Consider the following 72,089-nt stretch of genomic DNA (forward strand, 5'->3'; position numbering starts at 1 on the left):
AGATCTGTTAACAAAACCCGACCGAAGCAAGAGATCCTAATGAAGTTATGAAGAAGCAAGACATCGTAATGAACTTATTGCAGAAATGCATTGCTGGTGATTGATTATTGCTTTTGATATTTGTAACCAATTTGTCCCATGGGAGGATAACGTTTGAACTCTATTCCTTATATTGATTGGGGTATTTGTGGAACCTTTTGGCGTATTTGATTTAATCGTGGAACTTTAATGTTGCCCTAGATTGTTTTTCCCTAATTATTTTTTTTGCACCTTTAATTTGTGATTTTTTATTTCCAACCAACTGTCATAAATTTACACAAGAGTTCCAATCAAGACGACATTAAAACAGTAACATTTTTACTCCATCACATAGAAAATTATTCATTTCCTTATACTCTTTCATATTCCTCTTCACAAAATTATTAAAACAAAGAATGTCTCCTTGTGAAAGACTTTCCGATCTTCAGATTTCAAACTGTGGATATCATATTTGTGTTCAGACACTAAGAGATTATTATGATTATACTCTCTTCGATCGACCTAATCGGATGTTAGTTCTTGCGGATGAATTTGTAAGTTTTTCAAGGTTGAAAAGATTTGCCGTTTATATGTTTTAGGAATGTTTTCCTAAATTATTTATTTTTATAAACCGTGTAGGGTAATCACATCCTGTCTACTATTCAATATGATATTATGGACAAATTCAAGTATGAATTGGTTGAAGGAGATTGGGTTTTTCTTGGTAATTTTGAAGTTACTGACAGAGTGATTCGTCCAAGTATATCATCAAACAACTATCATATACATTTCCTCGAGGATACCATTGTTGAGAAAACCGATCCGAAGTCTTCAAGAGGAATATATTCTTTTTGTAATTTCATGAATATTTTATATAGATTTATTCATACAGATAGATATCTTGGTATGTTTCTTACAACTTTTTTTAAAAAAAATCGTTTATCTAAGGAACTCCAACATGTATTTAATGGCACACCTTTATTGTTGCGGTTGATCTTCTCGGCGTTGTCACATTTGTTCAGAAACTTCAGTTAGGAGTTCCTATGTCCGATACATCGGACATACCCACGGAACGTCCACTTATTCAAATTCAAGATTTCAGGTCTGTACAACTTATTCTGAGAACATCTGTTATTTGTATATTTTTTATTTTGAAGCCAATTTTAAATTATAATAATAATGTTCTAAATTATTTAAATATACAGTGGAGAAACTTTGAAATGTATTGCTTGGGATAACTTGGCAAGGAAATTTGAAGATCTTTGGACGAATCGTGAAAGGTCTTCTAAGCATATTATTGTATTGCGATTTTTCTCTTTCACTAGATGGAGAGGTAACTGTCTACCTCATTATTTGATATTTTAAATTAATTACAAGTTTTACATATATATTTTTCCAAATAGTGAGTATGTCTATGTATTTAGATGGATGGATAGTTGAATCGGAAAGATTCATATCTGATATTGTCGAGGATCCTCCTACCCCAGAAGTGGAAAGTGCAAGGTTGAGGTATGTTTATTACATCTTTGATATTGTATCCTATATTATAATCTTTCTAAATATATGATAGTTATATTTCTTATATTGACATAACGCTTATAATGATTAAAAATCCTAATATTATTTCACACTTGCATCTTCAAATGATTTTCCTCCGGTCAACGATGAATATGAAGACCAGTCTCAGTAAAAGAAGTTGTTTTTCCTTCTTTCTTATTTTTATAGTGTTACCATACTTTAAAATTATTCTGATTGAGATAACTTATCCAATGAAAATATTTTATATTTTCTAAATAACAATTACATTTTTTTGGGTATATTGTCGAGAATCGTACTCTATTTATTTGATTACAAAAAATAACAATGATATTCAAAATTTGAATTGTCCGTGATTTTTGTCTGTATTAAAAATATAGTACATAAATTCCGGTTTTGTACTCTCATTAATGATTTGTAATTAATGAAATGAAGTAATTGATTTAATTAAAAAGTAGTCAGTACAAGATATGACATTTTCCAACTATATTTACATATTTCACTATATATATTTAATCAATATAAAAATCAAATATACCAATGAATTGAATGTTACCATTTTGGTTTGTTCGTAAGTCACTTAATGCAATAAATGTCAAAGGTCACTATTTATTCGGATTTTACAAAATGACACAACCTTTCAAACCCTATACTTTCTATTGTTTTCCTATACATATGAAAGGACCAAGTAGAAAGACTTCTCATCTTAACAAAAAACAAACAAGTTCTAGAAAACAACCACTTTCCTCAAACATGCCTCGCTATTGTACCCTTGAGTATCTTTCTCCCACAAAATCTGACTCCAGAATCCTTATAAAAGTCATACGAGTTTGGGAACAATTCAACTACCGTAATCATCGCCAGGAATTGCATCTTATCCTCGGTGACGAAAATGCAAGTTCATATTTAAAAATTTTTTATTCTGTTGCATGCTATGAACATTTAAACAAATGAATATCTGAAATGATTATTTGGTTCACGAATTTAGGGTTACAAAATAGAGGCATCGATAGATCAGGATCTTATTTCTTCCCTGGGTCCAAAGTTTAAAGAAGGAGAATGGAATTATGTCAAATTCTTCAACGTTGTCAACGCGTTCGGATCTTTCAGAAATACTATAAACTACCACTTCATCAACATGAACGCCGATACTGTTGTAGACAAGACCTTTCAAGTCAATCCTAAGCATATGATGGATTTTATGCCATTTGATGTCATTATTCGAGGGAATTTTCCTATTGAGTACTCTATCGGTTAGGCTTCTCACCTTTATTCAATTTAAGATATAGGGTTACAAATATTGTGTAATAAATATGTTTCTTTGTAGATTTGATTGGCGTAATCATCTATGCTGATGATGATCTAAGTACTGACATTGATGATCCATACGAGATGATTTTTGGACCTTCTCACAAATTGGACATTCAGATAAGGGACATGAAGTAAGACATTTTATATTATCATCTATATGTGTAAAGGCCAATCTTTCGTCTTATAATTCAGAGTATTTATATTTTAGTTAATGTTGTTGTAATATAATTTTGGTTTAGTTATAATGATATGGATATCGAACTCATTGGGAAGACTGCTTTGGATTTCTGGAAGAAGTGGGAAGACATAGGTACTTATGAAACAGTCTTGACTTTGCGCATGTTTCGTCTGACCTATGATTCCGAAGGTTAGTAATAAAATTTTATAATCGAGTGGGAACATTCATTTCGACTTTGTTAATATGTTAATTTGGCTTCTAACATTTCTGCCCTTTATATTTCTAAATCATACAGGGAGATATCGTATAAGGAATGCTGGAGACCATTCTGAAATACTTTTCAATCCTCACATAAAAGAGGTTTCTGATTTTCTTGACTGGTAATTTTCTAATTGGTATTAATGTATATAATAAGTTTTATGGGTTATTTTATTCTTTTTTCAATTTTTAACTTGAAATTTATTTTCTGTCAGGTTTCCTTTTACCGATATCCATGGAGATCCGAGCTGGCCATAACATTTATCCTTCTACTTTTATTTTAATACCAACTGTTAAACGTTCAAACATTTTGTAATATTTACCCATAAAACTGGGATGTATTTGAACCTATTTTCGTATATTTGTAATGAAATTTTTAGTATTTATTTATGGTAATGTTTAGTTGCCATTTTACTTATGTCTTTAATATCATTGTATTTATTGTTTATATATTTTACATGTATATATGTATAGTTTTGGATATAACATATACCATCTATATATAGAATTCATTTGAATTTAGAAATGTTACTTCCTTTATAGACATTTTCTTCCATCCAATATTTCACATTTCCATAATAATAAGATATTACCAAATTATACAGCTACAATATTTTAACGGTCATTTTTCATATTATGCCAAATTTAGTACCATACTAATTTGTTACGGTAGACTTGGAAATTACATTTATTAGGAGCCTTTATGAGTTTAACCGAGAGATGTTTATGCCACGCGATGCAACTATAACGTTTCTTACGCAATTGACAACGTTGGCTCAGCATTGATTTTTTTTTTTTTGGTCAAATGCTCACAATTGATCTATTAACAACTTTATGTGTAAGAGTAATTTCAAATTAATTACGATTGACGTTTGCATTTCAGTGCTGACAACTACTGTTAAGCTTTTCTCATTACCTTTTGACTTGAGTTTAAAATATTATATTATGTTGCCTATGTTTTAATGTTTATGGATTATAATCAATGTAGCAGTTGAGCTTATAATCTTACAGATCAATACACATATATGAGAAAGTGAATTGGGAGAATAATTATTTTTATTTTATTGAAGATAAATATGGTACAAAAAAAAAACAGAGATAATATTAGCTAAACTTCGAAGTTTCTCCTTCCACGTTTATTCTTATGTGCCTACAATATTCAAAAACATATTATGTAGTTAATTCAAACATATTAGTTAAACAAATAAATGTATTAATGGAATATTAATAGCTTACCCACGGAGATGTATCTAGGTAGCGGATTTCTGTCTTAACAAAGCCGCATTCTATACATTTCAAACCTATCTTCAGATCTAGATGGAGATCGTGTTTTCTGTTCTTGCAACGTTCCTTTGGATCATCAGTCGTTTTTTCTTCATTAAGCTGCAGATATTACATATTGATATGAACATCCAATAATACAGAAATCATCAATAAAAATAAAACGGAATAATTTTAAGTTTAAATTACCTCATAAGGAACCTCGATGGCTTTCGCAGTTGATTTGCTCAGGAAGTCATTCATCTCTTCCCACATGTTATTTTGCTCCATCTCTGATTCAGAAATTGGAGGAGGTGATGGTGTTTCTTCCACACCAAATCTCATGTTCAATGGTGGTGGATTAATTTTTAATAATCTGTTTTCATCAAAACGTTCTTTTTGGTGATTCTCTATTTTTGTCTAATCTCTTATCAGCCGTTTAGGGTTGCAGAGTAAATTTTATATGTACTTTTATAATAAAAGCTACCTCATATTTTATATAGGATAGGATAGTTACAAAATATTCAATGTCACCACATTTCTATGTTTTCTTAGGAATACTGTTTCAACCGACCTGTTTGACTTTTTCACTTTCGCTTTTGATAAATGGACATAATATTTACACAAGTCTTCTTCGTATAATTTACATAACTTGTCTCATACAAAAATGTTTAAAAATTTGGATTTTCCTCTTTACAGTTTGATTTATACCGCAATATATGGTAACATAATATTGTGCTCTGATAATTTCGAACTAATATTCTTATGAAGCAATTATTTTATAAATTAAATTATCTAACCATATATTCTGGATTTTTAAAAATATAATATGAAGGATATTGATATATTATTGTTACTTTCTATAACGAGATGCATATTGCAATCTTTAACTTATTCGTATATTCGTGTATGCCCTATTTAATCCATCTATATATTCACATCATACTTTTGTGAACTGCAACTTCATTTGTTACACTGAAAAAAAATTCTCAATATTCTCCATTTCTACTGCTATGAACAAGATATGTAATCCTTCTGCGTCCAACTTTACTCTATTAAGAATCCTTGGTATAGAACTATAGAGACTTAACCTTTATAACTTCTTATCATACATTATTTGTTTCCTTTTAACTGTTTTAACAAGTTCTTATGATTGTTTTCAGAAATTATTCAATTTCATCTACCAAGAACAAATTCTCCCAAGCAAAACAAGGTCGACAAACTAATGAAAAATACAAAATTTATTGCTTGGATGGAGTGTAACAAGATATACCCAACTGCCAGATTCCTGCTCTACACTGAATTATCTCATCAATTTGTCTGGAATGCCACATTGCATGAGTGGAGGCCACGGTTGAAGGGTTTAGGAAATCCAACTATTCTGCAACAGTATTCAATTTATGATGGCAAAATTTTTTATTTAGGTTGTCTGTTAAATATCATTAGAGGTCCTCGCAGTTATGAAGATATTCGAAAAGTTAATGGTGTTGTATACGATACTTTTAGAGAAGCTTGCTATGCAATGAGCTTATTCCCGGTCAATTAGATTTATATGTCTTTCTTAATATTAGTTTTAAAATTGCAAGCTGAATCTTTATTTCAATAAGTTACTTTTATTTTGTTGTTTTTCATCGTCTTAAATTTTTATATTACCTTTTATTTTGAATATCAGAAATAGTAAGGTAAATCATCTACTAAATACTACATTTTCCATCATTACATATTACATAATTAATACAACAGTCAACCAATTAATATTTCATTAAATATACCGTAACTTATAATTTATCATTTAGTTACTAATCTATTATAATTGTAAGTTTAATGTATTGTTGATGCGGATTAATCGTAAATTAGTTGTTAATAAGATAAAATATATCTCAAATTTTAGAAATCTCTAATAAAATTCATCAACTTTTTAAATTTCAAATTTAAATGAAATACATAATATAGAAAAATCCGATTTGTTGTTATTTTAGATAATTGCTGTGATGAGATATAAAAAATCTAACATTCCTGATAATTTGGAAAATTGTAATATTTCCAAATTTAAAAATACCAATTAAAAGATTTTTATGTGTTACACAATATTGGATCTCATTCGATGTAAATAACAATTTCCTACATATTAAAGGACGGTTTTTTCTAAAAATCCCAGTGAATATAACAACTTTTTTCTGGTGTGATTCTCGACAGATGCACAAGAAATATAATGTAGGAAAAAGTGTATTTTTCCTTCATGTAAACATATTTTTTGTACGTCTGTCTGAGGATCACATCAGAAGAATAATTATAGTATGAGTTGTGTTTGAGTAAGTAATTGTTTGATTGGTTAGTTGATCAAAATTTTCTTATGGGGTGTATATATAAAATTCTTTCAGAGTGACTCCTCATTTTTCTTCGCTCTGTTTCATATTCCCCAAAAGTCGTTTATAATTATAAGATATTAAATAATATTTGACTAATACAGCACTATTTCCAAATGAATTTACATTTCAAAATAAATGAATACATCTTCGCATATAATTTATAAAATATGTTCATATATATCACATTTCGATGAATAACTTACGATTTACGAACATAAAATTAATGTATGTATTCATAATTACAAGTATTCTTCATCTACACTTTCTTCATTATACATACCTAATTATAATTACTTAATCAGTTATACATCACTTATTGTTTATATTTACATCAAAAAAAGTATAGCCAATTGTAAGACACAATCCAATTCTTAAACTAACATACAATTCGGCCCAAATCTGGTAACACCGTACCCACACACACTGTCACTTATCAATTTTATAAAATTCGACCCAATAAACTTAACAATATACGCAATACAAATAAAATTTATAAAAACATTCAAGCCCGCACATGCGCGCAGACCAGTATCCTAGTATAAGTAATATAGTGTATTAAAATTTTATAAATATGTTGATAAGAAATAGAAAGAGAGAGCATAGCTTTATAAATTTAATGTTTGATTATTAAATATATACTTAATATAAACTAATCTCTAACCAAATTAAAGTTAATGGCATATGTAATTAATCTAGTAAGTTGAGCCTAATTTCAAAAAAACCCTGAAAAGCTCTCTGAAATTGACACCTCAGCATGACAAAGTTGTTAATAACACATGACATAAAAGTTATTTTTAAGTGTCATTCTCAAATAATAATAGAAGATGGACAACCACAAAGAATTAATCAATGATCTGACTTGGTCCATATTCATGAGCCAATAAAACCCCACGGTGAACCAAGACTCGATCCAGAACGGTTCAGACCTCAGCAGAACCGAGACCATAAACAATGTGATCCAAAATTCTCCACTTTGGGATATTTCCTTATTTGGATCATTGCAGACGTATCTTTTGCGTCTGTGAGACTTTTTCTATGATCTAGAGGCTCCAAAGAGTGACAAAATGTATCAGCAAGCAGGAGATCAAGCGGATCTCTTCACACCTCAACTTTCCTTATCTAGAGCCAATTACGTGAAATCTGGTCAAACATACCATCAAAAGACCTCGTAGACGTCACTAATTTATGTCCAAGTTGTCCAGATACAAAGAACCTTCCAATTTTTCTCAATTGATCCAAAATCGAGCATTAAAAGCCATATCAATCAGACATTTGTTTGATTTTTCATTTAGCTTGATGATTTATTTGTATTTATGGTGACTTATATTCTATTTTCATGTCTTAGAACAACCATGTATATATAAAGCTTTTACCTCTCATTGTATTATTCACCCTTGAATTTGAAAATATTAAGAAAACCAAGAATTTTCTTCGCTTTGGAACTTGAACTTTGTTTGCTTGTCTTTTCTATTTTGTGAGACTCCTTTAAAAAGAAAATGGGATTTCTGTATTTTTGTGTGATTCACATAGACATTGATTCATGTTCTTATCTCAAAGACTTTACATCTTTGAGTGGCGAACTTCAATCTGCAACATGCTTGTCCATTTTGACATCTTGTGATCACAAAACAAAGTGGAATCTGAGCCTTAGATCATTTGGATCAGAGCTAAAAGTTTCTATCATTTTCTGTTTTTGTTTTTATTTCATCATTTTATCAAATTGTTTTTGTTCTTTAATTTGATATAAAAAATTGTTTTTGTTCTTTAATTTGATATAAAAAACTATACAAAATAGTTTTCTTTGTCTTTCTTAAAGTTTTACTTTTTTTTTATTATTTTTTTTTGATAACTCAGGTGTCCTGACCCCCACCGAGGTGGGTCCAGACTAGCCACGTGGGCGGCCAAATGGCATTCCACGTGTCGGCTCCTGGGACGCTGCAGCCCATATGTGAATTCCGCAGTGGCCGGAGCTCGAACTCGTGATGGCGGATACCTCAGCTGAGGGTCTTAAAGGTTTACTTTGTTTCTCCCATTAATGTTTCTATTTGTTTCCTTATTTTTCAAAAAAGAAAAGAAGAATTTTATTTTCCTTATATCTTATATATAAAACTTAGCCAACTCTCTCCAGTTGAGTAACACATCAGCGCTGGAGAGAGCGCCACATGTAATCTTCAAATATTAATAAAATAATTAATTGCAAACACAATAAAACACATTAAAAATATAATAAATATTAATATATATTTATATTAGAATGAAATTAAAATTTAATTTAAATATATAAAAACTTATAAATATTATATAATACAAGACTTTTTAAATGCACCATTTTATTTTCTTTTTTTTTAAAATGTTTTAAACTTCATTTTCAAACTAAAAATATAAATACATTTTAATGCAAGTGAAAAAAAATTATGAAACTGATTAAGTTAAGAAGTTTCAAATAATCTTATATGAAACTCTAACTAATAAAATTATAAAACACAAAGAATATTTAATAAACAATTAAAAAGATAAAAATTATTAAAAAAAATAATAGCAAAAAAAAAGTATCCACATAAAAATGCCATTTATGGTTTTTAAAAAAAAAATAAAAAAATGAAATCAATAAAATATATATAACCAAAAAAGTTAAAATGGCAAATTAAGAAAAGTAACAAGTATTATATTAGTAAGATTTACAAAAATAAAAGAATATGAAGATCGTAGAACAAATATATATTTCTCTCTGATATTCAACATATATTTTTAAGTTAACTATTACGTTTTCATACAAAAATTAAAATAATAGATTTTTAGTTCTTTATTATCTTGGGAGAAAAATTAGTCTATTTGACACATTTATGTAGAAGAGATTACAAATAATGTATCATCAAAAAAAAATCAAAGAAAATATAAATATTTTAATCAAAATAACATTAATAGTAAACATAAAATTTAATACAATTTATTTAAAATATAAATTAAAACAAGACCTGTGCATACGCGCGGGTTCTCTCCTAGTTGGTTTTATATTCTGGCCTAAAATTTTTCAAAAAGGATATGGTCCTGAAGCATATCTTTCTTGGACCGGACACATGGATAGTTGTATATATCTTTCACAACCGAATACCTGAACATGAGAGACTACTTTTAGTCATCAATCAACTTCAAGGTGAAGCAGCAATTTGGTAGGATCGAGAAGAACAACAATGCTGGCACTACAACGAGCCAGCCATTAACACTTGGGAATAACTCAATCCACTTATGAAAAAGAGATACATACCCAAAGATTTCCTACAAGAGATCAAGGAGCGGTATGGTAGAATACGAATCCGCAAGCATGCACCACAAGCAACACAAAAATCAAAAATGTCTATCACCTTGCTGTCAAAGGAGCCTGAACCACCGGATCCACAAAAATTGTCTCCATGTCATTCATCACCTCCACCTTCCATTGAAAAATATGAACGAGCAGAGGATATCCACCAAAATTGAAGCAAAAACACTAGATGGCATGAACAACTTTTGAGGAAAAAAATTTCTCAAAGAAAGAGGGTATGATGGAGTCATCGAACAGAAGAGGAAGACCAGGAGCCAGAGATGATTCAGCTCAACATTGAGCAACTATGGACCATCTTGACGAGCCGCTCAACAGCCAAGAACAGTGAAAACTCAAGGAGTACCATGCCCAATCAAGCCCACAATTCTAAAATCATTCAAATGGGCTGATAATGACATATGGGCATCTCTTGAAAAATTTTAGGCCAACTACCAAGAATTAAGCCATACCCGACTTGGTACCTATTCAGAATCCATCAAAGACCCACGGTGAACCAATACTCGATCCAGAACGGGTCAGAACTGGACAGAACCAATATCATAAACCAGGTGATCCAAAATTATCAACTAGGGGACGTTTCCTTATTTGGATCATTGCAGATTTATCTTTGGCATCCAGGAGACTTTTTATATAATCTAGAGGCTCCAACGAGTGACTATAAATAGATCAGCAAACATCAAGAGACCTCGAAGATGTCACCAATCCATGCCCAAGTTGTCCTGATACAAGAAACCTTCACATTTTCCTCATTTAGCCCAAAATCGAGCACTAAAGGCCATATTAATCTAACTTTTGATTGATTTAGCATTTAGCTTGAATTATTTGTATTTATGTTAATTTGTATTCTATTTTCATGTCTTAGACCATCCATGTACGAGCTTTATATAAAGCCTTTACCCCTCATTAATATATTATTCACCACTGAATTTGAAAATATTAAGAAAACCGAGAATTCTCACCTTTAATGCTTAGACTTTGTTTGCTTGTCTTTACTATTGTGTGAATTTCCCTTAGAAAGCAACTGGGATCCCTGTCTTTGTGTGTGATTCACATAGACACTGATTTGTGTTCTTATCTCAAAGAATTTTGCACCTTTGTGTAGCGAACTTTAATCAGTAACATGCTTGTCCACTTTGACATCTTGTGATCACTAAGACAAAGTGGAATCTGAGTCTTATATTAAAAAATATTTTTTATTTAACTTATTTGACTTTTCAAGGTTCTTTTCCTACTTGTATGTTTGCGTGTTAAAAGACGTGTATGATGATAAAAGAACCTAGTATGATTAATTACAAGAATTAAAGGAACTTAAAACCGGTATTGCGTGTTGTTTGAGGATAAATGTAAAAAAGTAAAGGAACAAGGGATGTTCCGGTTTAAAAGTACCTGGGTAAGGTAGCAAGGTGGGGAATCGCTTGTTACCAGTTGCGTGTTTGCGTAAGATGACTGGTAATGGCCCATATCCATTGTCGGGGGTTAAACGATCACATGCGTCCTAGAGACAAAAAATAGGAGGCTGCTATATGCCTTGAGGATCTAGTGTCCCCTTCGTTTAGGATAGGTTTCAAGTATACCACGGTTTTGGATTCTTAATGTTTGGTTTGTGCTTAGTCATATATTGATTGCATGTGGATTGCTTAGTTTTAGATATTCTGTGTGCTACAATGAAGAAGATTGCTACTTCAGAAAAGGAAATTTACCATTGTGTGGTATCTGCAAGAAGAATAATCACAATGAAGATGTTTGTTATTTCAGAAACAAGGAAGAAAAACCATATGAAAGCAAACAAGTTCAAGGAGAATGTCTTGTGTGTGGGAAGTCTGGGCATTATGCAAAGAACTGCAGAAACAAGATTAAGGCAGAAACTCTCTCTCAAGTCAAAATCAAGAAATCGAGGTTTGGCGAATTGTCTTTCACTGCAACAGCTTATGATGCAAGTCAAATTTATGAAGAAGGAGCATGGCGGATTGATAGTGGAGCAACATGTCACATGACTAGAGATGAAAAGTTCTTCGCAAGATTAGACAGAACATACAAAGTTCAGATCAAATTCGGATGTGGAGAAATTCTTACAAGTGCAGGAAAAGGAGATATTAGCATGGAGATAACTCAAGGAAAAGTTACAATCAAAGATGTTCTACTAATTCCAAAGCTTGACAGAAATTTGCTGAGTGTGCCACAATTATTGGCTAAAGATCATAAAGTTCTATTTCATGATAAGACATGCACAATCATGGATAAAGTTTGGAAGAAACTAATAGAGGGTTAAGAAGAAAATCAGATGTTCATTATCAGATGGGAATTACTTGAAGAAAAAGCAAGAGAGACAAAAAAAGGAAGATTCAACCAGAAAAGATTGAAGATGCAGGATCAGCATTACACTACAAGTAAACAGAGAATTAGCGACTATTTTTAGCGATTGCATTGTCCCGAATATTTACCAATTGATTCGCGACTCATTTACGATGAAATGACTTTAGTCGTAAACATTCACCAATTGGCCACATACAATATGTAGTCGCTAATTGGACATGAGCCAGTGGACTAATATGTAGTCGCAAAATAATAGTCGCAAAATAAAAAACACATGTAAGCACCCGGAGAATTTACCCTCGCAAAACAATGTTATCGGCCCAAATATTTGCCCCAAATAGAACCGGGAAGTTTCCCTCGAAAAATCTAAACCTAAATTTTAGGCCCAAAATGCCTTAGCCAAATGTTTTCCCCAAATCACCTTCATTCATCAACGCAAACCCTAATCCCTTTCAATTGACCTTAATCTCGTCTCTCAATCTTCTCTCAATCGAAACCATAATCTCTTCAAGCTCTTCTCTCAATCATCGACCTTCATTCTCTCAATCGAAACCCTAAACCTTTCAATCGAAACCAGAATCCCCTTCCTTTAATCGACAAAATCTCTTTCTTCACTCGACCCCTAAACCTAGTTCTAATCTCTGATGGCTGGAAAAAAGAGAGGACGAGGATGAGGAAGAGGAGGTGCAAGTTCTTCGCAAGCCAGAACTCCATCCCCTCTGCCAAATCGCTATGATTTCACTCCGGCGACAACAAACCAATCTCCTCCTCCGCTTGTCCCCATGTTCCCACCATCAATCTCTATGAGAGATTATCCACCGCCAACGCAACTTTTCCAGAACTCACACAGTCATAGAAGCAACGAGCCTCAACCTCGCAGCACTCCACTGCCTCAAACTCGTACTTCTCCGCCACCTCATCCACGAAGCTCTACACACTCTCAAACCGAGACTCTCCAATGGCTCAAGAACAAACATCTCCCTCGTCTGAAGCTAACAACTCTCAAGCGGGTGAAAGAGCCACCTTTGAAGCAGAAGATGTATTCCCAACCAATCTCGCGGAAGACCAGATGCGAATCCTGAATGCATTGCTCACTCAGCCTGGTAGGGAAGCTTATACGACAGTCATCTCTCCCATAAAGAGGCCGAATACAACATGGTATGCATCACACTCTCAACTTAGTAGCTTTTCTTAAAATATCTTGTCGGTTGGCTGTTTTGGGTTAGTTTAGGATGTTTAGCTTGTGTTTGTGTGAATTTTGTATGACTTCAGGATGTTTAGCTTGTGTTTGAATTAGTTTAGGATGTTTATCTTGTGTTAGTTTATGATGTTTAGCTTGTGTTTCAAACTTTTCTTTTGTGTTTGAAACTTGGGATAACTAAAGAATATTGTTCACCTTTGTGTATCTTGCTTTGATGTGTCAATAGAACTGATTGCTTGATTTGTTTATGTGATTTTAGGTTTGGTCGTGACAAGTCTTCACTGACCTGGAAGATAACCAAAGTTTTTACAAACAAATTCAATGGTCTATTCTACAGATGGACATGTGTGCCTTGGGACAGACAAGAACGGTACTTCGTAGAATTTGCGATATGGTGTTTTTTTTTTGTAACTTTGATTCAATTTTTGTTTTTTTTTTTCACTAACATCATATTCTCTCATTTCATTTTAGAAAACCCGCACGTGGGATCCCTTAATCACCGGTGTTATTCAACAAAAATTTGAGCGTATATGCCAAAAAGGGATGAAAGATATGGTAAGCAAGGTAAGGTCTTCTCGAGAGTTACCTAATTGGATTGCTGATACTCTATGGGAACAGATGAATGCATATTGGAACACTGAAGAAGCCAGAGAGAAGAGTGCAACCACATCAGGGGCTCGGATATCTGAACGTAAGGGTCTTGGTCCTTACGCCCACTTTTCAGGCCATAAGTTTTATCTCCATATCCAACAAGAGATGGTAAGTACTATATCCTTACCTCATCATTCTGTTGAACCTGTAAAACTTTTAACTCTTTTATTGACATTCTTATTAACTGGTAAGACCGGTGAGTCTTGGTGAAGTTTTCATCAAGACTCATACAAAAGCAGATGGTATTTTTGTAAACCGAAAGGCACAGAGGGTGGTTGAAAGGTATCAGAAGAACTTGGAAGCTAGAATGTCTGATCTCGGGACACTAGACAATGATACTTTAGAGGAGCTAACTGTAGAAGAGGAAAACGACCTATTTCTTCAGGTAATGTCTTGGTTTTTTGTTTGCATTTTATGTTTCATAGTATAGAATAATTATTTGGATTTGAATCTGTTTGAATCCTTCTTTTGTTGTTGCAATCGACATTCACAAATGAAAGAGGAGTTCCATATGGAATTGGAAGCCTCTCACAGTCGCATGTCAATGGGAAGAGAACGTACCTGGGAAGCTCTTCAACATACCAAACTCTGCAAGAACACCTAGAAGAAGTTCACCGGAAAATAGAAGAACAAGCAGCAGAGAATACAAGGCGTGAGTCCGAGCTTACAAAAGTTTCTGAAGTGCAGCAAGCCAAGATCGACAAACTATCCCTTGTCGAGAAGTATATGGCTGAAACTGATCCAGGATTTTTGGACTTTGTGGCTGCAAATAAAACCTCAGATCTGCCAAATGATGGTCCGATGACTGCTGCTCCACAAAATGCTGCTCCGGCCTCTTCTTCTAATCCAACCACTCAGCACTTTGCAGCATAGGTCAACAACTTCTTCTTCTCTCTTAACTCTTTTGGATTTTTTGGCTGCTATTAGAGCTCTCAACTCTGTTCGTCTCCTTTTGAACTCAACTCCATGGTTGTATGTATTAACATTTGGAAGTTAGTAACTTATATTCCATGTTTTAGAACAATGTTATTATGTAATAAATGGTTTAATGGTTTCCTATGTTGTTACATTCAGAATGAATTCATTTGCAATTGATTTCTTAATACAAATCTATAAGTGGATTCAAATTACCAGATTAGGAGGATCAACTCGTAATGCCAGAATGTATTTTCATTTATCAAAACAGTCGCAACGCGGTCGTAATTCAGTCGTAACGTAGTCCTAATTTAGTCGGAAAACAGTCGTTAAATTGTATAAAATAAACATTTAAAAAAATAATTCAGTCGGTTTTAAGTCGCTATTACGTCGTAACATATGTCGTTATTCAGTCGCAAAAGTAACAGCTGAATCGACTAATTCACGTCGAGCAATATTAGTCGCTAATCCGTTGGTATTTGACGACTGATAAGCGACTTTTTTGTTTTGCGACGCAATATTAGCGACTGATTATTTTAGTCGGAACTTGGTCGTATATGATGTTTTAACACTAATTAGCAACTTTGTTTCAGGTAGCTAATTCTCTGTTTTCTTGTAGTATTAAAAACAAAATTTGCAGTCAAAATAGATTGATACAAAGCAATAGAAATAAAAGAAAAACAAGTAACAAAAGAAGAAGATGAAGATAATTCAAGCAAGATGGAGCAAATGGAAACTACAACAAATGAATCTAGAGGGAGTATTAAAGGAAAATCAAAGAAGAGAAAAAAAAAGAAAAAGAAAAAAGCAAACAAAAAAGAAATAAAACAACAAAAGAAATTTGACAAAAAGGAAATCATGAAGAAAATGCAAAAGGAGAAAGGAAACTGGACAAAAAGGAAATCATGAAAAATTGGACAAAAAGAAAATCATGAACCAAAATAAAAAATCATGACGAAATAGCAGTTTTCTATTTTTCTTTAGGATCACAACTCTATAAGTAGAGATCTAGGCTTAAAGTTTAATGTATCATAAATCACAATAACAATCAAAGAGAGAAAAAGAACATAATTGAATAAAAGAGAAAGGTTTTAAGAGAAATCTCAATATCCCAACAAAGGATTCCCTTTCATTCTGCTTCAAAGTCGAAACTAATTTCATTTAGATTTGTACTTTTTTTTTTTTTTTTAACTTCCTACAAAATGGACAATTGATATAAATATGATTGAGAAATCAAGGATACCCGAAGAAAATAAGGAGTTGAACATGTGGGATCCTAAAGGGTTCGTCATCGATGACAAAACTTTTCAAATTTCAAGTGTTCAGTCCGTGGGGAGGGAATATCAAATATGAAAATTTATTTCACCATCTGGACGACAGTGATAATCCATGGCCAAAGTTTATGTAGTTAGCTTAGCTTAGCTTCTTCATAGCAACCTCTCTTGCTTGTAAGAAGTTACAATAATGATTGAACTTGAAAGAGGTTCTCTTGATAGTCAGGAGTCAAGTATAACAAAATTTGAGGTGCTTACGTTTTGGCTTGGTATAACCTTTTCCCAGGGAGAAGTAGTCATAAAAGAGATTCATTAAAGTTCATTTAGATGTCACCGTTCATCAAACAACATAATAATACCATAATTCCTGATAACGTAACCCAATTACATATATAGATCGTACACTTCCTTCTTAGGTTAACCATACATCAACAGTCACAAAAAAATTCACACACACAAATATACACATAGATATCCACAAAACTTAGATAACTAAATATTAATACTCAAACCGATTCAACATTAAACTAAAAACACATGACATATGGTGGAGTGGCGGAAGCTTAAGACTGCGTGAACGATGATGGGAGCGAAGGTTTTACGGAATTAGAGAAATCAATGGAATTGATTTCAATAATGGATTTGAGAGTATTCTTCTCAGTGCTTGTGTAGACACGAGCTCTTTGGGAAGTTAAGACTTCCTCTTTTTGGATTTTTTTTATTAGGTTTTTTCAAAAGCAAAAGTGAATCAAAGAAACAAAGACGTAGATCATTTTATAGCTGCTAACAAGACCTAGTGCTATAAGGACTCGTAAATTAAAAAGGAAAAACTCAAAACCAACTGAAATAGGAAACAGAAAAAAGGAAAGAACAATTTGAAGAACACGCTAAACACCAATCTCCTAAGGCGTGTTCTTCCTAACTGGATAAGGATGCCATGCATCAGGTCCCCTGGGGTAGAAAGAGATTCGCCCTTGAATCTGGATTGGTATTTTCGCCATGATAAGGAAAAAAATGCTTGACATTGAAAACATCTGCTGTACGAACATCAGGGCAGACGTACGCGATACGCATTGTTGTTGATTCGTTCAAGAACCTCAACAGGACCAATTTTGCGCGAACGGAGTTTGTTATATTTTCCTGCTATAACGAGATCTCCTGGACTGAAGACAACCTCACGACGATGTTTGTCAGCGTTAGCTTTGTAAGTGGCAGAGGATACGTCAAGATTTGCGCGAGCTGCTTGATGAACCGTCTGCACATTTCCGAAAAAAATCTACAGCTTGACCATGTAGACATGTGCGATCCGGCAATGGAGCTAAGTCCAAAGGGCAACGCGGGACAATGCCGTAAACCACCTGGAAAGGACTAAAACCCAAGCTTCGATTCGTCGCATGATTGTGAGCAAATTCGGCGATGCAAAGCTTACAATCCCAGGATTTGAGATTATCACCCACGAGGCTGCGAAGCATGTTTCCTAAAGAACGATTAGTAACCTCCGTTTGACCATCGCGGATGATAAGCTGTACTCATATCAAGGCTCGTGCAAAGAAGTTTCCACACAGACCTCCAAAAATGGCTGAGAAAGCGAGTGTCACGATCTGAAACAATTGACGTAGGAAGGCCGTGAAGGCGAAAATCTCTCGAAAGAAAAGAGATGCCACCTGGACTGCATCAGTTGTCTTCTTACAAGGGATAAAATGAGCCATTTTTGAAAAGCGGTCGACCACCACAAAAATAGAATCGTTGCCCTTTTGTGTATGCGGAAGCCCGAGAATAATGTCCATGCTTATATCAGTCCAAGACTGAGTAGGTATAGGTAGAGGTAAATATAAGCCGGCGTTAGACGAAGATCCTTTTGCTTGTTGACATGCGCGGCAGCGTTCCAGAAACCGTATGACATCACGACGCAAAGACGGCCAAAAATAAGAATTAGTAACAAGCTGTAGTGTACGATTTCTGCCCACATGACCCTCATCATGTAATTCTTTGATGATGTGAAGTCGTAAACTACACTCAGGAATGCAAAGTTGATTACCCGGAAATAGATAGCCATCATGAAGACTATAGTCCGAAGAATTTCCCAACGTGACATCACCAAGGATCCGAGAAAAATAAGGATCAGAACAATAAAGATCAGCCAAAGTAGCAAACCCTAGAATTGTTGCATGCATCGTAGAGACCAAAGTGTGATGCCGACTCAATGCATCAGCCACGCGATTAAGTTTTCCCGCTTTGTGGCGAATGGTAAACGTAAATTTCTGTAAAAATGCGATCCATGTGGCATGACGAGAAGAAACCTTGGCCTGACTATCTAGATGTTTCAAGGCATCATGATCTGTGAATAAAATGAACTCTTTGTAGAACAGATAATGCCGCCAATGTTTGATAGCTTGGACAATAGCATAGAATTCTATGTCGTAGGTACTATAGCGAGTACGAGCACTGGATAATTTTTCGCTATAGTAAGCAATTGGGCGGCTTTGTTGACTCAAAACAGCACTGAGACCTAATTTAGAAGCATCACAGTGAAGTTCGAAGGCTTGAGTGAAATCTGGTAAGACGAGAATCGGGGCCGAAGTGAGCTTATCCTTGATGTCACTGAACGCGGCCGAAGCTGCCTCTGTCCAAGTGAACTTCCCTTCCCGCATACAGTCAGTAATGGGCGCCATAATGCTGCTGAAATGAGGCACGAAACAACGATAAAAAGAGGCAATGTCGTGAAAGCTATGAACCTCCGTTAGTGAACGCGGGACCGGCCAAGACTGAATAGCCTCTACTTTGCTATTATCGACAGAAAGTCCATCCTTAGAGACGTTATAACCCAAGAAAAGGACATGATCTGTACCAAATTCGCATTTGTGCTGAGCAACAAAGAACAGATCACACTAAAGAACGTCTAAAACACTGCACAGATGTTGCAGATGTTCGGCCAGATATGAACTAAAGATGAGAATGTCATCGAAGTAAACGACGACAAACTTTCCAATAAACGGACTAAGTGCCTGATTCATGACGCGCATAAACGTGCTTGGCGCATTTGACAATCCAAAAGGCATAACAAGCCATTCAAATAATCCTTCCCGCGTCTTGAATGCCGTTTTCCATTTTATCTCCTGGTTTGATGTGTATTGATGATATCCACTAATGAGATCAAGTTCGGAAAAAATGGTGGTTTTACCAATCTGATCGAGTAAATCATCAAGGCGTGGAATAGGAAAACGGTATCACACTGTGATTTTATTAATAGCACGGCTGTCCACACACATTCGCCATGTCCCGTATTTTTTTTGGAATGAGCAATGCAGGAACATCACATGGACTAAGGCTTTCTCGAATGTGTCCTTTGGCGAGTAAACCTTCCACCTGACGATGTAATTCTTCATGTTCTTGAGGACTCATGTGGTAATGAGGACGATTTGGTAGTGTAGCACCCGGGACAAGGTTGATTTGATGTTGTATGTCTGGTAAAGGGGGTAAACTTAAGGGCAAATCATCTGGAAAACGTCCTTAAACTCATGGAGAAGATGAGAAAACGCCGGTGATAGTATACGTTCGATGGGAGCAGCTTTAGTTGAGGAAGGAAGCAAAGCTAACAGAAAGCCCGACTCTTTAAACTCCATTTCAAACTGGGAGCAAGAGAAGAGTAACATTTGGTGTGAGGAAGTGGGTTGTGGGGTTGGCACTTGAACCTCAATGTTAGTCACCGGAATTGAACAGGGTTCTGGTGTCGGAAGTAGGATTATCTTGCGATTTTCAAACAAGAAACTGTAAGTATTCTTTTTCCGCTATGAAACGTATCACGATCGAATTGCCATGGACACCCCAAGATCAGATGACTAACGTCCATTGGAGCGATGTCGCAGTAGATGGTGTCTTTGTAATAAGCTCTAATCGAAAATGAAACCAACGCCTGATGTGTGATTTTAACATCTGTTCCCTCTGTGATCCATGTTAATGCATATGGCGCAGGATGATCTTCTTTTTTAATCCCGAGTTTTCTTACTGCAAGTTCAGAGATAACATTCCTGCTACTACCTGAATCGATCACTAAATTACACAATTTTTCTTTAATTATGCAGGTGGAACGAAAGATATTAGTCCGAAGCCATGGTTCTTCATAACCAATAGGAGCTAAACAAATTCGTCGTATCATTAACGCAGGAGCATCGGTGTCATCGCTGGTTGTAACATCTTTAAGCTCCAACGAGTCATCATTCCCAGTTGAGTCATCGCCATGGTCAATTTCGTCGATGTATAACCTCCGACGTTGTTGATTTGGGCATGCCGTTTGTCTATGGCCTGGTTCCCCACATGCATAGCACTTGAGAGCTGGAGGTCTAGTGGAACGACGAATAGCTGTTTCCTCGGAAGTGGTGGTGTTACGAACATTAGCTTGTGATTTCGCAGAAGACTCGGTCAATAGCGGACTCCCCTCTTGATCTATAACAGCAGATTTATTTCTCCATGAATATTGTGTATTCCATGAAGCAACGGGTTTGGACTGGGCTTCAAAAGCATTAGCTCGTCTATGGGCTTCAGCGAGGGTGGTAGGATCGAATTGAGCTAAGGAGTTTTGTAGCTGTGGACGGAAGCCACCAATAAAACGTGAAACCAATTGCATCGGACTGTCGTTAAGCTCTGTTCTTGTTAATAACAAGTAGAACTCTTTAGCATAGTCATCTACTGTTCGAGTGGCTTGGCGGAGGTTTTGAAGCCTTGTAAACATAGTGCGGTCATGATTCAAAGGTAGGAACTGTTCTCGTAGATGTTTCTTGAGCTTATCCCAAGTTCCAATCTTTGTTTTCCTGTACGAGCTCGAGTAGACTTAAGCTGTAACCACCATGACGCTGCTCTGTCACGAAAACGCGTTGCGACGAGCGGTACCTGACGATCTGGTGGAACCTGCTTGAACTCAAGGACTTCTTCAACGGCGATGGTCCAGTCCAACAAATCCTCACCACGCACACTACCCTGAAATTCGGGAATATCGACTTTCAAGCCTGATTCCCAACGACGATCAGCTACAGGGTTTTGTACGTTTTGACCTTCGTTTTAACGCTGTAGGTTTTGATTATTGTCTCTATCTTCTTCTCGGTTGTTGTTGTTTGCAACAACAGCCTGATTATTTGTGGTGATTGCAGTGATTAACGTCTGTTGATTTTGCGTCAACGTTTCCCCTAACGCAAGTATCGCTTGCTGAAACGAGTTTTGGAGATTGTCCTGCAATGATGCTATCGAGCGCTACAGGTCAGCCATGGAGATATCTTCTGGTAAGTCTCTCTTAGGAGGCATGCTGAGTTTGTTTGTAGAAATCAACCCCGAAAGTTTCTGTAATCTGATACCAACTGGTGGGCCCATAACCCACAGGTCTCAGGATCGAAACCTGGCTCTGATACCAACTGGTGGAGTGGCGGAAGCTTAAGATCGGAAACAGAGCGTTTGCGTGAATGATGATGGGAGCGAAGGTTTTACGGAATTAGAGAAATCAATGGAATTGATTTCAATAATGGATTTGAGAGTACTCCTCTCAGTGCTTGTGTAGACACAAGCTCTTTGGGAAGTTAAGATTTCCTTTTTTGGTTTTTTTATTACGTTTTTTCAAAATGCAAAAGTGAATTAAAGAAACAAAGACGTAGATCCTTTTATAAATGCTAACAAGACCTAGTGCTATAAGGACTCGTAAATTAAAAAGGAAAAACTCAAAACCAACTGAAATAGGAAACGGAAAGAAAAAGAAAAGGAAAGAACAATTTGAAGAACACGCTAAACACCAATCTCCTAAGGCGTGTTCTTCCTAACTAGATAAGGATGCCCTGCATGATGCAGGCTGCATCAACATAACTATTAAAGCAAACGGAGTACTGGATCCTAACCTTAGAGATGAAAATTCTCTACACAAAAACCCAAATAGATATTTCGTCCCCAACATAGATTACCAAGTATAGGGAAATATTGGTATAGAGTGGAAAAACTATGTTTCTGGTTCCCTAAGAATATATGTAGTGATATAAGAAAACTGAAAAAATAACTATACTAATACAGCATTCAACATATTAGTATAGTTTATTAAAATTCAAAATTACATATAGTTCCTAATTCATTTAGTGAAAATGGTCTAATTAATTATTACATTTCTTAATCATATTAAAATTATTTTTAGGACTTTCCTATCATTAAGTCCTAATTATTTCCGATTTAAATTTTGAAAATTGTAATTTAATGAGGCTACTCAGAACCGTTCATTTAATTATTCAGAACACAAGGCTCTCTCTCTAGTTATTAAGATCGGCTCCTGAATTTCGAAAAACAAATTCCACACCAACACTCCCTGATTATTCAGATCGGTTCCATAAAGGTAAATTTCCTCTCTTTTATGGTTCAAATCCCACTAGACAGGGCTTTGAGAAATTGGAGTTTTATAGTTGTTTTGTTCGGTTCATGAATCAATTCCTTCATTTTGGTTTAGTATGCCTAGCTTTAGCTATGTGAATATTGGTTAAGTGATTTGATTTCTCTGACTGAGTTTTAGAGTTGTTTTGATTGGTGTATGAATCAATTGCTTCAGTTGGTTTGGTATGCCTAGCTTTAGTTATGTGAATATGTTTAGGTGATTTGATTTCTTCAATTGTATATTTCTGTCAGTTGCTTCTCAATGGTTTTAATATTCCTTTTACGAATCGATTGCTTTTAGGTGTAGAATAGGAAAACTGGCTAGACTGTGATTCTGCTTTTGAGATATTGGTTTGTTTAGGTCATGAAACTCAGTGAAACTTACAACTGAATAATAATGTTTAAGGCTGATTAAAGTGCATACTTAATTACTGACGACAGGTGCATAATGTGTAAGATCTATATCACAGAGACTAAGAGTAGAATACAGAAAATTGCAAAAACACTCTTTGCCTTTTATTAAGAATCACTTAGACAATCTTTTAGATCTGTCTAATCAGAATTACACGACCTTGCACCTGCAACTCGATACTGACCAATTCTTAATCTACCCAATCCTAAACACAGCAACAGCTATGCAACTACCACAATGAACTCGCTCACCAAAACCCCAACCTCTCGTGCAGCTAGCTTTTTGTAACTAGTTCTCTCTAAAGGGTTCATCTTCAGAAACCCTTTTCCCTACTCTTTATTCACGTTTTTCACCCTCATGAATATCTTCTTTCCTTATCGTTGAGATCCTCTAATCTCCATATCTTGGATATTCGATCTCTCAAAACAGCTTCCTGCCAGCTCCAATTCTTCGCTGCCACGTCAGCACACTTGAGTTATTCCCTTGTCTTCGACTTGAGTTTCCCGCGTCCTTCGTACTCTGTGCTACACATGTCTCCCTGTTGAACGTCAACTCCTTGACTCTTACATTCTCCCCTTTTGTATTTGAATATGTCACTCCAAGCAACCTGCACAGGCAATCTAACACACAGGCACAGAAAAAACCAAGTATAACCACAACCAAGGAATTTTCAGGGATCCCGAAATAACCAAAAAACAGCACATTCAATCCCAGAAAAAAACAACCAAGGTACTTAAATAGAAAAGAGTCAACACAACCAAAACACAAACGAGAATCAACTTAGAGTTTAACACAACACGTGCAAATCAGAAACTTTCATCAATTCTAGTTCCCAGCCCAGACGTCCTCATTCTCGGACTCGTTGTCCTGCTCCCCCTCAGAATGTGCCTTGTCTTTCTCAGAACCCATCTCGGCGTACTCTCCCCCTGCTTGAATGCATATTCAGATACAACAGGACAATACACATCAACCTTGAAATTCAGAGACAGAACACTTACCTTTGACACGCAGTTGAATGCGTTTGAGCCAGGTAGCGAGCTGATCCAAGTCCGCTGCAAGTGATGGTGCAGTTTGAGGTTCATCAGCTTCATCACCTCGTCCTACCTTGGGATCCAGCGTGATTTTGAGCGGAAATCCTTCCAAAGGGCGGTCTCCTCGATGACCAGGGAGCACACGTTGAAAGCAAAGAAGCTGGAAAATGAGATTTGGAAACATGAGTTTGTTGTTGACCATTTCCTGAGTCCGCGCTGCAGCCAAGATCTGATCATACACCAGCTTCCCGAAGTTGAATTTGCGACCCTGGATGATGTAGGCGAGGAGGCGAATCCTTTCTTTGACCATGGTAGAGTTATTGGTCGTAGGCATCCAATTGCAACAGCACAGCTTGTAAAACACCCCATAGAGAGGAGTGAGATGGCGAGACCGAAAGCCTTCCCAGCGACTCTTGCGTCCCCCCGAGACCAACTGCACAACTTCATCAATGTGGATCTGCTCCCAATCACCATGTGGAAGCGAATCGTCGATGAGGAACATCTGATTGATAACCTCAGGAGTGAACTCGAACATGCAGCCACGAATGTAGACGAGATTGGTCCCATTGTGATACTCCAGGTCACCAACATTTGCGTAGAACTCCTGCACAACAGTCGCACGATAGGGCTCCACATCCAAAACAGTGTAAATCAAACCGGCAGCATCCAAGATCTTCCGAGCTTCCACAAGTTTAGGGTCATCCAATGGCAGGTACTTTTGGTTGTGGAATGGCCGAATCCGGAACGAGACGAACCTCTCCTGCGCAGCGAGCGACGAGAAGTTGTTGAAAGGACGGTGGCGAGGCCTGGTGCGTTCCGGATGAATTGGATCCTTGACGATCTGTTCCCGGCGATTAGCAGCATATCTCGACTCGAGATCCAAGTACAGAGGATGGTCAGGTTCACGAGGATCAACGAAGTCTTCGAGGTCATCAGCTGATTCGACCTCCATCTCATCGTCGGAGCGAGCAAACGGGTTGTCAAAATCAACCGGAGGAGCCGATGATCCTTCAAACAACGGACGACATTCTTCTGCATCACTGGAGGTATTACTCTCGTCATCCTCGGCCCTTGGAATTTCAATGGGCTCCTTTCCAGATCGCTGAAGAGTCTTTCGCTTCTCCCGGAGTCATAGTAGGGCCTCTGCAAGAGTTTCTTCATCAGCTGGGCACCTACGACGAGAGGCCTCAATCGCGGAGGCAAAGAACTTGGTGGTGGCTGAACGTGTGCTTCGTGGCATCGCAAGAAGTCAGAGAGCTTGGTGAAGTGATATGCAGGAAAAAAAAGCCGTGACACACGATTAGGGTTGTGGCACATGAAACGTCAGCAGGCACTTTTAAATAAGCGGGAAACACAAACCCTAGGCAACCACTCAAGACATGGGTCAGTGACAAAAACATGGGCCAAAGCCCAGCAAGCACACGCAATTACAACATGCCCAACAAAACAACAAAACACACATATGAGCCCATCACAACCACTTAGAACCAAAACCTGTCAAGTTCCCCATGCACATCAAGACATGACCATCTGAGCTGAGAGAAACACTCCTAAGAACATACAGGTAATCTGTGAGAGCGTTACTGGGGAAGGGACACTGTACCAATCATCTGAGGAACAACAGTGTGAAAGAGTTAGAGAAATCAACCTGAGAGCTCAAGAATGCAGCATACCCTTAGCCAATGAGCTTTCACACCCTTGATTGACCAGAGAGCACTGTGTTACACCCGACAACGATGTGCTGATACATCTGAGGACTTGACTTGACAGAGATTCTCAATGGTCCACTTCTTCTCCAGACATGTGCGATCTCCCAACGGTCCACAGACGTCCAGACACCAGAACCAGACAATTGTTTAGATTGTGCTGCATACCCTCAGCTGAGGAGCATTCACACACGTACCAGCTGTGGGTAATGACTTATAGTCAATGAGTGATTCATTTTTTTATTGTTGATCTGATTCTGATGCAGAATGTCTGTGTGCACTCGTGTCTATCATTAGTGCTGCTTTCCCCAACTGAAGAGCATTCACACCCACCTGGAGCCAAAAACTGACACTTGGGAACTAAGGATCACACACTTTCATTGAGATCCAGTCAGCGGTCTTATGCTCAATCCGGTCAGTGATCAGCATTAGACATAAAATGTGGTTGCATCCTAGTCCAATCTGAGTGACCATCTTATCGAGTCAGTTCTGTACCACCATCCTCGTCAGCATAAAACAGCGCTCATATGGACAACTTGCTCTCAGGAGGTTTTATGACACATTCAGCCTGTACTTGGCTCACCTCCCCCTCCCATATTGCGACAATTTAGTTCTCACAGACCCCTAAAGCCTTTCGCAAATACAAAAAGCTATTGAGATCAAGCGGTTTAGTAAAAATATCAGCAAGCTGATGCTCAAATGCAACATGTTCTATGATAGCAAGTTTATCCTCAACCAATTCGCGAACAAAGTGATGTCTGGTATCAATGTGCTTAGTTCTAGAATGTTGGACAGGATTTTTGCTCAAATCTATTGCACTTTTATTGTCACATCGTACAAGAAATGAGTCTGAGTGGATACCGTAATCATTGAGCATTTGTCTCATCCACAACAGTTGTGTGCAACAGCTCCCAAGTGCTACGTATTCTGCCTGTGCTGTTGACAGTGAAACACAGTTCTGCTTCTTGCTGTGCCAGGACACCATATTATTGCCAAGGAAGAAACAGCCGCCTGAGGTGCTCTTTCGATCATCCAAACACCCTGCTCAATCTGCATCACAATATCCAGCAAGATTAAGGTTAGTGTCTTTCGAGTAATAAATTCCATAGTCAAGTGTCCCTTTCACGTATTTTATCACTCGTTTGACAGCAGTGAGATGTGACACACGAGGAGCTGCTTGATATCTTGCACATAACCCCACGCTCAAACAGATGTCAGGTCGACTCGCAGTGAGATATAGCAGACTGCCTATCATTGCCCTGTAAAGTTTCTCATCTACCTTGTGTCTGTCATCATCTCTTGACAGTTTGCTGGTGGTGCTCATGGGAGTGTTGGCAACCTGGCTGGTTTGCATGTCGAACCGTTTTACCAAATTCTTGGCGTAGGTGCTTTGAGAAACAAAAATTCTTTCTGAGGTCTGCTTGAAAGTAATTTAGTTCCCCCACCATGCTCATTTGAAACTCAGTAGTCATCGTTGTCACAAACTGATTAACCAAGTTCTGATGAGTAGCTTCAAAGATTATGTCATCAACATATATTTGGACAATCAAGATGTCCTGCTTTGCACTCTGAACAAACAGGATTTTATCAACACCACCTCGTGTGAACCCAGCCTGAAGCAGAAAGGTAGCAAGCCTCTCATACCAAGCTCGGGGAGCCTATTTCAACCCGTACAATGCTCGTTTGAGCTTGTATACATGATTAGGAAAGGCTGGATCTTCGAATCCCTTAGGCTGTGCAACATACACTTCTTCTTGAAGGATCCCATTCAGAAAGGCACTCTTGACATCCATTTGGTAAAGCATGATGTTCATTTTACATGCTATACCCAAGAGCAATTGAATAGATTCAAGTCTTGCAACCGGAGCAAATGTCTCGTCGAAATCTACACCTTCGATTTGACAGTATCCTTGGGCTACTAACCTTGCTTTGTTACGAATCACATTTCCTTCTTCATCGGTTTTGTTTTTGAATATCCACTTCGTCCCTACGACATTGACATTGTCTGGAGGAGGAACAAGATCCCATACATCCAACCGAACAAACTGCTCAAGTTCTTCATGGCAGGCAGCTACCCAGAACTCATCCTGCAGTGCTTGAGCAATGGTCATGGGCTCTGTGAACGAGATGAAGCATGCCAATTTGACCATGGCTTTGAAGTCTATCTGTTTTTTTCTCGTGATTCTCTCACCGTGAAGGTCTCCAATCAGATCTGAGGCTGAGTGATTTCTGTGAACCTCAACTTGGCAGTCACAGCCTTGATCGTCTTTGTCGTGCATTTGATCTTCATGCTCAGTTATACTTTCATTTGACTCAGAGACAAGAGTTGTGTTCCTTATGTCTGTGTGACACACATCGTCCGAAATGATCTCTTCAAGAGTGCATTGGCTATTATCATCGAAGACCACATTGATATTTTCACCAATGGTCTTCATCCGATAGTTGTACACCCGAAACGCTCTGCTGTTGGTAGCGTATCCAAGAAACATGCCAGTGTCACTTCTTGAATCAAATTTCTCAAGGTTGTCTTTGTCGTTCAGGATATAACACACACAACCAAAGATGTGAAAGTAACTGAGGTTTGAGGTTTTCCTATTCCAGATCTCATAGGGTGTGGTCTTGGTACCATGTTTGACATAGACCCGGTTGATGATATAGTATGCAGTATTGATAGCTTCTGCCCAGAACCGTGGAGACACCTTGTTTCCATGTAGCATCGCTCTAGCCATTTCTTGCAAGGTTCGATTTTTCCTCTCCACAACACCATTTTGCTGAGGTGTCCTTGGAGCAGAGTACTGATGTCTGATCCCTTGGCTTTGGCAGAACTTTTCAAACACATCGTTTTGGAATTCCCCACCATGATCACTTCTAATCTAAATGATCGGTCCTTTCTCAGTTTTAAGCTGCAGAGCAAGTATCTTGAAGCTTTCTGCTGCATCGGATTTTTTGCGCAAGAATCTCACCCAAGTGTATCTAGAGAAGTCGTCAACCAATACAAAAATATACTTCTTTCCATCAACACTTTCAGTCTGAACGGGTCCCATCAAATCCATGTGCACCAGTTCCAGAATTTTTTGAGACCTCGTTTCTCTCAGAGCTTTATGCTGAACTTTCACTTGCTTTCCCTTCTGACACGCTTCACACACGGTGTCTGTTGAAGCCTCTAAGGATGGAATCCCACGAACTACTTCCGCTTTCACTAGCTTGCTTAATCCTCGGGTGTTCATATGACCGAGACGCTTATGCCATAAGTCAATTTGTGACTCTTTTGCTGACAAGCATTGGTCCGACACACACCATATATAACAGTTGTTGCCTGATCTCACTCCGAATAGCACAGTGTTCCCATTCTCATCTACCGCCTTGCAGTCAACCCTGGTGAAGATCACTTTCAACCCCTCGTCACATAACTAACACTAATCAAATTAGCTTTCAAGCCTTCAACATAGTAAACATTAATCAAGTTTGGTTGGCTTTCCTCCAGTAGGCTCCCAACTCCAAGAATCTTCCCTTGACCTCCGTCACCAAAGGTTACTTGACCACCATTAATACGTTTTATCTTGTTGAAGTAGTCATGATTCCCAGTCATGTGCCGTGAGCATCCACTGTCAAAGTATCATGCCTTAGCAACTTCCCCTTAAGATGAGGTATAGGCTACATTGCTCACAACTTCGGGTACTTCAAGACCTATGTGAGCAAAATTGCAGACAAGATTCACTTCAGCTAAGTCCGGTTCAGCTACTTCACCTTTCGAGGGCAAGTCGTAGAGGAGATTCTTTGCACCCCACACCTTGCCATAGAATCTGGGTTCAGGGTAGCATAGATGACGTTTCCAGGCCTATTTTATTTTATTCTGAAATTTGTAACAGTTCCTCTTCTTGTGGCCTCGTTTGTCACAGAAGAAACAGACTCCTTTTCTCCGTTTATCAGGTTTTGGTTGGTCTGTCGATCCAGTCTGAATCTTTTTCTTAGGATTGCATTGTTCAACTGCTTCTTTCAGTGGTGTAGGTTGTGTAGAAAGCTCGCCGACCGAAATACCACCGTGGACAAAACCCTGTAGGGTTCCAGAGGCAGATGAGGTTTCTCCGACATGAAAACCTCCAGTGTACCCGAGACCCCAGTTCCTCTTTGGCGGTTGTCCTGAGGAGAGTATCTGATCTAGCTTCTCTGCACCAGTGTTGAGCATCCTGATCCGTTTATGATTCTCAATCAGTTCACCCTGCAACGTTCTTGCCCTTTCTTTCTCCTGATAACACACTTCCCTCAGGTTGTCTAGTTTTTCCTCCAATTCACGTCTTTTCTTCTGCTCTGCCATGAGTTCTTCTTTGATCTTGTCAACTCCAGCATCTGCATCTTCCAACACTTGTGTTACACATTGTTCTTTCTCTGGATTGGTAGTCCCTTGTTCCATTTCAAGGATGTTAATCTGAGCTTTCATAAGAGCTTTCTCCTTGATCAGTTGCAGATTTTCAGTGCTGATTTTTACCCAGTTATCATACAGTTTTCGATACTTAACTTTTGGGTCAATTTCCTCTTCGTCTGACTCCGAATCTGTTTCAGTTGATGGGGTTTGAGCCTGTTCCTTCCCTTCAGCAGTAAAGGCAACAAAATTCAGCACCAGATTCTCGTTATCTTCCTCTTCGTCTTCAGATTCGGAGTCTTCAAAGACAATCATAGACTTGTCTTTAGACTTCAGAGCATTTGGACACTCAGTTCTTGTGTGACCAAACCCTTTACACTCAGGACATTTCAGCTCTTTTCGTTTCGTCAGAGGACAATCACTCCTGAAGTGGTCAAATCCTTCACATTCGTGACATTGAAGATCTCGTTTTCTTCCTCCCCTATCACCTTCGGTTCTTGTGTTCCGATAGCCACCTTTATCTCCTTCATTTCTTGGAAACTTTGTAAACTTGTTGTGACCTTTCTCAACCCTTTTCAGCATTTTGTTGAAGTTTCTAGCTAGCAGACTGAGATTTTCCTCACATTGGCTCATTCTATCCTTTTCATCTGCAGCCGTGAACGCAATACTTTTGTGAGAAGTTTTCTGATCAGCATTGGCTTCCATTTCCTCAGCCTTGAGGAGACCAACAAGTTTCTCAAATTTCATGGTGTCAGTGTCCATCGAATACTTCACTACAGCCTTGTGAGCAGCAAACTTGGGAGGCAGACATCTAAGTAACTTCTTCACGAGTTTCTTGTCCTTGAATTTCTTCCCCAACACTGCTGACTCATTTGCTATGGTGTTCAGTTTTGTGGTAAAGCTTGCGACAGATTCATCAGCAGACATCTTGAGATTTTCAAATTCAGATGCAAGGTGATCAATACGAGTTCTCCGGACGCTCGTGTCTCCTTCAAAGTGATTCACCAGGGTATCCCACGCCTCTTTTGCTGATTCACAACCTTGAATAATCCCGAATTCATCAAGGTCCACTGCGGAAAAGATCACAGACATGGCCTTTGAGTTAAATTTCGACAAGCTCTTCTCAGTCTCAGTCTATTGGTTCTTAGGTTTATCGATGGTGATCTTATTTCCTTCCTTATCCTCAGACACAACGGTTGGAGCAGTCCAACCCCGTTCCACTGCCGTCCATGCATCTTCATCAATGCCTCGGATGATGTGTCGCATTCGAGCCTTCCAATGACCAAAGTTTCCCGACTGAAGTAACAAAGGCTTCTGAATAGCTATCAGTTCTTTCATCGTCTCCATGATCTCCACAAGATCTTCACCTGATGTAGAAAACAGTTTCTAGAAGGTGTCCCGCTCTGATACCAAATGTAAGATCTATATCACAGAGACTAAGAGTAGAACATAGAAAATTGCAAAAACACTCTTTGCCTTTTATTAAGAATCACTTAGACAATCCTTTAGATCTGTCTAATTAGAATTACACGACCTTGCACCTGCAACTCGATACTGACCAATTCTTAATCTACCCAATCCTAAACACAGAACAGCTATGCAACTACCACAATGAACTCGCTCACCAAAACCCCAACCTCTCGTGCGACTAGCTTTTTGTGACTAGTTCTCTCTAAAGGGTTCATCTTCAGAAACCCTTTTCCCTGCTCTTTATTCACGTTTTTCACCCTCATGAATATCTTCTTTCCTTATCGTTGAGATCCTCTAATCTCTATATCTTGGATATTCGATCTCTCAAAACAGCTTCCTGCCAGCTCCAATTCTTCGCTGCCACGTTAGCACACTTGAGTTTCCCGCGTCCTTTGTACTCTGTGCTACACATGTCTCCCTGTTGAACGTCAACTCCTTGACTCTTACATAATGGACATAGTTCAACAAAGTTTATAAATTAATGCAACTCCAACATAGATTGAATTGCCTCAAACTAGAAACATGATGGGAGAAGAGGTTAATTCACCATCAGACGGAGTCAATAACCATTCAACTTTTTTTCGTGGAGATTATTGAAGAGACAGTCACTGATTCTTTATTCTCTCAGTTGAAAAACACATTCATTGGTTTGATCATCAAAGCGGGTTCACAGAAAAGAGGTGGTGAACAGAAAGGAGATGAGTTAGGTTTTTCTGGGTGATTGGTTAATTTTGTGTTGCCAAAATAGATTTTGACAAGAGGGAAAAATAAATTCTGGTTTCACTTTGATGGGCTACATATATATGAGATTCTCAGTATGAGAGTTTCACTTGGTAGCTGAACTACCATGCTGGGAAACAAAAGAAGAAGCTCAATAGAAAAAAATCTTGAATGGCCCTTATGTGAAGATAAAACACACACTTGTGATGACTGGATAGATAGAGTCATAACCTGAAGATGCAAAGGATGGAAAACTAAGGCTAGCAATGATGGTTCTTGTTAAGATATGTAAGAGCTAATCCAAGTTTTTTTTTTTTTTGGGTAAAATATAAAGATTATATTACCAATTTTCCGTTCTGACAGAGGTACAGAGGAAAACAAGAAACGGGCAAAAAACCGAAAACAACTGAAGCAATCTACAATAAACAGACACAACAAGTATGACAAGAAAAAAATCAATCTAACAAACAACCTGAAAAGGATCCAAGGGAGCGAAAGAGCTAGGAGCAAACTGCGGGAAGGGGAAGCATAACGTCTAATAAACCCATTGATGTTGCCACGAGAAATGGGATCTAGGATGTCCTCAAATCCTAAAAACGCAATGTCTACAGCTTCACTCACGAGCAAAGAAGACACTCCGGAGATTAACGAGCAACTGCTTTACTAAAACCACTGACGGGTAGAAATCGGCGTACCCCGCACTCGAGAACTAAGATAGCGAACACAAATAACCACCAAAGCCTAGACCTCCAAAACTCCCCACAAGACAAATCCACAAAGGACTGCAGAAAAGGAGACTCATATCCCGAGCAAAGCTACCTTACAACAAACCAAACTCACCTTGATCACCATCGCAGGATCCTGAAGACGACTAAGACACCGCCACACAGAGTTGAGGCCAAACACACACCGATGAGAGACTACGGGCCACCCGGAAGAGAAGACGGTCAAGATGGAGGCACTTCACCGAGCCACACCGGCCACCACAATCCGCCGTAGCCGGCGGTGGAGCAACCTGCAGAGCAAACCTCCGAGCGCTGCTCTCAAAATAAACGCCAAACAAAATCCTGAAGAACTCAAGCCACTGATTGACACAAAGCCAGCACAAGAGCAAGAGAAAACCGCCGATGGACCGCCGGAGGAAAACTGGGGGCAGACACGAAAAGATACGAATGGACAGCAGGACAAGGAGGACGATGGCAAGGAGATCAACTATATGAGAAGCTCACCCTCCATCACCGTGACCACTGCAACGCCGCAGAGATCCCGCCTCCTTCAACCAAATACCTGCCGGAGAATAACCCCCAGAAACCACCACACCAAGCTGACGAGCCAGATCTGCAAAGCTGAGATACAAAGCTAGGGAGATCATGCCACCACCGCCGCTGCAAGCAAAAAAAAACCAAATTGGAGAAAAATGAGTGCTTTAATCCTGGCGAAGATGCTGTCCTCGGCAGCTCGAATAGGAAAAGAATCCAGTTTCTCGTCGGAAGAGAAGACCTCAGCTATAGAGCGGGAGCAAGTCGAAGTCAAGGCACCGGATAATCCCAAACGGGCATAAGCAAACCATGGAATCTTCAATCCAATGTCAAATGCAGTCCTCGAGATGAGTAGAGGAAGAAGATTCCATAGCTCCACCGCAGAGAGGAGCAAACCGGGAGAGAGGACAAGCCATTGCCTCTGACGAACGACCAACGCAACGCCAAAGAAGCAGCCCAAAGAGAACCACCGGCCGACGAGAAGGATCAGGGAGAGAAGTAGAAGAGAAAGGAAGAAAAGGGGGTCCCTTTGCCGGTGACGGTGAGCCACCACGGCCGGCAAGGGAGAACGGAGAGGTGAAACTCTCGGCGGCTAAAGTTTTAAAATGGGGAAGAAGAACGCCACTCAGAGGCAGTAGAGAGAAAATCATCTTTCTATTCGGATGTTTTCAAATATTAAACAATTTAAAAAAAAAAAAAACAAGCTAATCCAATTTTCCGAGATTATATGTGAAAATACGAAAAGTAATATGAAAAGTTATCCTGGGGGAGAGGTTTCTTTCCGTTTTCTGATAAGTTCTGTAAATATATTTTAAAATATTTCATATGGACTTGCATTTGTGGCTTTTGGCTTATGTGCCAAATTCAAAAGTATCATTTGCTAGATTGGACAACTTTTCAAATGTGTTTAAATGTGCAAGGTATATTTTAGTACTCAACTACATTCTTTTACGTTAATTGGGGTTACTGAAATATCAAAAGATGATGAAGTAACATGTGTGCTTAGAAGTTTTGATGATGTTGCAGACTTATCTACCTTGTCACTGAAGAAGATAATCATCTAGTCACATGTATTCATCTAGTCACAGGTATGACCTTGGTGAATTGAAGTTACAAAGTAACTGAGATTTGATTGGAATATGAATTTCATTGAGTTGAAAAAACTTGGAAATTTATTTCTAATAAAATATGAGATTTCATGCCCAGAAATATGAGTTTGAGGAGATGCACCAAGAAGATGAGTTTGAGTAAATGTGCCAAAAAGATATAGAGAGTAGATATGGAAAGGCTAGATTTGTAAATAGTTTACACCTAATCTCTTGTGTATTCTATCATCTAATGAATCATTCAGTTTTCTATTCTATATGGTATCAAAGCACTGATTCCAAAAGACCTAAATTTTTAAGCGCCATCATCCATTTTTCCTTTCAACGCACCTCTTTTTTTCACAATGGCCAACTCACCAACCACCTCCAACGAGACGATTGCTGTCTCCGACAACGTCAATCTGCTTAATGTCAATACGACAAATGTTACCAAGCTCACTGCTTCAAATTTCTTGATGTGGAGTCATAAGTTTATGCACTAACTAACAGATTCACATTGGCAGGCAGTGAGGCGATAACATTACATGCTTTCTCAGATGCTGATTGGGCAGGTGATACAGATAATTTTGTGTCCACCAATACATATATCTTGTATCTGGGATCCACACCAATTACCTGGTCTTCGAAGAAGCAAAAGGGTGTTGCTTGCTTGTCAACAGAAGCTGAATATCATGCAGTCGCAAACACAGCTTCTGAACTCTGATGGGTCTGCTCCTTATTGTCTGAACTTTTTACTTTACTCTCTATGCCTGTCATTTACTGTGAGAATGTCGGTGCCACGTCTTTGTCTGCAAATCCTGTGTTCCATTACAGAATAAAACACTTAGTACTGGACTATCATTTTATTCATGATTCGGACACTGATTCCAAAAGACCTAAATTTTTAAGCGCCACCATTCATTTTTCTTTTCCAATGCACCTCTTTTTTTTCACAATGGCCAACTCACCAACCACATTCAATGAGACGATCGCTGTCTCCGACAACGTCAATCTCTTTAATGTCAATATGACAAATGTTACCAAGCTCACTGCTTCAAATTTCTTGATGTGTAGCCGTTAGTTTATGCACCAACCAACGGATTCACATTGGCAGGCAGTGAGGTGAGTACTTCGTTATCTGGCTGGTACAATGTCTCATGGAATTTTTCTGCATGCTGATTCCTTGATAACATTACACGCTTTCTCAGATTCTGATTGGACAGGTGATACAGATTATTTTGTGTCCACAAATGCATATATCTTGTATCTCGGATCCACACCAATTTCCTGGTCTTCGAAGAAGCAAAAGGGTGTTCCTTGCTCGTCAACAGAAGCTGAATATCGTGCAGTCGCAAACACAGCTTCTGAATTTCGATGGGTCTACTCTTTATTGTCCAAACTTGGTTTTACCTTACCCTCTATGCCTGTCATTTATTGCGACAACGTCGGTGCCACGTCTGTGTCTGCAAACCCTGTATTCCATTCCAGAATGAAACACTTAGCACTGGACTATCATTTTATTCATGACAACATCCAATCTAGTGCTCTAAGGGAAGATCAACTAGCCGACGCTCTTACGAAGCCGCTGCCTAAACCACGATTTGTAGAGCTTAATGAAAAGATTGGAGTCACAAATGTACCTCCATCTTGAGGGGGCATGTAGAGAATAGATATGGAAAGGTTAGATTTTTAAATAGTTTATACCTAATCTTGTGTGTATCTACTATATATATTGTACATTCTATCAACTAATGAATCATTCAGTTCTCTATTCTATAAAAGATGGATTTGATGAGATGATGGATGAATATGTGCGTGATGACCTGGATGGAAATGTGGGTGATGACCTTGAGAAACTGCAAGATCGGTTAGAAACAATGGTTGAAGAGAAGAAGACATTGTGTTTTCTGTCTAATTAAGAGCTAGAGGAAGAAGTCCAATCATTTCGTTTTGAGGATGCTAACACATATTGCAGCAATACACAAGATGTTAACACATCTTCAAGAAATGCATAATATAAAACACGAGCGAGAAATGTTAGATCAAAACCATCAAAACTCTTTCATAATGCAATGATTGGACTTCTTCTACCAGCTCTGAGACACAGAAACACAGTACTTCATTTTCTTTAAGAATTGTTTCTTACCAATTTTTCTTTTTCTCGAGGTGATCACCCACATTTCCAGGGTATCAAACCCATCTTTGTGGCATATCTCTTATCTTCTTGGCGCATCTCCTCAGACTCATTCTTGGGACGAAAAAATCTCATATTTTATGAAAAATGAATTCTTCAGATTTTTTCCAACTCAATGAAATTTCTATTCCAATCAATCTCAGTTACTTTGTAACTTTTATTCACCAAGGTCATAATTGTAACAAGATGGTTATTTTTCTTTAGTAAGCAAGGCAGATAAGTCTGTATCATCATCAAAACTTCTAAGCACACATGTTCCTTCAGCATCTTTTGATTTTTTAGTAACCCCAAACACAGTAAAAGAATGTAGTTGTGTACTAATACTTTGCACAAATAAACCCATTTGAAGGGTTGTCCATTTAGGCAAATATTTAGTTTCTAAGTTTGGCAGAAGTAAAATGCCACAAATGCAATGTCATAGGAAATCTTTTCAGATTATGTTCTGCATTCTCCTACAAAGCAGTAAAAGAAAGCTCATTTCCAAAACTTATCAGTTATCAGTAAGCGGAAAGAAACTTCTCCCCAAGATTAACTTGTCATATCACTTTTCGCCATTTCCACATATGCTCTCGGAGAGTGGACTTGACCCTCGCATATCACAACAATAAGATACTCCCAACAAGAACGAACATTGTAGCCTCAGTTTGCCTTCCTCTGCATCCTTAGGTTAAAAATTCATCTATCAAATCATCACAAATGTGTGTTTTATTTTCACATAAGGGCCACTCGAACTTGTCTTCTTTTGGGGCTTTTTCATCTTTTTTTCCAGCATGGTAGTCTAGTTACCAAGTGATATTGGCGTAATGAAAATCTCATCGGTTGCCCATCGAAGGGGAAGCCAGAGTTCATATTTCCTTAATATCAAAATCTGTCTGGCAATATAAAATGAATAAATTTCTCGTAAAAACTCAATCCATCTCTTTTCTGTGCACCACCTCTTTCTGTGAACCTGCTTTGATGATTGGGCTTAGGAATGTGTTTTTCAATTAAGAGAATAAAGAATCAGTGATTATCTCTTCAAGAATCTCCACGTACAAATATATATGTCGAATGGTTGTTGACTCATTTGGATGGTTAATTGATCTCTTCTCCCATTATGTATCTAGTCAGAGGCAATTTAATCTTTGTTCCTGTGGCATCAGTCATTAAACTATGTTGAATGAGGTCCATTATGCACATGCCATCATACTTTAAGCATTCACTTTAAAAAGCCTTAAACATCATAGAGCTACTAGTTTCTCTGAGTTTCATGGCCTAAACAATATAAACACCAATTATCCTAAAAGCAAGTTAAAAGAAATACTAAAACTATTGAGAAGCGAATTACAAAAATAGGATTGTCTGAGAAATCATATTACCTAGCAATAATCACATAGCTAAAGCTAGGCACACCAAATCAAACAAACAACAAACCAAACTGAAACAATTTATTTGTATACCAAACAAAATAACTCCAAAACTCCAATTTCTCAAAACCATATTTCGTAAGATTCGAACTAAAAAGGAGAGGAGATTTACCTTTTTGGAACCAATCTAAATAATCAAGGAGAAAGAGGGTTCTTTTATATTATGGTGTGGGGAATTTTTGAATTTCGGGAGCCATTTTTAATACTAAGTGAGAGAACTTTTGTGTTTAGAATAAAAAATGAACGGTTCTGAGTACCAAGTTACCAATTAATTGTCAGAATAATATGGTTTTTTAAGAAAATGGTCAAAATAGTCTTTTTCAGAAACTTTTGGAATGATTTAAAGTTTATTGTTTAAAGTTTAGGTTTTATTTTTAAGGGTTTAGGTTTTAGTGTGAAAGGTCGTCTTAAATCCTGAACTTTAAAAAAAATTCTCAAACAAAACAATTTTTGCAATTTTCTCAAACATTGTACTATTCTGGTAATTAGGTCCTCATTTTGTACTATTTTACAAAATCTCTCTTAATAATTTGTTTGTTAACGAAAGTTTCTATATGAACATATTTTTTCCTAATCCTCTTTAGAATGGAAGTTCAATATGAAAAGTAACGGAAGTTAATTTTGTAGAAATAATTTTTTTTCTAATCTGTCTTATAATAAGAAGAACCAAAATAAAATGTTTGAATAATAAACAAGAGACCAAGACTCCAATTTTTACTCCATCCATGGAGCATATGATTTTCCTGGAATATAGATAGACCAAAATAGGAAATGAAGAGATAGGAATACGAATTATAGTATCAGTGGAAAACAACAAGCAGTGTGGATTACAGATTATAAATAAATATTTTTTTAAAAAAAAATTATATATATAATAATTAGTATAACTATAATTAAGTTGTTTGTTTTGGTTAATGAGAAATAATTTAATATATATATATATATATATATATGAACCTTAAATACCCAAAATTTATTTAAGGTAAGAGTTTTACATATATATTATTAAATTAAATAAAATAGTTAATCATAATAAATGAAGTACAATACAGTATCATAATATATCTACAATTTTGTCTCTTATTTGCTCTATATATTGTCCATTTGCTGCCTCTGCTGCTTCAGTGCCACTTAAAAATTTAGGTCTTGTGGAATCAGTGTCCGAATCACGAATATATTGCTTATATTTTTTCTGTCATTGCATTTGCAAAATTTGGATCTGAGAAATCTGAAATTTTGATAAAGTTATGTAATCCTATTGTAACTATTACCACTTTTTTTATACTTTAATACTATATCTTGGAAATTCTTTGACATCCTCCACTTTTTCTTCCAACATCTAAAAGTCCTCTCAATAATAGAACGTATAGATGCATGATTGCGATTGAAGAGTTCCTATTTATTCCTAGGAGTAGGATCAGAATTGAACTGAGCCATATGATATCTCACAACTCTATTTCGTGATGATGTGTAAGGAGCCAAAACTTTTTGTTTGTTTGGATAACTAAAATCAACGAGATAATACTTCCCTGGTGGGAGCAAAAGGAATTCAGAATTGTTTTGTTATGCTAATGTCAAAACTATTGTATCGAGGCATCATCCAGGTGTGATCCATACCAAATTTATGTGAATAATATATTCAAATCATATATTGCCATAATATTTAAGGATACAATATCATTTTGATCCCAATACATTTTTTGTAATTCTGGTTTTACTTTTACTCATACATGAGGCCCATCCATAGCTCTAACAAATCTATGAAATATGGTCAATATCTTGATCTTGTCTAAGTCTTTCAGGAACTCTGTCTAGCTCATCTCATATTGGATTTCTAATTTAATCACATGCCAGTAACTCAAAAATATTTTTTAGATGATAACAAGTGATTTCATTTTTTATATCAGTATTTTTTTCTGAAACTAACGAATTAGATTTTTTAGTTCTAAATATTTAATCATCCATAATGGTTCTATTTTTGAAATTTTTTGAAAAGGGACTTTTTGGGTAGAAAAATGACAGATTTTTGTTCAACCAAAAAAATCCCCAAAATTTTGTTTTACCAAAACAATCTTAAATTTTTTAGGGTTTAATGCAAATAAACCCAGCAACTTTATTGTTTTTGCAATAAATCCATGAGCTCGCAATAATGCAAGTCAAACATCCGACCCACGAAGTCATCCGTTAAATAGCCCAGGCTCATATCAATGACGTAACATAACGAGGTTCTGTTTAAATATTAAACAGAATTCAAAACACAATGTTTTAGATATGTTTAAACGACATGTTTTTTTAATGTGTGTTGATGTTTTTTACATTGGTAAATGGCACGGTAGTGTAAGTATTTACGAATACACTTAGTCAATTTGGGGGAAATAAGAAATTAGGGTTTGAGGGGAAATCAAGTTAGGGGAAAGCGATTTAGGGGAAATCGAATGAGGGGAAACCGAGTGAGGGGAAGTCGAGTTTGGGAAATTTGACGATTAGAGAGAAATCCAACCGATTTCTTTTCGTGTTAGTTAGTACTGAAGTTGAAATTAGAATCAAAGAGAACAATGAGCACGAAGGGGAACTGAAGCAGAAATTGCGAGAACATTTCGAGTTTCCTGAAGCGAGCACTTGATGTGTTTTTGGAGCCACTCATACATGAGTTGAACCAGTTGTAGCAGAACAAAGTTCGAACATATGACAGTTCAAGGAGCAAAAACTTTACGATGCAAGCGGTGCTTATGTGGACAATAAACAACTTCCCTGCATATGGAATGCTATCAGATTGGAGTATACAAGGGAGGTTATCTTGTCCTTATTGTCTCGATAAGACCGATGCATTTCAGCTTAAACATGGTCGGAAAACATGTTGGTTTGATTGTCACCATCGAACCACCTAACCATCAATATTGAAGAAACAAGTGACTGTTTAAAAATAACAAAAATGTTCGTCTCTCTCCACCAATGTATCTAAAAGGGCAAGATTTTGAAGCACAAATAGATCATTGGGAGGAACTTGAAACGGCCGGTCCAGGGGGAAACTGACACACTCCAGCGAATATGCCTGATGGATATAGGGTTAATCATAATTGGCATAAAAAAAGCATTTTTTTGGAAACTTCAATACTAGAAAGATCATCTGCTAAGACATTATCTTGATGTCATGCACATTGAGAAAAACTTTTTTTTAAAACATTTAACTAATAATTTACTTTATATAGTTTTTAATTATACAAAGTTTTGAAATTCATTATTTGTAGGTTGCTCCGAAGAAGAATGGCTGTATCTTAGGGATGAGCTCTATTAGAGACAGTCCAGTCGCCTCCACCACTGGAAGCCGGGCTTATGCGGATCCGGTTATTTTGCGTAAGGAGTTAGAAGTCGTCCACACAGAGATCACCAGCTTGCGGACTGAGCAAATCACTCAAAAGGAGGAGATCCAGTCGTTCAACGACCTCTTTGATATCATAGCGGCGAGCATCCTGGACTTGGCGACCGCATTGAGAGAGAAGCAACGGCAATCACGGGCCACTTCTTCTGGTCCGCGGACTATTACCGACGGTGAGGCAGCATCCGGCGGTCAGGCGGGGAACGACGGTTAGACGGATGATGGCGGTCAGACAAGTACCGGTGGTGAGACGTAGACGGGGGACATCAATATAAGTCTCGACGATATCAATTATGATTTAAACCTGAATTAGATTTTGTAATTTTTTTTGTAAATTTTTTGAATTTATAATTAATTAAATTTATTAATTTTAAATTCAAATAATATATCCACGACACTTCTTAACCTCGTTCGGGATCATCATGAACCGATACCAGTTCAGGTCTGCTGAAGAAAAAGACGCGATCCAATGCTAACTATTTGTTGAAAGTCTGGGTGGAATTGCTCTCGACTGGTTCTCGCGGCTTGAGACGAACTCGATAAATAATTACAAGGAGCTAACCACGGCTTTTGTCAAGCATTTCTCCATGTTCATCGGACAGAACACCAAGAACTCCGAGCTGTGGCAGATAGCTCAAGGTGCAAACGAAAGCCTCCGCGACTTCATCCACCGCTTCAAAACAGTGGTTGCCCATTGCACAATAAGCGATGAAGCCGCCCTCCTGTGCATGCAGAAAGGAGATCAGATAAAAACAAGTTTTCAAAGCGCGATCAAGCATAACCCACCTCAGACCTTGGAGGATGCCTTGCACCGAGCTAATACTTACATAGCAGAAGAGGAAGAAGAAGCAGCTCACGATCAAAGCTACACAGCCAAACATCTCGAACGACCTAAAGCTGATGCTTACGAGCCCCAATCAGGTTACGACAGAGGATACAAGAATCGTAAAAGGTTCTACACCAACGCCGTCCCACAGCCGAACAAGCAATGGAACAACAAATGGATTCGCAATAATGAGGACCAAGATGAGACGTTGTTCTGCGAATTCCACAATCACAAAGGACACAGCACCGAAGATTGCAGACACTTACGGGAATACTTGCTCGCACAGTATCGAAAAGGGCAGATCTCACTTGACGATCTCCGACTTTCAACCGAACAGAGGAACATGTCACTCCGACCTAATAATACACAGCCCAATAATACCGTTGCAAAGGACCTCCCGGCATTACCACCTCCTCCACTGATGTTACCGAATCCACCCGCTCAACCCGAGCAACAGAAACGCAACCGCGACAAACCGGCACCCGAGAACCACGCTCCCAAAGCCAGAAAACGCGTCAATATGATAATGGGAGCCATCGAAACTTGCAGCTACTCAGTTTGGGTAATCAAGGAGTACAGCCGGTAGGCCGCCACTGCACCTAAATTCTTGCACGATACCCCGAAAGGAACTGTATTGGTATTCACCTAAGCCGACACGATTGGACTGCACAAGCTGCACAACGACGCTCTCGTCGTCGAACTCCTTCTGGACAACATTGAAGTTAGCCGCATACTCATCGATACTGGCAGCTCGGTCAACATAATCTTCAAAGACGCACTCGACCATCTCGACATCCCAGCCGATAAAATTGAACTTTTCATCTAACCACTCACCGGGTTTGACAGCGAACGTTGCATGACGGTCGGAAAAATAAAAACCCCAATCTACCTCGCCGGAGTCGTAAAGATCATCCAATTCCTCATCCTCGACAAACCAGCGATCTATAATGCTATCTTGGGAATGCCTTGGCTCCATGCGATGAAAGTCGTTGCCTCAACGTATCACCAATGACTCAAGTCTCAAGCCCCAACGACATATACACATTCAGAGGTAACCAAGCCGTCGCTCGATCATGCTATATCAATGAGTGCAAACTCCGATCAGTCAATCAAGCCTGCGTCATTAGCTCACAAGATACAAAAACCGACCTCATCATTCAGAAAACAAAATCTAAGCAGGAGGTCATCACCCAAGTCTGCATCAACGAGCTACGACCAGAACGCCAGGTCGGTATCGGCGCTGAGCTCGACCCGAAGATCCGAGAAAGCCTCGTTCACTTCTTGAAGCAGCATTCCTCCACCTCGCATGGTCGGTTGAGGACATGCCCGGAATCGACCCACAGATCGCCTGTAACGAACTCAACATTGACCCGACTTACAAACCGATCTAGCAGAAACGTTGGAAACTTGGATCAGAAAAAGCACAGGCTGTCAACGACGAGGTCGAATGCTTACTGAAGGCAGAGTCAATTACCGAAGTCAAATATCCTGATTGGTTGGCCAATGCGATGGTCGTTAAGAAGAAAAATGGCAAGTGGAGAATATGTGTTGACTTCACCGATCTCAACAAAGCATGCCCCAAAGACGGTTTCCCTCTACCACACATCGATCGCCTAGTTGAAGCAACTGCCGGGAACGAAATATTTTCCTTCATGGATGCATTCTCCGGATAAAATCAGATCCTTCTGCAACCTCAAGATCGAGAGAATACGTCATTCATTGCTACAAAGTCATGCCATTCGGCTTAAAGAATGCGGGCGCGACGAATCAACGCCTCGTCAACCGGATGTTTGCAAGTCAGCTTGATCAAACCATGGAAGTTTACATAGACTATATGCTCGTCAAATCAATCGTTGCTACTGACCACGTCGGCCAACTCCGCACCTGCTTCGATATACTTGATCAGTATGACATGAAGTTAAACCCCACTAAGTGCACCTTTGGCATAAAGTCGGGCAAGTTCCTTGGGTACATCGTTACTCTACGAGGTATCGAAGATAATCCAAAACAGATTGCAGCAATCCTTGAGCTCCCGTCCCCAACAACCAAGTGTGAAGTCCAGCGGCTAATAAGACGTATCACGGTACTGAACAGGTTCATATCCCGATCTACGGACAAATGCTTACCATTCTATCAGCTCCTCCGAGGAAACAAGCACTTAGAGTGGAACAATAAATGCGAAGAAGCTTTTACCGAACTCAAGAAGTACTTGTCTACTCCTCCAGTACTTTCCAAACCTGAGACCGGCGAAACACTTTACCTTTACATCGCGATCTCAGAATATGCAGTTAGTAGCATACTCGTTCGAGAAGACAGAGGCGAGCAGTAACCAATCTTCTACATAAGAAAGTCCCTCGACGGTTCGAAATATCGATACCCAACTCTGGAGTAATTTGCTTTCGCTGTGGTCATCTCAGCATGGAAACTGCGCCCTTACTTCCAATCACATGCCATCATTGTCTTGACCGGTCACCCACTTCGCACTTTCCTGCATAGCCCAAGTCAGTCAGATCGGCTCGCCAAGTGGGCAATCGAACTCAGCGAATATAATATCGAGTACAGAAGCAGAACAGCGACAAAATCCCAAGTCCTAGCTGACTTCTTGATCTAACTACCTCCGGAGCTTGTTGATGCCAACCCAGTCGTGCAACCATGGATCCTTCACGCCGATGGCTCCTCTTCTAATAAAAGATCTGGTGTCGATATTCGTCTCAAATCTCCCGATGGCAAAATCCTCGAACAATCATTGCGCCTCAGATCCCCCGCATCAAACAATGAAGCCGAGTACGAAGAAGTTATCGCCGGATTACGACTCGCTAAAGGAATCAGCGCTGAGCACGTCCATGCATATTGCGATTCTCAGCTTGTAGCAAACCATTTTCAATGCGAATACGAAGCCAAGAATGATCGCATGGATGCATATCTCAAAATCCTCAAAGAAGTTGCTTCAGACTTGTCAACCTTTGAGCTCACGAAGATACCTTGCGACGAGAACGGCTCAGCCGATGCCTTAGCTGCTCTCTAATTCGTATCCCGACCTTTGACAACGATCCCAGTTGAGGCAATCGATCGACCCAATATCGACCCGGCGCTCGTATGAAACATCATCATGTGACTCCGCGATTTCGAGGCGCATCCGAACTTAGTAGCACCCTTAACAAAGAAAAAAAGTCTGCAGAACTTGTCGCCGACCTTAATGTTGAACCGACACACAAAGCGACACTGAGTCTAATCCTGACGATGAGTCCGAGGGACAGCACATCCTAATCGACATCAAGGCCAAAGGCGAAGACGAACCCGAGGACTGTACCTTGGAAATCGTTGGTTACATCGCTGATGGCACAGTTCCTGCAGACAAATGGGCAGCTCGGCGGCTTAAAACTCGAACAGCTCGATACGTTGTCGTCAAGGGTACTTTACTCCGATGGGACGCATATGACGCGCTCTTAACCTGTGTTCATGGAAACGACATCATGAAAGTCATGTAAATAGTGCACGAAGGCGAAGGAGGAAATCATTTTGAAGCTTTGTCCTTGGCGTTAAAGATCAAAAAAGCCGGCTACTACTGGCCCACGATGCTCTCGAATTGCGAGAAATATGCCGCACCCTGCAAGAAGTGCCAACGCCACGGCCCGATGATTAACCTTCCTACAAAACTCCTTATGACCTCCACGGCACCATATCCCTTCATCCGATGGGCAATGGATATTATCGGCCCCTTTCATCGATCAACCAGCCAGAAGCAATATGTGCTCATCGTTACCGACTACTTCACCAATTGGGTCAAAGCCGAAGCATACCCTGAAATCCACAGCATCGACATCAAGAAGTTTGTCTAGAAATTCATTATCTGTCGACACGGTGTACCATATGAGATCGTCACGGACAACAGCACTCAATTCACTTCCATCATCTTCACTGACTTCTGCACCAAGTGGAAGATTCGTCTAAGCTTTTCCACCCCGAGGTACCCACAAGGAAACGGGCAAGCTGAAGCAACAAACACGACAATCATCGAAGGCCTCAAGAAACGGTTAGACACGGTAAAAGGAATGTGGGCAGACAAACTTGATGGTGTTTTATGGTTTCACTGAACTACGCCTCGACGATCTACCGGGCAATCACCTTTTTCTCGCGTATGGAACAGAAGCCATGTGCCCTGCCAAACTGAACGTCCCTAGTATTCCCCGAACTATACTCACTCAACAGCCAGACGTCAACAAGGACATGATGCTCCACATTATCGACTTAGTCGAAGAGCAGCGCGAACAGGCGTTACTTAGGATAAATAATTACCAATAACTGGCAGCTCGTTACTACAATAAAAAGGTTAAAGGCCGCCACTTCGAGGATGGCGAACTCGTCCTCCGCAAAATCTACCAGAACACCAAAGAGAAGAATGCAAAAAAACTCGGAGCAAACTAGGAAGGACCTTACCAAGTCATTAAGGTCATTAAACCTAGAGTTTACCAACTAATGAAGATGGATGGAACCCCGATCCCGAGATCTTGGAACTCTATGCATCTCAAGCCTTAATACTATTAGGTCGATCATTCCAATCTTAAAAAAAAAAAAGCCTCTGAACTCCTAAGTTCGGAGAGATCACCTTTTGTACTTAGAACTACGAATGGCTTTGATCCCTTTTTAAGGGTACGTAGGCAGCTCGTCATCGAGTCCAGCTATAACATCAATAAAATTTTATTAAGTGAAATCTTGAGACACTTGAGTTCGTACTTACGGAATACCGAACTCGAAACTTTATTACGTCGACTTCCTGACCAGTTGTTTGACAGCATTCCACCTGAATGCAAACTTAAAAAGCTGAGATCCGTCTTGCTAACACCCGCACGGTGCCGTGGTAAACTCCACATCATTAAGCCGGGGCCAGTCCCGCAATATGATTTCTATACCAAGAACAATAAGCCGAGCTCATCTCGCACACTTAGGTTCGACTTAGAAGACCTTGAAATCGTATTAGAAAACCCCGAGGGTTAAGAAGGTGTACAAAACATAATAAAACCCATCGAGTGCAATTAAGTTCGATAAATAAAGAGAAAATATAAGAAAATTAAACAGTTTTCGAGGCAGCGGTTTGCTCGGCGTTAATCATGTCTTCATTCGACCCGAACTGCTCAACTCCCGCTTGATTCTGCCCTCTATCAGTTGGACCTTCAGCAGGAACGTCCTCTTCAGACTCAGCAAGCGGCGACATACGTTTATCCTCCTCGGTGAGGACATATGCGTCAACGGATTGATACTCTTGCAGCGCCGCCGTTTACTTTGACTCGAGGTCCGCTACCATGTCAAGAGGCACCTCATATAGACCCTTCTTCTTGAGATTCTTGATGAAGCCTAGAACCCCAATGAGCTGGTTCACCACAAGGTAAGGCTTGCGAGCTCGGTCAGCATCATCCAAACTCCGGATGACTTTCTCTAGGCGCTCACATGCCTTAGCGTGAACCTTCTTCGCCCAATCTCTTTCGTGAGCTACCATGCCTTGCAGCCGTTCTTTATCCTTCTTAAACTCTCAGGATAAGAGGTTCTGAGCCTTTGTCAGCTCGGCTTTCACAGCTTTCAACTCTGCGCTCTCCTGCTTCAGCAAGTCAATTGCATTGTGGAGCTCATCGTTCATTTGGAGTTCGGTCGCAAGACGCTCCTCAACCCCGCTGATCCGACTTTCTAGCTCCTGGACCCTCAGTTGCTCCTCGTACAAAGCAAGCTCGTACCCGGCAACCAAAGTATTGGTTTGACTAGCAAGCTGCAAATAGTAAAGAGAAAAGTCAGAGATAGTATGAAAATTACTTAAGGAGAAATACACAGGTTCGATTGCTTACCACGACCATCGTATGAGTGTTTCCTTTGTACATATTTAGGTATCGCAGCGCGGAGACCTTTGGTAGGCTAGGTACCTTGTTAAAAATCTTATGGTAGAGGTTGGTGCAAGCATCGATGTTGTCCTCAAGAGGGACCTCCTCATCGTAAACGAATCAAACTTTGACCCTCTTAGCGGGCTCGGATTGAGGGGATTGGTCGGCGCGATCTCTAGCCTGCCTCTTTTGAACGTTCGAGGCTTCGGGTTGATCCCGAGAAATCGCGAGCTCGGATGAGGCGGAAACCGCAGGATTAAGCTTGGTGGCAACCTATTAAGCATGAGAGGACCCGTCAATCCTCTTGGTTTTCTTTGAAGACTTCTTCCTCTTTGATATCTTCTGACCTGCCTGGTTAGGTGAGTTCGTAGCTGGAGGCACCTCATCACCTCTCTCTTAAACCCCTTCAGCAGTAGGAATTAGGTCTTGAACTGCATTGTTCGGCTCATCATCGTCAAACAAGCTTGGGATCTCGGTAAGTGAAAGCATGTTTGAAGTCTTTGATCGTCTAGCTCGCGGCTTCGGGGCTGGTCGTCTAGAAAGAGAACACGGCTTCTTAGCTCGGCTTTTCGGTTTAAGGGGTTTTGGCTCTTTGACTGAAAGAAAAAGCAAGGAGAATGTGAAAATGAGTTCGGGTGACTTCAAGCAAAAGAAAAAAGAAAAAATGACTAAGTAGCATTTACCGGACTTCTTAGCTCGGCGTCAAAGTATTTTTTTCCCAAGCTTCGGGCCAGCAGCGCTTACAGACTTCACTGAAGGCTGTTTGGAATTCGGTTGTGAGTCCGGAATTGAGAAGAATACTTGGAAGATGAGGACCTGCACAAACAAACAAGAAAGGTTAAAAAGATAAGTAAGAGGTAATCGAAAGAAGCAAACTGTAAGTTCGTTAATCTCGAGAAAGAAATAATGCGACTCCCAGTCGTTGTATTTGCTGGGCTTCACCGCAGTGAAGATATCCTTCTGAGGCTTGGCGTTAGCTGTGAAGAACCAATTTTTCTTCGCATGAAGATTGACCGAGAAGAGGTCTTCGAAGAGTCAGTTGATTGGGTCTTCGTTGAGCTTGGCGCATAGAGTTTGGAAACCCGTGTAGTTTGTCACCGATGCGGGCATCAACTGTGAGAGAGCTACACCTCGGCGGTTGCAGTAGCCGAGCAGACAAGATGGGATTGGGAGCATCAGTTCGCACTAGGTGAAGTAGTCCAAGTAAATGTAGAGATAATCTTCCGGGATATCCCACAGGTGGTCTCCGGCATCAGGAGCGATGAAAGCGGCACCTTCCGTGAGTCTGCACGCTTCAAGTGTGGAGCGAATCATCGCCGGAGAAAAGGAGGAAACGGGCACGTCGCAAGGATGGACGACCTTCCGAGCTGGCATTGGTGCCAAAGCAACGTTCACCGCTTGAGATTCAGCGTTGACCTCGACATTGTCTTACTCCTCGAGATCTCTTCCTTTGAGTTTGTTAACCTCCTCGATCTCATCATTGTCACCATCATCTTCGTTGGCATCTGGAGCAGTTCGGGCCCTTGTCTCTCGAGACTCACTCGCCAATTGTTCGGGCGACTCAACCTTAGATCTAGGTCTGCTACTGCCGGCGCCCGCCGACCTAGAGTTCTTGCAAGTTAAGGTCGGAGGATTACTCACCGACCTAGAACTTTGAGATGAGGAGCTAGGTTCAGAGGGTTCGCGACGATATTTCGGAAGGATTTGGTTAGAAGAGTCATTGTTTGATGAAGAGTTAGAAGACATTTTGGAGAAATAAATGAGATCGGAGAAAGATTGAAGAACAAGAAGAACATGATGAAGATAGATTGGAAAGATTGAAGATTCACGGAACATTTTGAAGATCGGTCGGAAAGTTTAAAGATCGGTCGGAAAAATTTAAGGATTGATCAGAAAATTCAAAGAAAACGGCGGAGAGATCAGATAGAACTAAGAGATCTAACAAGTGAAAAACTAGAGAGAGAAATGAATCTAGAGAGAAGGGAGAGTGGCGTACCTTATATATGTTGAAGCAGAAATAATGAATGCGAGGTACATTTTCGTTATAAATAAACAGTGGGAATCATAGTTCCTCGATTTCCGCAAATTTCCGGATTTCATGCGCCACATTAAATTAGGGTTTTGAAACGCCCGGGAAAACAAATCGCTGAATCTACCGAGCTCGGTTTGTGACCTAATTCTGAAAATTAACTCGAATGAGTTCGACAAAAGACAACCCGTTTTTGCCGAACAAAGGGGGGCGGGGCTAACTGTTGGAGATGAAAACCGCACCCTGTTTTTACCCAGTACGAATCGAGATAGACATGAATTAAGTCCGGTTTACAAACGAATTATACCGGGAAGATTGGGCCAGACGAGTTCCTAGGCCGAATGCGACCCGTTAAACCGATGTCGGTCGGAACTTCTCAAAGGAATCGACAAGGATCCTGAGTTCGGATGAAAAAGGAAAGTTCCTGAACGAAAAAAGGAAACTCCCGAGAGAAAAGGGAAGTCTTCTCGGTCCCATATCAAAGAGATGCTCCGCGAAGACCGACTTAGAGTGCATATATAAAGGGAGAGGAATCAACACTAGAAGACACAAGAAATCCCGAGAGACTTAGAGACCGAGAACTCAAGATATTGCTAGCTTCTTAGTTTCTTAAGTCTTAGTTCATTTATCACTTTTATATTTTGTTCGATCTAATAAAATCCGAATTTCCGATCTGAATTACTGTTTAGCCCCTTTGTGTGATATCATATATCAACAAGTTTAAAAAAGAAAATTCCAACCTCTAAGTGAAAAGAAAGAAAGAAAAGAAGACAAAAAAAAGCTCAAGTGTCTAAAGGGATAAGAAAAGAGGCGAGATAGTGCAAGTGAGAAAGAGATAAGTGTAAGGTTTAGACCCCAAAGCCAGAGTTTGAAAAGGAAAGTTGAATCCCCTGGTGAGAAAAAGAATGAGAATGAAGTGAGAGGTGGGTTTAGAAGGCAATGAAAGCCTTGGAAAAAGGGTAGCTTAGGTGTGTTCTTCATGAGTTTAGAGTTAAGGTTAAAGATCAACCTTGGGGCATTGGGTAGATGGGAGTATATTCTTGTATGCATCAGTTGCTTTTTACCCTCAGCCTTCTGTTAAAGTTTATTCATTCATAGAGTGATCCCTTGAGCTGCATTGAACCCACTTAAGCATTGAATGAGACCATCTTTGTATCATAATCTCATCCCTCAGACAAACAAGTTAATTTGAATAAGCATCACTTGATCCACATGGTTACAACTTAATGAATGTTAAAAGGCTGAAGGATAAGATTGCTTGTGTAGGTCAAGGTTTGAATTTGTTGCATCCAAAGTATTCCTTGTATTGCATTTCAGAATTAGTAACTAGGACCATGAGCTTGAACTTTTTTGATGATCAAATCTCTCTCTTTAAAGAAATGTGAACTCCCAAACTCCAACCCTCTCTCTCATTTGTTCTAGTTGACTTGAGGGCAAGCAAAGGATAAGTGTGGGGGATTTGATATATTCATATCATTGCATGTTTATGATGCATTTTTGGTCCAAGAATAAAGTCTCATGCATATATTTTAGATAGAATCTTCATGATTTCTCCTTGTTTTAGAGTTTTAGGACTTTTCATTAGGTCCAAGTGTGTCTTGCATGTTTGGAGTGTCAATCAGGTGCTTTGGAGCTCATTTGGAGTGGAAAAGATGGAACCAGGTGAAGAAAATGGTGAAAGAATGTCAAGAAATGGTGGAAATAGGCATTTGGAGTTTATCGGCCAAACTGGTGTACCGCAGGAAGGATTTCTTGGCCAAAACCTTACCGCGTGAAGCATTCCTCGGTCAATACCGGAACGTAGTACATGTTCCTTGACCAAAAGTTCCTGATCGCCGATACGCTCCAAAGATGACCTGAGACGAAGCCTTTCCCAGCTAATTCAGTTTCCGGTGTCTTCATCAAGATTTGCGATCATTGAGTGTAGTTTACATATCACTTAGAATTACCTTATTTGGAGCAGTGACCTGAAAGGTACCGCAAGCGGGAGAAGAACATGTCTTGGAGCCATTCCTCGATCATTCTGGTGCGCCTCAAAGAACAGCCGTCCGGGAAGCCTTGCTCTCCATGGATGCAGATAGACTCTTCACTAAAGTTGGATCTTATTGAGCTGACGTTCTCCTGGAGCTGGAAAATTGAGTTTCGGATCATTGAACACTGGGATGATTATGGTCGGAGTAAGCTGTATTCCGAGGACCACCTTCTTTGAACTTGATACCGGGGTCTACACTGGGATGTTTCAGTCCGGAATAAGCCAAACCTTACACCAATTTACTCCAGATCCACACAGACCAAGTTCATCTTGATGCCATGCCTGGTGTAATTCTCAACGTTTTTTACACCAGGATGAACATCGCCCAAAAGCACTCCGGTGCAACTTCCCTCGGTTCAAGACTCTTCTCCACACCCAGCAGCCTCATGGAGATGTGATCTCCGGTGCAGACTTCAACGTTTTTGCACCGGGCACAACATCGGCCAAACCTTGCCCGGTGCTGATGGGCCTCAGGGTTGCTCGTCTTTTGCAAGCCCGTTGGTCCAGAGTTTTAAATTTATAAAACTCTAATGTCTGAAAGTGCATAGATGTACGTTGTAAGACTTAGGGTGTCGATCCACAGGGAAGATGTCTAATCTGCAAGGAAACACCAAACTGGGATAGTAATCAAAGTCATAAACTCATGAGGGTTTAGTGTTTTGGTTACGGGATCCTAAACTAAACATAATCTAATATTTACAGGAAATAAAATGCAATGCAAATGAGTTGCTAAAAGAATATCTCAAGGGTGTTCGACTCAAACTATAGCTCTAGACTCATAGTGGGCGATTTAGACTTCTACGATTTATTCTAATTGATGTCAAAGCATTTCCAATAAGCTTCCGGGCGATTTATCCATATCTATTTTCTGGGATCTGCATGGAACTGAAATAGACATGTGTATGATTAACCAACTCTTGCCATCTTAATCAACTAATCACTTAAATCTGATAATTAACTCTCGCTCTCATGCTAAGAATAAGATCATACATTAACTATTGAACTCGTTTGCTCACATCTTCTCTACAGGTAGCTCTCGATTCCTGTAGCGACTATGTTCTTCTGAAACTATGTATGGATAATCTGATACAACACTCTTGTGGCTCTGATTTGATCAACTTGTTCTCCATGTATTTTTTTATTGTACCATTGGATCTTCCTGATGTAAAGTGCTATGAAAAACTAGTCTCCAAATTTGAGCTGGATCAGACGGTGAGAAAAACTTCATTTTAGGCTGAACTTCTGACAGTCTGACTCTGAGCTAAAGATGTGGATTTCTTCCATTTTGGCATCTTTTTCCGTAATTTTCCTGAAATGAGCCTTAAAACTACAAATATAGAGAAATCATAAAAAAGTTCATAAAACTAATTAAAATCTTTGAAAAAGCGTTTGAAATGAATGGTAAAAATGGGTACAAATACGGTGTTATCAGGTGCATTCTCCATCGTTGAAACTTGTTTCCTCACTCCGGCTTTGACATTGGCCACATGAACCACGGAGTCAGCTCACACTTTGAAGAGAACTTTAGGACACATCAACACTGGCCAAAACAGCGGCCAAATGATGCCCTATATAAATGTGTTAGCATTTGTTTTAGTGTTTTCTTTCTGGGTCAACATCTGGTTTGTCCCCCTGGATTGACCCGGAACTTAGGAAATCACTATAAATTCATTTTAGGGTTTTACCCCATGGATTATCCTTGGGTCCCTTAGATTTTTTTGCCTCTTTTGTGCTAAGAATACTTTGAGAGAGATATCTCCTTTGATTTTAATCCGAGAGAGTTTTTAAGAGTTTAATCATGTATCTATCATCAATCCATCTTCTTCTATCTTTATTTATCAGCTAATCATGCTTAACTACTCTTCTTGCTAAAGAATCAGAGAATTAATCATGATTAGTGAATAGCCACCTCATTAGGGTTCTAGATATATAGGTTAGGGTGCTTAGGGGTTTGATTAAGTTGCATAGGACTAGATTTATGCATCTCAGTCTTGTTTAGCTGATCTTAATGCTGGTTTTATATGATCTCTCTAACCTAGATTTTAGGCATTTCATTCACCCAAAAGGTGTTTGATGAAATGCCTGAACCAGCTAAGTCAAGAATCTATTGTTTGATTCACATGGGAATGTTGTTTTGAGCATAGATGGTATATTAGGATCGGTGTTTAATGCATTCCTTTTGTTGGAGGTAAAAACCGCACCTCCGGTTTTCTCCGGTACAACCCAAGATCGACACAAATTAAGCCCAGTTGATGAAGGAACTGTACCGGGAAGATTGGGCCGAACTTGGTCCATGAACGCGGAGTCAGTCGGAACTTCTCAAAGGAATCGAGAAATTTCCTGAGATCGGATGAAAAAGGAAACTCCAGAATGAAAAAGGAAACTCCCGAAAGAAAAGGAAATTCCTCGCGGTCCCATATCGAAGAGATATCTCGTGAGGACCAATTTAGAGCACATATATAAGGGGAGAGGAATCGACACTAGAGGACACAAGAAAATCCCGAGATACCTAGAGACTGAGAACTCAAGTTATTAACAGCTTCTTAGTTTCATAAGTCTTAGTTTGTTTATTATTCTTATAAACAAACTCAGTTGTATTTCTACGATCTGATATTAATAAAAACCAATTTCCCAATCTAAGTACTCTTTTGCCCCTTCGTCGATATCATATATCAACATTTAGCGCGCCAGGAAGGGGGCGCTTAACAGAAAGACACAGTTTTAGATCGGAGTACAGAAAAGTCAGATCGGCAATGACAGATCCCGTCGATACCCAAAATGGGAATGAGCATCCCCTCGGACAAGAGCACGGTGATAACCAAACTCTCGCAGAGGGAACAGAGGGAACCCTTGTCGGTACCAGCACCGGCATAAACGCCAAAACAGGGAACAGGCGAATTCTCCCAACGAACTCCGTCACCGGAGCTCTCGATGCCGAGCTACTCTTCCAAGCCTTTACTGCGCAGTTCGAAGCCATCAACAAAAGAAGTGGAGAACGCTTCAGTCAGATGGCGGCTCAAATCGCCAAACTCAGCGAGCTCGTAACATCATTAACGATCTCAACATAGAGAGTGAACCCACTGGGACAATGCGATCTGCCGCTCTTGGGTCAGCAAGCGCTCCAGCTCTGACAGATCCAACTCGTGACGCTGAGATTGAGGCAATGAAGGCACAACTTCGCCAAATCACGTCAAAAATTCATCGACCAACAAGCGCGGTTCCAGAGATCGATCGTATTATCCAGGAAACACAAAAGACACCTTTCACCCCATGCATTGCAAGCACACCTGTTTGGCAATTAGAAAAGCTCAAGATCAAGATTTACGAAGGCGACAGTGACCCACGCCATTTCCTGACCTCGTTCGGAATCTGTATGAACCGATACCAATTCCGGACTACTGAAGAAAAGGATGCGGTCCAATGCCAACTGTTTGTTGAAGGCCTCGGTGGAATAGCTCTTGATTGGTTCTCCCGACTCGAGGCGAACTCAATAAACAACTACAAGGAGCTAGCCACAGCATTTGTCAAGCACTTCTCAATGTTTATCGAACATAACACAAAGAATTCTGAACTATGGCAGATCGCTCAAGGAGAAAACGAAAGCTTGCGTGACTTCATTCATCACTTTAAAACGGTGGTCGCCCACTGTACAATGAGCGATGAAGCTGCTCTCCTATGTCTACAAAAAAGAGCTCAGATCAAAACAAGTTTTTGAAGTGTGATCAAACATAACCCACCCCTAACTTTAGAGGACACGTTGCACCGAGCTAACACATACATAGCAGAAGAGGAGGAGGAAGCTGCCCACGACCGGAATTATACGCCAAAACAGATCGAGTACAAGGAGCGACCCAAAACTGATGCATATGAGCATCAGTCAGGTTACGGCAGAGGGTATGAGAACCGTAAAAAGTTCTACACCAACACCATCAATGTGGTCCAGCAACCGGAAAAGCAATGGAACAAGTATTACCGGACTGACGAGGATGACTCTTTGTTTTGCGAGTTCCACAACCGCAGAGGTCACAGCACTGAGGAATGCAGACATCTGAAAGAATACCTTCTCGCGCAATACCAAAAATGGCAAATCTCGCTTGACGACCTCCGCCGTTCAACCACACAAAGAAGCAGATCACCCTGACCTAATAATACCTGCCAGCATTATCACCTCCTCCTTTGATGTTACCAAATATACCCGCCCAAGCAACAAAAGCGCAACTGCGATGAACCGGCACCAGAGGACCATACCCTCAAAGCCAGAAAGTGTGTTAACATGATCATGGGAGCCATCAAGGCCTGCAGTTACTCAGTTCGGGCAATCAAGGAGTACAGCCGACAAGCTGCCCCCGCACCTAAATTTCCGAACACTACCGCAATGGGAACGCCCTTGGTATTTACTAAAACTGACACGATTGGACTAGACATGCCGCATAACGATGCTATAGTCGTCGAACTCCTTCTAGACGATGTCGAAGTTAGCCGAATACTTATTGATACCGGCAGCTCGGTCAACATGATCTTCAAAGACGCACTCGACCAACTCGACCAGCTCGACCTCCGCACCGATAAAATCAAACCTTTCATCGGACCACTCACCGGGTTTGACGGCGAACATTATATGACGGTCGGCACAGTAAAATTTCTAATCTACCTTGCCGGAGTCGCAAAGATCATAAAATTTCTCATCCTCGACAAACCAGCAATCTATAATGCCATATTGGGAAAGCCTTGGCTCCATGTGATGAAAGCTGTTGCCTCAAGTTTCCCACCCCTGACGGCATATACACCCTCAAAGGTAACCAAGGCATAGCTCGGTCGTGCTACATCAACGAAAACCAAGCTTGTGTTATCAGCTCTCAAAGTACAACAACCGACCTCATCATCCAGAAGTCAAAACCAAAACAAGAGGTCATCACCCAAGTCTGCCTCGTTATCGGTTCGGTATCGGTTCTGAGCTTGACCCAAAAATCCAGGAAAGCCTCGTTCCCTTCTTGAAGCAGCACTCTTCCACCTTCGCACAGTCGGTCGAGGATATGCCTGGAATCAATTCACATATCGCCTGTCACGAGCTTAACATTGACCCAACTTACAAACTTATCAAGCAGAAATGACGAAAGCTCTGACCAGAGAAAGCACAGGCAGTTAACGATGAGTTGGAACGAATACTCAAAGCAGGATCAATCACCAAAGTCAAATATCCTGATTGGCTGGTGAACCCGGTGGTCGTTAAGAAGAAAAACGGCAAGTGACGAATCTGAGTTGACTTCACCGACCTCAATAAAATGTGTCTCAAAGACAGTTTTCCCTTCCCATACATTGACAGACTCGTTGAAGCAACTGCCGGGAACGAACACCTCTCCTTCATGATTGTGTTTGCCGGATACAACCAGATCCTCATGCATCCTCAAGATTGGTAGAAGACGTCATTCATCACCGACCGCGGCATATATTGCTAAAAAGTCATGCGATTTGGCTTGAAGAACGCTGACCCGACATACCAACGCCTCGTCAACCGGATGTTTGCAGTCAACTCGGACGAACCATGGAGGTCTACATAGACGATAGCGGCAACCTCCGCACTTGTTTCGATATACTCGATTAGTATGGCATGAAATTAAACACCACCTAGTGTACCTTCGGTGTAACGTCGGGCAAATTCCTCAGGTACATCGTCACTCGATGAGGTATCAAAGCCAATCCAAAGTAGATCGCAGCAATCCTCGAACTTCCTTCTCCAAGGACCAAGCGAGAAGTCTAGCGACTAACAGGACGTATAGCGGCACTCAACAGGTTCATATCTTGATATACGGATAAATGCTTACTGTTCTATCAACTCTTCTGAGGAAACAAGCACTTAGAAAGGAATGACAAATGCGAAGAAGCTTTCACCAAACTCAAAAAGTACCTGTCTACTCCCCCAGTTCTTTCCAAGCCAGAGATCGGCGAAACACTTTATCTTTACATCGCAATCTCGAAGTTCGCAGTCAGCAGCATACTCGTTCGAGAAGACAGAGGTGAGCAGAAACCAATCTTCTATATCAGCACAACCCTCGATGGTTCGGAATACTGATACCCAACTTTGGAGAAGTTTGCCTTTGTTGTTGTCATCTCAGCACGAAAACTGCGACCTTACCTCCAGTCACACGCCATCGTCATTCTAACTGATCACCCACTTTGCACTTTCCTCCACAGCCCAAGCCAGTCAGATCGTCTAGCCAAGTGGGCAATCAAACTCAGTGAATACGACATCGAGAATAGAAACCGGACCGCGACCAAATCCTAAGTCCTCCTCGCGGATTTCCTGATCGAACTACCTTCAGAGCTCGTAGATGCCAATACAGTCGTGCAACCATGGATCCTTCATGCCAACGGCTCCTCTTGTAACAAAGGATCTGACATCAGAATTTGTCTCAATTCTCCCGACAGCAAAATCCTCGAACAATCTTTCCGCCTCGAATTCCGGGCGTCAAACAATGAAGCCAAATCTGAAGCACTTATCGCTGAATTACGGCTCACCAAAGGAATCAGCGCTCAACATGTCCATGCATACTGCGACTCTCAGCTCGTGGTAAAACAGTTTCACGGAGAATATGAAGCTAAGAACGATCACATAGATGCATATCTCAAGATCCTCAAAGACCTTACTTCAGACTTCTCCACCTTTGAGCTCACGAAGATACCATGCGATGAGAACGCCTCTGTCGATGCCTTAACTGCCCTGGCATCTAATTCGGACCCCAATCTTTGACGAATGATCTCGGTCGAGGCAATCGACCAACCTAGCATCAAACTGGCACCTGTTTGCAACATCATACACGACACCGCGAGTACGAAATGCACCCAAACTTAGCACCACCCCTCACGATGAAGAAGAAGACCGCGGAACCTGTTGTCGACCCCAATGTTGAACCCGACGCACCTAGCGACACAGAGTCCAATCCCGACGATGAGTCCGAAGGACAACATGTTCTGGTCGACATTGAAGCCGAAGGCGAAGATGAACCCGAACACTGGACCTTAGAGATCGTAGGTTACATCGGCGATTGCACGGTCCCTTCGGACAAATGGGCAGCCCAGAGACTTAAAGCTCGAGCAGCTCGTTACGTCGTCATCAAAGGAACCTTACTCAGATGGGATGCATCTGGCACACTCCTGATCTGCGTTCACGGAAACGACATCATGGAACTCATGAAAAAGGTACACGAATGCAAAGGAGGGAATCACTCTGGAGCTCGCTCCTTGGCTTTCAAAATAAAAAAGCCAGCTACTATTGGCCCACAATGCTCTCAAACTGTGAGAAGTACGCCGCCTGATGCAAGAAGTACCAACGTCATGGCCTGTTGATCAACCTTCCCACCGAACTACTAATAATTTCTACGGCACCCTATCCCTTCATGCGATGGGCAATGGATATTATCAGACCCTTTCGACGATCAACAAGCCAAAAGCAGTATGTGCTCGTCGTCAGTGATTACTTCACCAAATGGGTCGAAGTCGAGGCATACCCCAAAATCCACGGAATCGATGCCAAGAAATTCGTCTGGAAGTTCATTATCTGCCGACACGGAGTACCATACGAGACCGTCACCGATAATGGCACTCAATTCACTTCATCACTTTCACCAACTTTTGCACCAATTGGAAAATTTGCCTAAGTTTTTCAACTCCAAAGTATCCACAAGGAAATGGGCAAGCTAAAGCAACCAATAAGATTATCATTGACGACCTCAAAAAGCGGCTCGATACGGCAAAGTGAACGTGGGCAGACGAACTCGATGGCGTTCTCTGGTCTCATCGAACTACACCTCGGCGATCTATTGAACAATCACCTTTCTTCCTCGTGTATGGAATGAAGGTTATGTGTCCTGCCAAACTGAACGTTCCCAGCATTCGCCGAACTATGCTCACTCAACAGCCAAGTGTCAACAAAGACATGATGCTACACACGATCGACTTAGTCGAAGAACAACGCGAACAAGCGTTCCTTCGAATACAGAACCACCAGCAATTTGCAGCTCGCTACTATAACAAAAATGTTAAGGACCGTCACTTCAAGGACGGTGACCTCGTACTCCGCAAGGTTTACCAGAATACCGAAGAAAAGAATACAGGCAAACTTAGGGCAAACTTGATGTGCTTGTCATGATGAGGGTGTCAAGTTTTACCCTAAATGAAATCAATAGCCGCAAGTGCACAGCTGAACGATTGTAGTACTTAGGGATCGAATCCACAGGGAAGGAGGATCTTTCCTACAAAAGCCTTCGAAAGAAATATAAAGTAAGGAAGTCTCGAAACCAGGCGAGTTTTGTGAGGGTTTTGGTGGTGTGTTTAAAACATAAAAACGAATCTTAAAGAGACAATACGGTAATTAAAATGACCAAATAACTAAACTTAACGAAAACGAATAAAAACGAGAAAAACGGCTAGACCTAATTGCTAAGTAAAAATCGATTGAAAGAGTTAAGAAACTAGACTAAAGCTTGAATAAAAATCGGTGTAAATCTATAAGAAAGAAAGTGCTGGGGTTTAGGGAAGTTTTCTCAGGGGTACGATGGATTCAAAACACTCCTAGAGAGTAAATTTGATAAGATTTTAGCTTAAACTTTTCGAACTGGAGTCACGGACGTATGAATACGCCACTGTCGTGATCATAGAAAACTATCTCTCTTAACCCTGACCAGTAGGTTTCCACTCTGGTCTTGGAAAAGAAGAGGTGCATTATGTTTAAGACTCGTCAGCATTCACAAATCGCCCATAGGTAGGTTTCCACTCCTATGTTTGTTTTGCTCTCCCAAACTAGATCTGACACCGGATGAACACTTTCGTGTCACCAAGCATCTGGATCAGATTGTAGTTCATGACGCTACTCTCATGCAGTAAAAACGAATTCAGAAGAAAAAATTCTAAGATTCGGCTCAATAGCCAATGGAATCCTCACCGAACATATATATCCCCATCGAAAATCCCTTAGACCCAACAATAAAATTACTCAGACATGATAAACAAAATCAAAATCATAGTATTAAAAAGTAGTACAGCAATCGAAATTGAATAAGAAATAACAAGGGTTCAAGAGATAGATCTCTCTCTGCCTAAAACCTAAAACCTGAAAAGTATTCTAAAACAATAAGAGCATATGAGGTCATGCGAATTAGGGTTCCTAAAACATGTATTTATAGTGCTCAAGACATCTCTGGGCGTCACTTAGGGTTTCTCCAAATGAGGGAATCATTTTGGGCTTCAGAAATGGACCTTCGCGTTCGGAGTTAGCTGGCCGCGGTCGGGAAGTGCGTGACCGCGGGGAATGGATGGCTGGCCGAGGTCGGGGAGCTTGTGACCACGGGAAATGGCATATTGGCCGCGGGTGGAAACTCTTGACGGCTGGTTTACGGAACATCTTGCTATTCGCGTATCTTTTGATTGAACTGTTGGATTGCCAAGCTGTAAAATGTGCTGGAAAGCTGATACTTCCATCTTTAAGATCTCCAAATTTGAGATGGATCAGACGGTGAGAAGGCCTTTAATCGGGGGTGAACTTGTGACGGTTTGACTCTGAGCTGAAATCTGGTCTTCTATCTATTTTGTTAAACTTTTCCCTAAGTTACCTGAAAAGAGTCTTGGAACTACAAATACTAGAAAAACGTAATAAAAGTACTTAAAAGCAATTAAAACATAGAAAACGTATTTCAAAACGATCCATAAAAGTGGTCAAAATACGGTGTTATCAAGTATCCACAAGGAAATAGGCAAGCTGAAGCAACCAATAAGATTATCATTGACGGCCTCAAAAAGCGGCTCGATAAGGCATAGTGAACGTGGGCAGATGAACTCGATGGCGTTCTCTGGTCTCACCGAACTACACCTCGGCGATCTATTGAACAATCACCTTTCTTCCTCGTGTATGGAATGAAGGCTATGTGTCCTGCCAAACTGAACGTTCCCAGCATTCGCCGAACTATGCTCACTCAACAGCCAGGTGTCAACAAATACATGATGCTACACACGATCGACTTAGTCGAAGAACAACGCGAACAAGCGTTCCTTCGAATACAGAACCACCAGCAATTTGCAGCTCGCTACTATAACAAAAAGGTTAAGGACCATCACTTCAAGGACGGCGACCTCGTACTCCGCAAGGTTTACCAGAATATCGAAGAAAAGAATACAGGCAAACTTAGGGCAAACTGGGAAGGTCCCTACCAAGTCATGAAGGTCGTCAAGCCTGGAGTTTACCAACTAATGATAATGGACGAAACCCCGATTCCAAGATCGTGGAACTCTATGCATCTCAAGCGCTATTACTACTAGGTCGATGACTTCGATCTAAAAAAAAGGCCTATGAACTAATAAGTTCGGAGAGATCACCTTTTGTACTTAGAACTATGAATGGTTTGATCCCTTTTAAGGGTACGTAGGCAGCTCGTCACCGAATCCAGCTATAACATCAATAAAATTTTATTAAGTTAACATCTTGAGATATTTGAGTTCTTACTTACGTACCGAACTTAAATTATGTCACATCGACTTCCTGGCCAGTTGTTCGATAGCATTCCACATGAGTGCAAACTCAAAAAGCCGAGATCCGTCTCGCGAACACTCCCACGGTGCCGTGGTAAACTCCACATCATAAAGCCAGGGCCAGTCCCACAATAAATTTCCTAAGTCACCAAGAACAATAAGCCGAGCCAATCTCGCACACTTAAGTTTGACTTAGGAGACCTTGAGTTTGTATCATGCGTTTCCAAGGGTTCGATTACTCGCCCTTCTAGTATGATAAAACTCACTTGGGTCCCACAGGCCAAGCTCTTAATGCTCGCACCAAAAGCCGAACTCCTCATATTCGCATCGTAAGCCGAGTTCTCAACACTCGCAAACATAAGCCAGTTAACGCAACTCGCTATGAAGAAGGATAGAACTAAATTAGACCAAGCTGAGCACATATCTAAGACTATCTGAGTTCGTCCTAACACTTAGCATAATTTTTAAGGGTTCTTGCGAATGAGAAAGGAATGCTAAAATATAAATAAAAAAAACCCACCAAGGGCAAAACATATAAAACAAAAGCCCACCGAGGGCGAAAGTAGTGTACCAAATACAGCAAACCCATTTAGGGTCAATAAGTTCAAAAATAAAATAAAGAAAGGATAAGAAAACCGAGTCAATCGATCTTTGAAGCAGCCGCTTGATTGGCATTGATTGCATCCTCATTTGAGCCAAACTCCTCAACTCCTGTTTGACCCTCGACCTCGACAAGAATATCCGCATCGATCTCAGCAAGTGGCGACATGCGTTTATCTTCCTCGGTAAGGACGTATGCATCAACAGACTTGTACTCTTGAAGGGCCGCTGCATACTTTGACTCGAGGTCCGCAACCATGTCAGAAGGCACCTCGTAGAGTCCTTTCTTCTTGAGGTTCTTGATGAAGGCGAGAAATCCGGTGAGCTGGTTCACCCTGAGGTAAGGTTTGCAAGCTCGATCAGCATCATCCAAGCTTCGGATAACCTTCTCCAAACGTTCACAAGCCTTAGCATGAACCTTCTTAGCCTGTTCTCGCTCGCGAGCCACCATCACTTGCAATCGTTCCTTATCCTGCTTGATTTCCCAAGACAAAAGGTCTTGGGCTTCAGTCAGTTCAGCTTTTACGGCTTTAAGCTCGGTACTCTCTTGGTTCAGCAGCTTGACCGCGTTGTGGAGCTCATCATTTATTTGGAGCTCGGTGGTGAGCCGCTTCTTGACCTCGCCAATTCGCACTTCCATCTCCTAAACTTTCACTTGTTCCTCATACAGTGAAAATTCGTAGCTGGCGATCAAGGTATTGGTCTGGCTGGCGAGCTACAAACAACAAAGGAAAAGAAAGGTCAGAGATCGTAATAGAAATACTTAGAATGAATAAGTAAAATTGAATCCTTACCACGGCGGTTGTGTGAGCAATCCCCCTATATAAATTTGGATATCGCAGCTCGGCAACCTTCGGCATATTGGGCACTTCACTAGAGGTATCAGCGCAGGCCTCAGCATTGTCCTCAAGCGGGACCTCCTCATCGTATACAAACCGGACTTTGGACATTTTGGCCAGCTCAGATTGGGGTGAGTCATCGGTATGGTCCCGATCTTGCCTCTTTCGAGCATTTGATGGCTCAGGTTGGTCCTGATAAAACGAGAGCTCGGATCCTGTGGGAGCCATGGGATTGAGATCAACATCAGTATCTTGAAGCTGAGGCGTGCCTTCTGTCCTTTTAACCTTCTCCGAAGACTTCCGCTTCTTTGCCTTTTTCTGACCAGCCTGATCAGGTTAGTTCGGAATTGGAAGCACCTCGTCAACCTTTGGTTCGACCCCCTCGGTGGTGGGAATAGGGTCTTGAGTTGCTTCAATCGGCTGATCATCATCGAACAAGCTTGGGATTTTGTCGAGTGAAAGCATCTCTAAAGGCTTTGGTTTTGATTGCTTGGTTTGCGGCTTTGGAGCTGGTCGTTTAGGAGGAGGACGCGGCTTCTTAGCTCGGCTTTTTGGCTTGAGGAGCTTTGGTTCATTAACTAAAAGAAAGGAAGAAAAAAAGAGAAAATGTGAGAATAAATTTAGGACAAATTAGAGTAAAAGGAAAAGGGAAAAAGACTAAGTAACGCATACCAAATTTCTGAGCTCGATGTAGTAAAATGACTTCCCACGCTTCGGGCCAACGATGTTTACCGGCTTCACTGAATGCTGTTTGAAATGCTGTTGTGAGTCTGAAGTTAAGGAGGATGCTTGGAAGATGAACACCTACGCAAACAAAGAAACAAGATTAAAAAGGATAAAAGTTAGGAAAATAAAAGTTTAGGTCGTCTAAAGCTACCAATCGGAATCCGCCACTCCGACTTAATGGGAATATCAGTCTCGCTAACGGTGAAGATGTTAATCTCGAGGAAGAAGTAGTGTGACTCTCAATCGTTTTATTTGCTGGACTGCACGCCAGTGACGATATCTCGCTGGGGCTTAGCATTGGCCGAGAAGAACCAATCCTTTGTTGGGTGCAGATTGACAGAAAAAAAGATCCTCAAAAATTCGGTTGGTTGGATCTTGATTCTCGACGCACAGTGAACAAAACCCCGTGTAGTTCGTCACCGATGCAGGCATCATCTGCGAGAGAGCTACGCCTCGTCGGTTGCAGTAGCCTAGTAGGCGAGATGGGATCGGGAGCTCTAGTCCGCACGAGGTGCAGTAGTCCAGATAAACGCAAAGGAAGTCTTCAGGAGCATCTCATGGGCGATCTCTGGCATCAGGAGCAATGTAGGCGCAAAGGAAGTCTTCAGGAGCATCCCATGGGCGATATCCGGCATCAGGAGCAATGTAGGCTGCGCCTTCTGTGAGTCTGCACGCTTTAAGAGCAGATAGGATCATCTCGGGAGAGCAAGAAGATGCGGGCACATCTCGAGGACAGACAATCCCCCGAGCTGGTGTTGGAGAAAAAGCAACATCCACTGCTTGGACTTCGACGTTGATCTCGGCATCGTCTCTTTCATCGAGGTTTCCTTCCTTGAGTTCATTAACCTCCTCGATCTCATTGTTTTCATCGAAATTGAGATCTTCATCATCGGCATTTGGAGCAACTTGGGCCCCTGTTTCCCTAGCCTCATTCACCAACTGTTCAGGCGGCTCGACTGTCGATTTAGCTTGGCTACTTCCAGCGTCCACTGACCTAGAGTTCGTACGAACCAAGGTCGGGGGATTACTAGCTGACCTAGAGTCATGTGATGAAGTGGTAGGTTCGGAGGGTTCGCGACAATCTTTGGGAAGGATTTGGTTAGAAGAAACGTCGTTTGAAGAAGAGTTGGAAGACAGTTTGGATCGAAAAATGAGATCGGAAAGAAAAAGATTGAAGAACAGGATGAAGATAGATTGAAAAATTTGAAGATAAATCAAAAAGTTTAAAGATTGACCAGAAAATTCAAAGAGTGCAGCGGAGAGAAGTAAGGAATTCGACAAACAAAAAACTAGAGAGAGAAATTATTCTAGAGAGAAGTGAGAGCGGCGTACCTTTTATATGCTGAAGCAGAAATGAGGAATGCGAAGTGGACGTCGTGCTATAAAGCAACAGTGGGAATCGTGGTTCCTCGATTTTCGCAACACTCCGGATTTCACGCTCCACATTAAATTCGGATTTTAAAACGCTTGGGAAAGCGAATCGACTGGGTCTACCGAGCTCGATTTGTTACCTAATTTTGAAATCAAACTCGAATGAGTTCAACAAAAAAGTAACCCCTTTTCGCCGAACTGAGGGGGGGGGCTAACTGTTGGAGGCGAAAACTGCACCCCCGGTTTTCTCCGGTACAAAGCAAGATCGGCACGAAATTAAGCCCGGTTGACAAAGGAACTGTACCGGGAAGATTGAGCCGAATGAGCTCCTGGGCCGAACTTGGCCCATGAAAGGATGAAAAAGGAAACTCCAGAATAAAAAAGGAAACTCCCGAAATCAGTTGTATTTCTCCAATCTGATATTAATAAAAACCGAATTTCCGATCTAAGTTACTGTTTTTCCCCTTTGTCGATATCATATATCAACACGTTTCATTGTGTCTCTAATGATGATTAGGTACAAGCAATGTTTGGTATTGTGTTTTGATGCTTGAGAAAGACTGAAACTTGATTTGAATCCTAAGCTGCTTTAATCATTCATCATCATTGTCATTAGCTCCTTGATTAAACCCTGATGCACGCTAGCCAACTATCATGTCTAGAGTTCTAAGTTTTATCATATTCATATCTCTTAATCATTTGCTATCTTTGTTTATTGTTTTTTTAAGTTTTTAATCTTGTTTAGAACTGCTTAGTGTCTCTTGTTACCAAATATGTTATTGTTTGCTTGGATTGAGAACTGATCACATAGTCTAATGAATTAAATCCATATGTTGGATTGCTAACTCTTAATGTTACAACAAATAAAGGGATTGATCCCCCAAGGGCTTGAAAAACTCTTGTTTATCAGTATTTGTACCCATCTTCTGCGGGTGCACACTTACGAAGTATGTACGACACCAGGACAGAAATAGGCTTCACAGATGCTGTAATAGTTGCATCTGAGGCATGAGTCTGAGTGTGACTAATCCATATCACAATGTGTCTCCTTGGAATTGAAACCCACATAGCTACCCAATGATCTTCAGTGATGTGTAATATGGAATACAAATTATTGACTTCATACCTCCACGTTTTATCAGTTTTGCAATAAGTTGGGTATTCTCTTGTGTAGTACTGATACACTCTAGGTGGGAGAATTTTGCTAGAACCATCTTCATTAGCATGAGACTCAAAAACTCATTGAACATGCCTCTCCACATCGTGGAAAAAAGAGAATTGTGGAAGCAAATCCAATCAGAACCTAACCACTCTGGATCCTTTAAGAATCTAAGCCTCAGTAGATCGATCCCAACTTTCATGTGCTAATAAAATAATCTATTAAACTAATCTAGTACTGAAGTCTAATATGAAATCTATTAATGAAGTCTACTAGTGAAGTATATTAATGAAGCCTATTAGTATGTATAGATTTTGACTTAAGTTAGAAAACACAGATCTTATCTGCTAGCCATTTCTTCGGTGTTCGCAGAATCCAATACCATTCAATCGAAGACCATTTAAGACGTTTTGGCCAAGCGTTGTATATAAAATAACTAGTTAAAAAGTGGGTTAGGATTTTTTGATAAATTATTATTAAAAAAATAGTGGTGACTTACAGATTAAGTTTTATAAAATCAATTAGCACTTGATCAACTTTTGCTTAACACCAGTTTCATCAAAAGGATCATATCCACGACCTTAAACTATCTGGTTAGGAATGATTCCTTTTGCGGTGCTATTTCTTTGCAAATGACTCTTCTGTGATGAAGCCAGCTTACTACATTTTCTCCCAGAATTCATGCATTTCATCTGTATCCTCAACCTCATGATATGTCAGATCATTCACATATTCGCAGCTGAGTCCAGTAAGTACCTAAAACTCATTCAATAAAAACCTCACTGGATGTACACCAGTTAGACTCCATATCTTGTACTTCTTCTTGCAGAGTAGCTGAAAACAGAGAATATAGTAACCCAGCTTTGATGCCCAACCAAAATCTAGTTTGTGGAACTTTAAAACACAACCAATCTGGACTCATAAAGCCCTGCCCATTCATCTTCTTTCAGTGCTTTGCGTATTGCATGAACCAACCTTGTATCATCAGCAAAGTAGCGGATGCTTTTCTGAGGGATGGACGCATCGCCTTTTATGTACTACCTTGGTGGGAATTCCGGGCCATCCATAATCCAAAGAGTAGTCTAATCAAAGCGGTAAAAAGCATGAATAAAAAGCCTGATGACTTCAAACTATATATGAGAAGTTAACTAAAATTAAAAAGAAGTGTACTAATATCAAAAAGAAGTCTACTAAAATTATTAAGAAGTCTACTAAATCAGAAATAAAACTACTAAAATCATTAAGATATCTATGAAATTCAATAAGAAGTCTACTAAATCCATAAAAAGTCTACTAATACCATAAGAAGTCTACTAAAATATACAAATCAGAGAGTAGTTACCCACGAAAGTAACAGGAGATATCAGTGGTGACGAGAGGCAACCGGTGGTGAAGAGATGTAATCGGTCGCGACGAGAGGCAACAAGATCCACAAAATTAAATTATCTTCAACGGCAAAATGAGGAAGAAAGAGAAAGAGTGATGTATATAGCTTCGGAATTACATCTACTTACCGTTTCACAACACGAAAAGTTTGGCAGTGATGAAAGGTAATCGGCGGCAAAACCTAATCTGCAAAAAAAAAAAATATCAAGTTTCTATTTATCCAAAGAGGAAGATGGAGGAATAAAGACGAATGGGGCGGAAGAGGGAGGAAGAAAACTTGCCTGATACGGTGGCGAACAGGAAATCGACGTCAGGATGAGGAAACTAGTGCAGAGAGCGAGATACGCCGTCTAGGTTTTTTTTTCACTAAAATATTGTTTTACTGGAGTAAAATTATTTTTATATGTCGGATAACTTTTATCGGTTATAGGAAGTTTTTTTTTTGTTAGAATAAATATTTTTGGTTCTATTTTGGTTTATATCTCGATTAGGATAATTATTCTCGGTTTAACGGATTTCAACTGAAATATGTTACCTCTTACACTCGTTGGTTTAATTTTGGTTTATATCTCAGCTAAAATAATTGGTTTAGCTAACTCTAAACCTTAAATCAAATATTTTGCACTCAATATTCAAAACCATAAATCAAAGTCTATAAATATGAAAAATATAATTTTTATACATCAAAATTCATTATATTTAGTGTATGAATACAAAATTGTAACCAAATTATTTTAGAATTTGAATTTAAGATTTAATTCCAGAGTAAATTTTATATAAAGTTTACAATAAGATTTTTCTAAAAATATTTTAACCGTGATTAAAACTTCTGTTTTTTTTTCATAGATGATATAATTGTACTTTTTGTACCTTTTAGTTATTTTTGCTTTAGATTAAATTAAAAAAAATATATAATTGTCCATTTCAAATCAAATTTCAGGTTATTTTTAGCAATTCCCCAGCAATTCCCCTTTTAAAGAACTTGCAAACATTTTTACAATATCTCGACAGACACACTTCACACTTACGCACAAGTGTCAAAAATGGGTCGGCTGACGAAACGGCGGCGTATGAACGCACCCGTACGTTGATCTGCAACTGAAGTTTGAAAAAAAAAAAAAACAAAAAAAAATAGAGGTTTTGATTTTGAAAAAAAAAAAAACGGCAGAGGAAGAGTATTACGTTGTGCTTCCCATGGATTTCTCAACTTCTTCTTTGTGGAAGTTTTTATTCTCCGCTCAAAATTAATCAAATCACAAAGGATTTTCTCTCGGCAACGATCCTTCGGTGAGTTTTTAGTTTGATTGTTGTCAATTTACACTTTCTCGATTTTCCCACCTCTTCGATTTCTATCGTTACTTTTTTTTTTCTCGGGAAAATGGCAAGGAAAATCGATATTTGTACTGCTCATTTGAAGCATCGATTAGGTTTAAGTTAATTTATATAAATATTCCTTTTGTTGCTTAAGTTTTTCTATTTTTTGATGCTTGAAATCACTTAAGATTGATTTTTTTTTCAGCTTTACCATATTCGTATCGATTGTATATACTTACACTTCTGGTAATTTTCCAAGATTTTTCTCTGTATATTGTAAAAGATTTAGTGTTAAATTTCTTTTTTTTTTTTTTGGTTTTGTGTATTTTAATTAAGATATTGTTAGATCTTGTATTTATCCATAGCTGATTCAAATGAAAATTGTTCTATAACCAAAATTTCTCAATCATCGAGTTTGGCTTCTTGCAGGTGTAGATTTTCTTAAAAATGCGTTGCCAAGAAGTAAGATCTTGGACATTTACAGGTTTGGTGGCTGCGTTTGTTGATCTCTCTGTAGCTTTCTCTCTGCTTTGCGCCTCTTGTCTGGTATATTTATCCTCGAAGCTGCTCAGTTTGTTCGGTCTGAACCTCCCGTGCCCTTGTGATGGCCTATTCAGTGACCCGCACAAGAACAAGTGTTTACAAGAATCTTTAAGGAACCTTCCGGTGAAAAAGATCTTGAATGTGCAAAGATCAGTGAAAAAGAGAACACCTTTTGATTCAGTTCTGAATGAAGAAGCAAATGGTGGCGAGTGTGTTGGCAAGAAGAGAAAAGGAGGGTGTAGACACGTTGAGTTGGATCGAGAGGTTGAGAATGCTTCGGGGTTCGATCTCCTAACCTCGCAGAGTTTAAAGAAAGGAAGCTTTAAAGTTAAGAGTAAGCGGCTCAGCTTCCATAGGTCCCCGTATGGTCTCAAGAACCATTGCCAAAGTAGTTTAAAGAATAAGGATGCTGATGAAAATGATCCTCTTCTTGTTAACTCGAAAGGTCAGTAACTTTATAGCTGAGTGTTTTGTTACTTCCTTTTGGGATTGTGCATATTTGATTTCTGATAAATAATATGACAATGTAGAAGGAAGAAAGGCCTTGGAGGACGTATCCTTGCGGAAAAGTATTTCACTAAGTTCGATTGGATGTGATGAAGCTGGTGATCAGAACAAACAACCTGGATGGACATTTTCATGGGCGGGAGAAGGTACGTGCATCTCACCTGTGGATCTAACACGAAAGCCGATTGAGATTCTTGAACAAGTGCTTGCGGAGGAGCGAGTAGCGCGTGCTGGATTAGCTCTTGAGCTGGAGAAAGAGAGAAGTGCTGCCGCGACAGCTGCGGATGAGGCTTTGGGTATGATACTGCGTTTACAAGAGGAGAAAGCGTCGATAGAGATGGAAGCTAGGCAATA

At 39.8% G+C, this 72,089-nt stretch overlaps 4 protein-coding genes across 5 annotated transcripts in view; all 4 read left to right on the top strand.

The window, feature by feature from the left end:
* The first annotated feature begins 42,605 nt into the window (after positions 1-42,605).
* On the top strand, positions 42,606-43,430 carry LOC112082075. Its single transcript, XM_024149166.1, has one exon. The coding sequence runs from the start codon at positions 42,606-42,608 to the stop codon at positions 43,428-43,430; it is 825 nt and encodes a 274-aa protein (XP_024004934.1).
* A 12,430-nt stretch (positions 43,431-55,860) lies between these two features.
* On the top strand, positions 55,861-56,913 carry LOC112082076. Its single transcript, XM_024149167.1, has 2 exons — positions 55,861-56,479; positions 56,522-56,913. Exons 1-2 carry the CDS (start codon positions 55,861-55,863, stop codon positions 56,911-56,913), a joined length of 1,011 nt encoding a protein of 336 aa, XP_024004935.1.
* Positions 56,914-57,051: 138 nt separating this feature from the next.
* Positions 57,052-57,883, top strand: LOC112082077. Its single transcript, XM_024149168.1, has 2 exons — positions 57,052-57,567; positions 57,626-57,883. The coding sequence occupies exons 1-2, from the start codon at positions 57,052-57,054 to the stop codon at positions 57,881-57,883; spliced, it is 774 nt and encodes a 257-aa protein (XP_024004936.1).
* Positions 57,884-70,486: 12,603 nt separating this feature from the next.
* LOC18030369 (probable myosin-binding protein 5) overlaps positions 70,487-72,089 on the top strand; it is a 2,713-nt gene continuing 1,110 nt past the window's right edge. Inside the window, exons 1-3 of one of the 2 annotated variants that reach the window (XM_006414809.2) lie at positions 70,487-70,658; positions 71,115-71,673; positions 71,759-72,089. The exon at positions 71,759-72,089 is cut by the window's right edge and continues 772 nt beyond it. In XM_006414809.2, the coding sequence (XP_006414872.1) occupies positions 71,133-71,673; positions 71,759-72,089 (872 nt within the window). In that variant the 5' untranslated portion in view covers positions 70,487-70,658; positions 71,115-71,132. The remainder of the gene's footprint in view (positions 70,659-71,114; positions 71,674-71,758) is intronic. The other variant, XM_024150033.1, reaches the window with a different exon arrangement.

This window comes from Eutrema salsugineum, unplaced genomic scaffold (genome assembly GCF_000478725.1).
Source record: "Eutrema salsugineum unplaced genomic scaffold, Eutsalg1_0 scaffold_1, whole genome shotgun sequence".
Lineage (NCBI taxonomy): Eukaryota > Viridiplantae > Streptophyta > Magnoliopsida > Brassicales > Brassicaceae > Eutrema > Eutrema salsugineum.

Coding starts and splice junctions, on each gene's coding strand:
- LOC112082075 (XM_024149166.1), top strand. CDS start 42,606: ATGTTCATCGGACAGAACACCAAGAACTCCGAGCTGTGGCAGATAGCT.
- LOC112082076 (XM_024149167.1), top strand. CDS start 55,861: ATGCGATCTGCCGCTCTTGGGTCAGCAAGCGCTCCAGCTCTGACAGAT. Junction 56,480..56,521: donor AAGAGCTCAGATCAAAACAA/GTTTTTGAAGTG, acceptor CCCTAACTTTAG/AGGACACGTTGCACCGAGCT.
- LOC112082077 (XM_024149168.1), top strand. CDS start 57,052: ATGGGAGCCATCAAGGCCTGCAGTTACTCAGTTCGGGCAATCAAGGAG. Junction 57,568..57,625: donor CGGCATATACACCCTCAAAG/GTAACCAAGGCA, acceptor TTGTGTTATCAG/CTCTCAAAGTACAACAACCG.